At 29.5% G+C, this 72089-nt stretch overlaps 9 protein-coding genes across 9 annotated transcripts in view; 6 read left to right on the top strand and 3 right to left on the bottom strand.

The window, feature by feature from the left end:
* HELRODRAFT_109569 (hypothetical protein) overlaps nucleotides 1–2615 on the top strand; it is a gene marked incomplete at its 5' end in the record, with an annotated part of 7467 nt that extends 4852 nt beyond the window's left edge. The window contains 6 exons of the mRNA XM_009014118.1: nucleotides 47–123; nucleotides 201–289; nucleotides 578–701; nucleotides 1129–1207; nucleotides 1469–1624; nucleotides 2275–2615. Of these exons, the coding sequence (XP_009012366.1) occupies nucleotides 47–123; nucleotides 201–289; nucleotides 578–701; nucleotides 1129–1207; nucleotides 1469–1624; nucleotides 2275–2322 (573 nt within the window). The 3' untranslated portion in view covers nucleotides 2323–2615. The remainder of the gene's footprint in view (nucleotides 1–46; nucleotides 124–200; nucleotides 290–577; nucleotides 702–1128; nucleotides 1208–1468; nucleotides 1625–2274) is intronic.
* A 1395-nt stretch (nucleotides 2616–4010) lies between these two features.
* Nucleotides 4011–5137, bottom strand: HELRODRAFT_156430 (hypothetical protein; the record flags this gene model as incomplete). Its single annotated transcript, XM_009014117.1, has 6 exons — nucleotides 4011–4056; nucleotides 4117–4177; nucleotides 4244–4336; nucleotides 4423–4490; nucleotides 4838–4950; nucleotides 5015–5137. 6 exons carry the CDS (start codon nucleotides 5135–5137, stop codon nucleotides 4011–4013), a joined length of 504 nt encoding a protein of 167 aa, XP_009012365.1.
* Nucleotides 5138–7368: 2231 nt separating this feature from the next.
* HELRODRAFT_73491 (hypothetical protein) lies at nucleotides 7369–14843 on the bottom strand (the record flags this gene model as incomplete). The annotated part of the gene is made up of 7 exons (XM_009014116.1): nucleotides 7369–7419; nucleotides 7724–7951; nucleotides 8335–8406; nucleotides 8746–8839; nucleotides 9154–9200; nucleotides 9300–9404; nucleotides 14772–14843. The coding sequence occupies 7 exons, from the start codon at nucleotides 14841–14843 to the stop codon at nucleotides 7369–7371; spliced, it is 669 nt and encodes a 222-aa protein (XP_009012364.1).
* Nucleotides 14844–18397: 3554 nt separating this feature from the next.
* On the top strand, nucleotides 18398–20815 carry HELRODRAFT_168231 (hypothetical protein; the record flags this gene model as incomplete). The annotated part of the gene is made up of 6 exons (XM_009014115.1): nucleotides 18398–18451; nucleotides 18515–18663; nucleotides 19224–19282; nucleotides 19348–19475; nucleotides 20112–20276; nucleotides 20513–20815. 6 exons carry the CDS (start codon nucleotides 18398–18400, stop codon nucleotides 20813–20815), a joined length of 858 nt encoding a protein of 285 aa, XP_009012363.1.
* Nucleotides 20816–25322: 4507 nt separating this feature from the next.
* Nucleotides 25323–35090, top strand: HELRODRAFT_190440 (hypothetical protein; the record flags this gene model as incomplete). The annotated part of the gene is made up of 15 exons (XM_009014114.1): nucleotides 25323–25457; nucleotides 25844–26056; nucleotides 26685–26880; nucleotides 27996–28102; nucleotides 29032–29182; nucleotides 29440–29526; nucleotides 29794–29863; nucleotides 30110–30233; nucleotides 30479–30550; nucleotides 30841–30980; nucleotides 31375–31547; nucleotides 32061–32135; nucleotides 32498–32680; nucleotides 32917–33189; nucleotides 33387–35090. 15 exons carry the CDS (start codon nucleotides 25323–25325, stop codon nucleotides 33536–33538), a joined length of 2151 nt encoding a protein of 716 aa, XP_009012362.1. The 3' UTR covers nucleotides 33539–35090.
* A 3791-nt stretch (nucleotides 35091–38881) lies between these two features.
* Nucleotides 38882–42087, top strand: HELRODRAFT_168229 (hypothetical protein; the record flags this gene model as incomplete). The annotated part of the gene is made up of 9 exons (XM_009014113.1): nucleotides 38882–39001; nucleotides 39673–39780; nucleotides 40071–40167; nucleotides 40549–40718; nucleotides 40826–40948; nucleotides 41048–41179; nucleotides 41245–41316; nucleotides 41596–41706; nucleotides 41854–42087. 9 exons carry the CDS (start codon nucleotides 38882–38884, stop codon nucleotides 42085–42087), a joined length of 1167 nt encoding a protein of 388 aa, XP_009012361.1.
* A 346-nt stretch (nucleotides 42088–42433) lies between these two features.
* On the bottom strand, nucleotides 42434–50999 carry HELRODRAFT_156427 (hypothetical protein; the record flags this gene model as incomplete). The annotated part of the gene is made up of 21 exons (XM_009014112.1): nucleotides 42434–42568; nucleotides 42647–42707; nucleotides 43108–43208; nucleotides 43287–43553; nucleotides 43787–44008; nucleotides 44082–44249; nucleotides 46336–46486; nucleotides 47120–47250; nucleotides 47335–47412; nucleotides 47604–47723; nucleotides 47828–47829; nucleotides 48479–48642; nucleotides 48772–48854; nucleotides 48938–48942; nucleotides 49342–49449; nucleotide 49567; nucleotides 49783–49841; nucleotides 50094–50219; nucleotides 50341–50542; nucleotides 50637–50734; nucleotides 50969–50999. 21 exons carry the CDS (start codon nucleotides 50997–50999, stop codon nucleotides 42434–42436), a joined length of 2313 nt encoding a protein of 770 aa, XP_009012360.1.
* A 3220-nt stretch (nucleotides 51000–54219) lies between these two features.
* HELRODRAFT_168227 (hypothetical protein) lies at nucleotides 54220–57877 on the top strand (the record flags this gene model as incomplete). The annotated part of the gene is made up of 4 exons (XM_009014111.1): nucleotides 54220–54855; nucleotides 54977–55603; nucleotides 57479–57579; nucleotides 57763–57877. 4 exons carry the CDS (start codon nucleotides 54220–54222, stop codon nucleotides 57875–57877), a joined length of 1479 nt encoding a protein of 492 aa, XP_009012359.1.
* Nucleotides 57878–62784: 4907 nt separating this feature from the next.
* HELRODRAFT_168226 (hypothetical protein) lies at nucleotides 62785–69643 on the top strand (the record flags this gene model as incomplete). The annotated part of the gene is made up of 14 exons (XM_009014110.1): nucleotides 62785–62787; nucleotides 63186–63338; nucleotides 64106–64264; nucleotides 64385–64472; nucleotides 64573–64744; nucleotides 64890–64938; nucleotides 65343–65430; nucleotides 67157–67281; nucleotides 67524–67628; nucleotides 67872–68021; nucleotides 68104–68269; nucleotides 68748–68914; nucleotides 69151–69426; nucleotides 69518–69643. The coding sequence occupies 14 exons, from the start codon at nucleotides 62785–62787 to the stop codon at nucleotides 69641–69643; spliced, it is 1827 nt and encodes a 608-aa protein (XP_009012358.1).
* Between the last annotated feature and the right edge of the window lie 2446 nt (nucleotides 69644–72089).

Below are 72089 nucleotides of genomic sequence, written 5' to 3'. Positions count from 1 at the left end.
CGTTATTTTCAAGAGCTAAGATTTGTTGGACTTCTTTTTTTCCCAGATATCACTTGATCCCTACTCTATTGAGGAGAAGGCTGATGTAATGGAGAAGGTAAAAAAGATAGCTCTCACTGATAGGTTGGATAGTTAAGCGAATTTAAAATTTTTCTGAGATATAAGTTTGTTTGAACTTGAATTTGTTTTTCAATATACAGGGCCATCTATGAGAAAGGTCTGCAGGCGTATGTATCATTCGTTCAATCATATGCCAAACATGAATGCAATCTTATTTTTCGAATAAAAGGTGTTGTAACGTTTGTATTTGATTATTCTGTTATTTTTGTTGCATCTAATTCTAGTGACCGTTAAACTTTAAAATAAAAGCTTAAGCATGTTGAGATGCATATTATCATACCGTTGTTTAGAAAATGAGATGCTTACGTAAAAGTATAAGCTGTTGACACTGATCCGATCAATCCTTTGATTAATTCCATCCTTGTTTGAAACTGTAAATTTATTCATTTATAAACGTGACACGAGAACATCTGGCTGGTGAGCATGGTGAGTTAACTCAGATGGCAAATATTTTCAGAGTTGAATCTCGGTAAACTAGCCACTGGGTTTGGTTTGTTGCACCTTCCGAAAATGCCAGAATTGAAAAACGTTCAATGTGATTTTGTTCCTACTCAATATGACTACTCGAAAATTTCTTACAGGTTAGTCAACTGTGATTTGTTTAGGCTTTGAAATGATTTGGCTGCCAAAAATTTAATGTAGAACATAGTTTATTTATTATGGATACGCATTCTTTTATTATTTATATCATTCTTTTTCAAGCATCCTGGTATCATTTTCATTAAATTTTTAACCTAGAAAGCAATGGATAAATTCGCGTTACCAAAACAAAATATTAAATTATATTCTTAAATTTTGTATATGTATATGGCAACTTATTCATGCAGTTTGTATTTTTTCAAATTTCCACGTTAGGATCGTTTTATATTTTGTCTAATTTCACAATTTTTGATTATAACTTTAAAATGTTATTAACAAATAAACGTCAGGGAATAATATTTTTGTTTTGTTTATGGATATAATCTTTTCTAAACTTGATAAGCTGTTTACAAATCTTACAAATCGCAGAGACAAAGAAAGAGAAAAATGTAGAAAGAGAAAATTATGCGATGAAGCAGCCAACGCACAAACGAAAACAAAGTTTAAGGTGTCTTTTTTACCGTCTGTTGTCTGTTGTTCTGTTCTTGTTGTTTATAAAAGATTTTTAACTTCAGCTATTTAGTGATTATTCATGTTAGTTATTTTTTTGTATCATATTTTTATTGAGACTGATAGATTACTTTGCTTATCATCCTTTGAATATTAAATTTTCTTTGGTATAATTTAATTAATTTTTGTGAGGTTCATAAAAAGTCTATAAACAAATCTCTGAACGTAAAAAAATATAATTTCTCACGTTTTGTAACAGAAAAACAACGAATCGTGGTCTAAGCAGAAAGAAAAGCAAATAAAAAAGAACCAAAGGAAAATTAAGAAAGTTAACAGCAAAAGGAAATTAGATGAAAATGATTTAAACGATCTTCGTAATGACGCAAAGCTCATTAAAAAACTTAAATCTAAAAAAGTTTGTAAAAATTCAATTAATTATCTTCTAGCCAACATAATAACTTTTCACAGATTGTTTAGCAAACTCCAGAAGTAATTAACAGCTTTCCTTTCATCCCTTTGCACTATTTTTTTGATTCCTCTAAAAAATTTCATAAATCTTTCTACAGATGTAGATCGCCTTTCATGTCTTCTTCGGCTTTTTTCAAAAATTTTTTACAATTGGTTGATATCTTCCACAAATCTCAAAACCCCTACCAAAAAATATTTCCCAACTCCTTTCACTATTTTTAACTTATTTCAAAATTTTAATTTTCCACAAATCTTTCTGTCCATTTTTAATTCGTCCTAACCACATTGAATTGGTTTTAATATCTTGACAAAGAGATGGTTAAAAAATTTTGTTTGATTGTACCATGTGCTGTTAACTCACGGCGGATTTGTTAATCCATGTAACGCATGTCTGCCTTTCAAGATATTCGCACATTTTTTTATTGAATAATTCTATAATTCAAAAATTAAATGAGGACCTTAGTTGAACATTCTGTGCTTATTGTACACCTTAAGACAATAATATTTAAACTGTCAGCAGTCTTAGTGTTATACCAAAAAATAATACTTTCTAACAAAACGCTGTTATACATTTTTAAAATATTTATCTTTTTTCAGATTACAAAAGAACAGTTTGACGCCGCCTTCAGAACGTCGTTAACTTGATTCTTTTTGTAAGTAGGAAAAATTTTTTTTCATTATCAAATGTGAAAACAGCGTCAAATTTTTAATGATCATTCATTATTTTATGCGAATAAAATATTAAACCGGTTGAAAACCGATATTTATTTCAGACATTTCTAGTTAGAATGCAAGTAATTTTAGATTAAACCTTGTACATAAGCTGAGAAATTAATATAACTTGCGTGCACTTTTGATGTATCAACATTTCCAAGATTGATAGTTGAGTGTCGTTAGTTTTTAACGTGCTGTGAAATTTGTAAAATAAGTTTTTTTATGTTTTCGTGAAGCTTTTCCTTTATTAGCATTTAGCATGATTCATCTCGACCTCTCATTAAACATGTTAATCGATCGTAATGATGATGACGGGCTAACAAGCTATTGTTCGGCCATATTGTGAAAATATTTAAAAATGCCTCGAACGAAAAAAGGCGTAAACTGATTTAGACTCAATATTTACGAGTTAGCGATTAAATCACTGAATTAAACTTCTGTTGGTTTTCAAAACGATTTTGTCAAATTCTAATGTTTGAAAAGATAAAAATATGAAGCATGTTGAATTACAACTAATAACGTAAATTCTAGAAGAGACAGTTCTGAATGTTAAACGTAAAATGGTTTTGATAATAATTTTAATAAATAGAATGATTATAAAAAAACTTGGTGGTTCAGCATTAACAGTTGAACTCGCATTTTAATCAAAAGTTACCGTGTGTTTGTGTAGACAGACGTATCTACATAACGCTAGAAAGCAGACTCAACAGTAATTAAAAATTAGGTCTATAACACTTATACACCTTTCTTCCCAGTTATTTAAGTTTGGCTGATGCCAAACAAATTTAATTCATAATATGCCTATTTGAAAGGTAAAGTATTGTATGAAAGTGTTAGGACTTACACTTTAAATTGTGAATATTTTGAATGTAATACCAATTCTTTTAGACATGTAATTATGCAGCAACAATTATTATAGACATAATTAAATTAATAAATATTATACATGGGAACCCACAAACTAAAACTCATACGTCACACACATATGTACAGGGGACTGAATTCTATACATATATACTAAGACCAAATTACTTTTTAAAAAATGATTTGAACAAATAAATTTTAAAAAATGCGTTTCGTTGAGAACGAAAATGCTAATTTGATACAAACTGTCATATTTTTTAGAATACAGTTCCAATAAGTAAAACTGGTTAGCAAAAGATAAAGTTTGAAATAATTTCTCCAATCAACAAGTTCAAATATGTCGTTTATTATAACCTAGCACGGCAATGCCACAGAAATAAATATACAGAAGATGCACAGTAAGCTCAAGTTAAAAAAAAAATAGAGATTGCATTATAAATCTGAATAATCGTGAACCAAATGGCTTACCGACTTTTACACATACGAAAATGATATTTCAAATTAAACTAATGAGAAAAAATTTAATTTTTTTGACAGTTTATAAATCAAATTAAAAAATGAATAAACCAATAATTAAAACAATCTCTCAGATGCATACAATTGAATATTTAATACAGAGTTTTTTTTAGATTTGTGGTAGAAATGTAATGAAATGAAACAAGTTTGCAAGATATAAAACGAGAACAATAGATGAAAACACAGACTAAAAAATAAACATTACAAATGTCGATATCTGCTGGTGGTTATTTATTTTGCTAACCCCAGTTATCTTCAGTCCTACCAAACTTGAACACCATACTCCTTTTAAAAAATTTTGACATTATAATGAAAATAAAAATTAAGTAAAAGCAAATTTATTACCCCATGAAAATGAAAAAATTCTGAAGAAATATTGCGACTCCAGGCCATACAATCGCTTTACCTTGACAAAAATATGAGTGGTTATGCATTGTACAATCAATAAAATAAAATAAAATAATATAGATACCAGGCACAACATAGACGCCAAATAGAATCCAAGAAGCAGCAATCAAAGCAGCAAATCCTAGCACAAATCCTGTAAACAACCAGATCCTGGCACCTATAAAATTTCATTTGAACATTGTAACAATGTTAATAAGCAGAATTGAACATTTGTGCATTCGTTAATGTATGTATCAAGCTAACCAGTTGATCCAATACATCCATCCGTGTAGTTCTCTCCCCGAATCAAACTGTTTGATACTGAGTTAATCCTTTCGATAGAAAATTGTTTTAAGTGTATGGAAATAGAAATAAAATTCATTTAAAAAAAGCAGTACTAAATATATTGAACTATATTAAGCAAAAAGTATCAACATCTTTCAAACAAATTATTACAGACAAAGTTTAAATAATCTCAATAACAAACGACTTTAGTAACTACTAATTTAATTAGATATAAGTAATAAATAAATACATAAAGTTTACAAACATAACAATGATTACCACATTGTTATACTAGTTGCAATAATTTGATACTTTTTGCTTAATATAGTTCAATATTTTTAGTACTGCTTTTAAAAAAAAGATCCAGTAGTAAAACATAAGTAAGCATACATACATGAACAAAGCTATAGTTGATATAACTCCACATGTGTGACAGGCATGATGAAAATTTTCTTGATCAGGATACTGGCATGCAGCATCTATGACAATCCACCAACCGATTGAAAACTGAATTTAAATCAAACATTGAAAAAAATCAAAAACTTCAAATTAATTTTGTTATTATATTTACCAGTGCTCCAGCAACAATAGATGATATCAAATTCCTTTTCTCTTTGACCACATTGAAAACCTCCCAATCAGGACAGCATCCATAACAGTCATGACACCTGCATGCATCGAGACAACTTGACATTTCTTTCAGTGCTTCAGATTTCAGAATCACATTTTCAATTATCAAAATTTGATTAATTTTATTTATAATTTCAAATAAGTTGTCCACACTGGTTGAAACATAAATAATAATAAATAATCAAACAATTTGTTTTTTTCATTTAAAATTGATGATACAAATAGTTTTTTAACAACCATAATTAGATTGAAATTGAACGTATAAAGCATTTTGGGAATTTTATGCATTAAAATTAATAACATCAAAATCCATCTAAAATTCTAGGAACCTCTATTTACAAAGAACATCACTCATTAGTTTCATTACTTTTATTATGTTACTGTTTTATATTATTCTCTTCTTTCTTATACTTCTTTCTTTTTCTTATGTATTTTGAGTATCTTTTATTGTATGCATATAATTTAATTAGCTATGCTGATTTTTTATAATAAGTATTTTGAATTTTCTTTTTTATTTATTTTTTTGAATGGTCTTATAATATTCATGCCTTATATATTGTATCAATCTCTCTACAAATATTAATTGCTAGGACCAGATTATCACATTTTAAAAAATGTAATGAGTGAACTAAAGGCTATGGTTATATACTCTGACTATACTATGGTTAAGCTATGCTATGCTCACGCTTTATAACATTTTCCACTTTTATTTTATTGGCATAAAATTTTTTTGATTGGATGGGTCCAATTTAACAACAAAATACTGCCATATATTACTTTTGCATACTTACCAACAAAATAAATAACGGAATGGCTAATTCTATTGATTTGTAATTTTATAATCGTTTATTACAAATATATACCTCTAAACATATTTTAAAAAAATTAATATTACAATTTAAATAAAATAAATAAGCTTTATATATCTATATCAAAATATCAAACTTACATTTTAAATTTTACAAATTCTATCTTTAAAAAGAATAATCTCTATATATGTCCAAACAGAACTTGACAATGAAATAAATACTTAAACAAAGAAATGTTTGCCTATTTATTAACAACAATGTTAATTAATTAAATTAATTATTTATTTACTTTACACTAGCTTAATATTAATTAATTAATTTAATTAGGATTTACTGTTAAAATTAAAAAAATATATAATTAAGGATCACATTTCACGAAAATAAAACAAATGTTATTAGAAGATGGATAAATCTCGAATACTCCTGTAAAAACAACGGCACTAATTCATCAGCAAACTCACTAATTAGTGATTTTGTTCAAATTATTTAATTCTCGACGAGTGTGAACCAAACCTCAATTACATTGACGATATGGCAGACGAAAAAGATTTAAAAATAGTTTTTTAACCAACATTTTTAAATAATTTTTTAAAATCTCATGATTATATAGAAAAATTATGTCAAACTATTATTTTTGATTGATCAACTATTTATTCCTAATACACATTTTCTATGATACATTTTATTATTGGTTTTTCCCACTATTTTGTTCACGTCGTCCCCTGTCTGGGTGATTTGCGGCTCCATATTGTAGTGTGATAATTAATTATGGAAATTAAATAAATGCCACATTTAGGATATAAGTAATCATATTCAGTTTTTTTTTGGCTTGACCACTCCCTAATTGAATTTTTTTGCATGTTAAAACTGATGATTAAGGATTATGAAAGGCTATCATATGGAGTAAGAATGCAGAACTGCGGTTCGACAAGTGATTCTCACTCACACAACGACACTTTAACCACTCTAATATTCACGTTATGTCACAAATCACAATTTGATTTTTATTGAAACTTTTAAAATATATATATTGCCAACATTTGCCTAAATTAAAAATAGATACACATTATTTGAACCAATGGATCAAGAGTTATTCGAATTAAATCACAGAGTTGGGCGTCGTGCACGCTGTGAATTGCGCGGTCTCCTTGTTCAAGAGCAGAAATCAAACACACCTATATAGTTATTTCTATTACGGTCCAGAACATGCAATTGCAGCGTTTAATTCTATTACATGATAATTTGATAGCATACCAGCTTCAATAGGCTCATAAATCAATTAATAAACTAATTGTATATAGTGCATGTTCATGACAAATTAAACGATGACAATAAATAACTACTTCAAATAACTAAATAACATTTGTTTTCATACATTTGAAAAGTTTTAATCATAGTATAACAAGGAAACAAAAGTGAAAACTTGGAAAGCTTTTAATGATTTCATAATTCAAAATATTAAAAAAGCAAAATGATAAGAGTAAGATTATTGGGCAGGAATTTTCGGTAGACCAAATTCATCGACAGGCACTCCATCCTATTGAAGATAAGTAAATATTAATAAACTAATTAAAATAAATAAATAATCATGTTGTCATTTACATTGAAATATGAAAAAGCTAGCAATGGCACTGGTTGTAGATATATAATCACTTACAAACAGGTCTGCAACACTATGCAGTAGTTAGATATTCATACATATATCAAAAATGAACTTATAATAAATATTAGTCTAAATATAATCTGGTTATAATATAATAAAATCAGATCAAAAAAGATTGTGGAGCTGCTACTTTATTTAACAAGAAAAACTAGTTTTCACAAAAATGTAAAACACACACCTTATTAACAACACTATCAGCTCCAGGAACCGAAGTTGGGGCGTTTGGCGCCTTTGATGCTTCATCTAGATAAGAAGTGTCGTCATCGAGAGCGATTTCGTCTCCGAGGGCGTTCAACTCGGCTTCCAATTCATCATCATCAATCTCAGGCATGCCGTAACTTCTACCCATTATTTCTTGGATTTCTTGAGATTGTTCGGTTAAGTCTTCCATCTGATCTTGCAAATCCTGTTTACAAGATAGAAATGAGAAAATGCTTATTACTGGATAATTTTTTTTAGAGTTTCTTTTCAATGTATCAGAAAGTATAAAGAAATTACAACTAAAAAGAAAAATTACCTTAATGAACAATGTAAACATTTTAAGACCTTAGTTGAAATTGCATACAGCATAGCATGAAAATATTTTAAACAAAAAATATAAAAGATTTGGAAAAATGAATCAGGAAAATCTAAACAAAATTTGATAAATTTTAATCTTTTCAGATATTAAAATTAGTAGTTAAAATTAGAAAAAAATTGATAATATTAGTTTAAGCTATTGTTTAAAACTGGTTTGAATAGAAAATCAAGAGGAAAAACAGCATTAGAATGGTATAAAAACAAAATGACCTCAATGGAATTTATGTTTATTTTTTTAAATTCTTTCTTGAATTCCTTCATACCAGTTTTCATAGCACTGACCTGTAAAATGGAGTTTAATCAAAACATTGTAATTATTTTCAATAAATTTAATTTCCTAATAATCAATAACTAATATTTAAATAATTTAAGACTTATGAAAAAATGAATTATAACAATTTTAAAAATGTATGAGTAACAAAAATTTAGGTCTACAAATAATTTGGGTAAAACACAATACCTCACACCTCACTTACCTACCGACCATGATTAAGAAAATGACAAATTGCATTTATTAAAGTGAATAAATTAAACAATTTAAGACATGCCTATAAACTGTTTGAAAATATTTGACTTTATGAAACATTATTGATATAATATTTTGCTGTGATGTGAACCTACAGTAATTTGGGTGTCTTTTAGGGATTGTATGTTATAATTTGCTTGCTCCAAATTAAAGGATTGTTGAGTCATGTTATCTCGCTGCTGTTCATACCTGTTTATCAGTTTTGGATTATTAATAAAACCAGTGAATAAATTAATAATATCTGTAATTAAATATGAAAATTTGTAAATAAATAAATAAAATAATGAATAAATAAATAATGATATTGTTGATTGGTTAATAATTTTTAAATAATTAATATTAGTGAACATCTAATATTATTTGTAAATGATTTATAATATTAGTAAATAATTATTTAACTTTTTATAAAATTAATAATATTTGTGAATGATTAATAAAATTTGTAAACTAATAACTATTTGTAAATCACAAAACTGAAATGGAAAAACAGTGTAACTACTAACATTTTCTTCTGTTTCAAAACTCTCATTGCTTTTTGCTTCAGTAAATTCTATAAGTAAATATATTAAACTTGTAAATATATCTATAGCAAAATGTCAAACATTGAAAAAAAATAAATTAAATAGAAGATAAACAGAAAACGAGCAACCTTTGACGGGCCCTCTCTCATCTTTTTCATCTGATCTCTATATTTAGCAAGTTCCTGTTCAAGTCTTGCAATTTTTTTATCAACTGACTCACTTCTGCTATCCAACTAGTTTAAATGAAGTGAATGAAATTAATTTTTTGTAGTTTATTGTACATTTCATAACCTAAATTTTATATATCTCAACCAATAAAATGTATCTGTCATCTTCATCATTTCAAATTGTTGATTACAATGAAAGTTTATTCAGGTTATTCAAGCATAAATAATTCTTCTAGGTTATTTAATTTTAAATTAAAATTATTTTGGAAACTTTGAAAAAAAGAAAATAAAAGATATTTATAAAAAGATTGATATTGATCTATAAACAAATTATCTAAATATAATTAATATTTATTAAATCGTTCAAAAAAAACTATAATATAAGAAAATGCTGATACATAAGCCATCAAATACCAAAAATGGTTACTGTTTATTTTACCACAACATTTCTACTAATAATCTACACAAAAGAAAACTCTGTTATAAAAATTCAATTATATGACTGCACATGTGAGTGATTGGTTTATCTGTTTTTACTTTTATACAAAAAAAAAATAAATTAAGGGACTAGCTAATATTTCAATACCTCAAAATTAATTTCTAGAGTAGATTTTAAGACTATAAATGGGCGGCAGTCAATCAACTTATACATAGTATTGTAATAATACTCGCTGTCGTAACCGGTTTACGATGCGACGGGTTCAAATCTTCGATTGAATAAAATACTCCAAACAGTTATTAAACTTTATTTACAGAAGAAATCAACTATTATTAGTTATTAAACTTAATTTACAGAAGAAATCAACTAATCGTTTATTTCCAGTAAATTCGCACTAACGCAACAATTAACTTTTAAATCTTTCAAAATCTATCGCTATGACAACCGTCAACAAACAAATCAAATATCGCTTTAAATAATTCACCGAATCGCTATTCACAAAATCACAAAATCACGAATTTCACTAATCACGAATATCTTGCGACGTGCGCTTTTATACTCTTCGCAAGCGTCGTTTCTAGATTCTTCCAGATGGTCCGATTCCAGCATACTCTAGAACGTTCCAGTCACTAGAACATTCTAGAATACGCTAGAATCAAGTGCGTTCGGTAGCACAGTTATAACATTACCCCCTTCTTAGTTCTGTTCGTCCCGAACAGTTTTCGTTCCGGTGTCCGCATGGTACGGAGCCAGTCTATCCAAATGAACCATCTTCATTCTTGCTCTCGGCTTCCGATATTCCTGAATACGGTAGTCGACGTCATTCAAGCGGGTGATGACTTGATAAGGTCCTTCCCACACTCGCTGGAGCTTTGGAGAACGTCCTTTCTTCCGCTGTGGGTTGTACAGCCAAACTAACTCGTCGACAGCAAAACCGCCACAGCTTCCTTTCAAGTCGTATCTGGTTTGGGCCGCCTCCATGTTTTTCATAATTTTAAGGCGTACGTAACGGTGGATATGGTTTAATCGCTGTCGAAGATTATCCACGTATTCTGTTAATGGTTGGTGTGGTTCAGGTGGTACGCCATATTTCACATCAGCTGGAGTTCTTAAGGTAGTCCCAAACAGAACTCTTGATGGCGTTTCTCCAGTAGTTGTGTGGATTTCTATCTTGCTGGGATCGGTTCGAACTCCATCTGAAGATACCACATGTCCCAAATAGTTAACTTCTTTAGAAAATAACCTGCACTTTTTAACGTTCAGCTTTAAATTTGCCACCCGAAGTCTTGTGAAGATCTCCCGTAAGTTTTCGACGTGTTGATCAAATGTTCTTCCTAGAACAATTATGTCGTCTAAATAGACAAGACAGGTTTTCCAGTTAAGACCTTGCAATACACATTCCATCAGTCGCTCGAATGTAGCTGGAGCATTGCACAATCCAAATGGCATGACGGTGAATTGCCACAACCCCGATCCGATAGAAAACGCTGTCTTTTCGCGATCGTTCTTGTCGATTTCTACTTGCCAGTATCCGCTTTTCAAATCAAGCGTAGAGAACCAACTTGAGCCAGATAGGGTGTCCATGATGTCCTCGGTAACGGATAGCTGTCCTTTTTAGTCACATCATTTAACTTCCTATAATCAACGCAAAAACTGGTAGTGCCGTCCTTCTTCTTTACCAAAACAACTGGCGAAATCCAGGGACTTGATGACGGTTCGATGACGCCTTGATTCTGCATTGTCGTTACTTCTGTTTGTTTTGCTAGAGGAAGACGTCGTGGTACTTTTCGGATCGGTTTCGAATCCTGAGTATCAATTCGGTGAGTTACCAGAGCTGTTTTACCTTGGTCATTGTCACCGGTTGAAAACACGTCTGCAAAATCAGCAATCAACGCCTCGGCTTTTAGACGGTCTTCTTGATACAAATTAAGTTCATCCAGTAGATTTTTGGTAAGTTCTTTGAGTCTATCTTTGTCAGTTGGTAGAACCTTTTCCTGTTGCTCCACATCTAATGATTTCACCAAATTTATTGATTGGCAATTACCTATTTCCTCGCCTTTTTAATTTTAATAGTGTGTTTAGCAGTATTTATTATTCTGACAGGAATAAGACCATTTTTGTTCGCTTCTACCAGGCATTTTCCAATGACCGCGTTCCGTACATTTGTCGTTGAGGTTGGCTCCATCAAATAGAACTGGTGGCCCCCAGGATCGCAATTCAACTTGCCCCATACGATGTTTTCAGATGATTGAGGTAGTTCCATGTCACAATCGACTGTTACTCGAATGCATTTTTCGTCGCTATCCCCCATTATCACTTCTGTATTTCTCTATCTAAGAATGCGTTTTTCTAAGTCAATTTTGAACACATATTTTGTCAGAAAGTCGACACCTATTATGCATTCGTCGATGATATCCGCGACTAAGAATGAACCTTCGAATAACAAGTCGCCTAGCTGAACAGTACGGAGAATCTTTCCATAGATTGGTGCTGTTCCTCCGGTAGCTGTTCGAAGGATGTATTTGTTAGAAGTCTCTTTCTTCAGATTGGGTACCAAATCAAATCTTAAAATCGATTTTGTTGCTCCGGTGTCGACTGTAATTACGCATTCTCGTTGATCAACTTTTCCGTTCCGCCATAAGTCGTTTCGATTTCGGTGTAGTCTGGAAATGTTAATTACGGTACTGGGAGCGTCAATTCTACTAGCCAACCTCTGCCCCACAAAGTTGGCTCTTATTAGTTTTCCGCCCGTTCGTTAGAAGGGGCCGATCGCGATACTGGATCATCTTCTCCTCTTTTGCGCCATCTTGTCGCGCAATTTCGGCAGTAGTTATCTTTTAGGCGGTATTTACAATCACGACGTAGATGGCCTTTTTCACCACAAATCCAGTATTGGGGTACACCATGCTGTTGAGGTTCGCGTTTCACAACCACCTTCTGGCAAGAAGGTTGACGTACGTCACTTTTTGATGCTTGCTTTGCCGATTCAAAAGTGAGACAGTGCGCAACGGCATCCTTGAGTTTTCGTTTATCTGACAAGAGAAGGGATTGCTTGAGTTCCGAATCACGAAGGGCTTTGATAAACGTATCCAGGGCAGTTTCGTCTCTATGCTCGGGGTCTGATGTCGGATACGACAGCAATGTCAACCGTTCGATATCTTGTGCCAGCTGCTGAATGGATTCACCAGATCGTTGCGTTCTGTTTCTAAGCTGAGACCGATAAATCTGTTTCATGTGTTCTTCACCATAACGTAAATCCAACGCGCTAACCAGAACTTCATAGTTGAAGTGGTTCTCCGCCGGAATCGTCTGAAGAACCTCTGCTGCTGAACCTCGCAGGGCCAGTATCAGTGCTGTTGCTCGTTCTTTTCCGTTCCAACAGTTACTAGTTGATGCTGCTTCGAACTGGGTTTTATAAACGTTCCAGGACATCTCTCCGTCAAATGCTGGTACCTTCAAAGTTCTTCCGGATGCGTGATCTAAAGGCATGGCCATTTTTTTGGATTGCTCCAATTCTCGCTTCAATTTGTCTATCTTGTGATCTACCTCAACGGTCTGACGATCAAGTTTCTGCTCGATCATTTCTATTCTTGTTGACTGTTCTTCAATCTGTTCTGCCACTTCCAATTTTACGTGTTTTAACTCCTCTGTCTGTCGTTCGGACTGTTCCTTGATCTGTTGTTTTAACTCTTCTGTCTGTCGTTCGGACTGTCGTTCGGAATGTTCTTTGATCTGTTTTAACTCCTCTGTCTGTCGTTCGGACTGTTCCTTGATCTGTTGTTTTAACTCTTCTGTCTGTCGATCGGACTGTTGTTTTATTTCAGTTGACATACTAAGCAGAAGTTCCATCATTTTAGCGGTTGTAAACGTGCCTGTGCTAATTTCATTGTCTTTGTCAGCACCATCAAACTTGAACTCGTCTGGATTCTTACCTTCGTCAATGAGAGCTTCTCTCAGACGTGCTACTAATACTTCTTTGTTGCCACTTGTGACAAGGCTTCGTTTCTGTAGTTCTTCTCGTAGCTGAACTACGTTCAAACCACATAGTTTTGACATCGTGTTCTTTTTCTATGAGTAGTAATTCGCTGGTCGAAGATCCCACTTCTGACACCAATGTTATAATACTCGCTGTCGTAACCGGTTTACGATGCGACGGGTTCAAATCTTCGATTGAATAAAATACTCCAAACAGTTATTAAACTTTATTTACAGAAGAAATCAACTATTATTAGTTATTAAACTTAATTTACAGAAGAAATCAACAAATCGTTTATTTCCAGTAAATTCGCACTAACGCAACAATTAACTTTTAAATCTTTCAAAATCTATCGCTATGACAACGTCAACAAACAAATCAAATATGCTTTAAATAATTCACCGAATCGCTATTCACAAAATCACGAATTTCACTAATCACGAATATCTTGCGACGTGCGCTTTTATACTCTTCGCAAGCGTCGTTTCTAGATTCTTCCAGATGGTCCGATTCCAGCATACTCTAGAACGTTCCAGTCACTAGAACATTCTAGAATCTAGTGCGTTCGGTAGCACGGTTATAACAGTATATATAATTATATAGTATATAATATATACTATATATATATATTATATATATAATATATAATTATATATTATATAACAAATATCAACAGTGCAAATCCTAAATTGTGCTTATAATTTTAAACATTTGTTAACTTTAACACTAACAATAGAAATTCAATAGATAAGGAATAAAAGTTAAATTTAAAAAAATAATTAAACAAATTATAATTATATTAATTGAATTTTAAGGTTAACCAGAAGTTAAAACTAAATTAAAAATGTAAATTTGAAAAGTTTTGGTTTTAGAAAAAAAAACCGTAAACGTAAAGCTATTAATGATAAATTAAGAAGAAATAAAATGAACAATAGACAAATTTTAGGATGTTTATTAAATTATTATTATTATTTTATATTTAATATTTAAATTCAAATTGATATTCCAAATTGCTAACATTTGAGATGCAGTCAGTCATGTTGGGAGGGGGCTGTTTTTTCGCCCCACTACTACCAAATAATCGATTCATCGTTTAAAAATTTGAAAATTTAAAGGCTGTACAAAAAATTAAATTCGCGTAATCGTGGAGTCTATTCTAATTTGGATTATTATGAACAACACCAGAAAATTACAAACTTCATTGGAAAAACCCAAACAAATAAATTTATTTACGTACGTGCGTTAGGTTATTAATCATTTGTAAATTTTTTAACTGATTCAGAATTTTTCTTTAATTGTGCTTTTATTTGTCTATTTACTTGAAAAACTAAAAATACATAATTTTTTGAATTTTTTTATATGTTTGCAAGCAAATATGAAAACATTGATTTTTTTTCGTAAAGTTAGCGTTGTAGAAACTCAATATTAATACTTTAATAATATTAGTATTTATTATTTTTACTTTTAAAAAGTAAACACAAATTGTTTTATTGAACTGTGGCGGATCACCATCCAGCAAGCACTAAGGCGTCAATTTAATTTTAATTGAAAAAAATACTAATAAATATTTTAAACTTGAAGACATGCAAAATATAATCATTTTATCATCAAAAGACGTCCTATTTTTCAAGATTTATGACGATTTGTCACTTTTTCTTTGCCAGGTATATTTTTATTTTATATAATATATTAATTATCAATAATTAATATAAAATAAATTATAAAATGAAAAGTTTATTATTAAATCTTAAACGTTAAATTAATCTGTAACTTTATTGTTTAAAAAATTATAAAAGTCTATAAACAAACGTTTGTCTATGATTATTTATTCATTAATATTAATTTCAAAACATCATTATTAAATTATTTAAATATTAATTCAAAGTATTAATATAAAATTTATGATTTAATTTTTAATTAATAATTAATTAAATTATTATTCTGTGATTCAGTCAATTAATAATGAAACAACTAAAACTAAACTAATCTCTACTGTCTATTTCCTACTCTAACACTAACTAGCTAGTTACTTAAAAATAAACTTGAAGATTTTAAACTTAAAGCCAGAGCAAGGACTATATATTTCATATTGTTATTCAATGCAGTGCACTCACTGTATAGTATGTAGTTTAATTATTCTAATTAAACTTCATACAATCCTATTTAACTTAATACTGGTAACAAGACATAGTAAGTAAGATAACATGAAGATATGCAATATGAAGGAACAAAATTAAGAAAAGTCATACATAAAGGTCTAATCTAAAGGATAAATTAATAAAACATGAAAGGAGGGAGTGTCTAGTCTAGAGCTTAGTTTTTTCTAACCTTTTCTGTTCTTAAAAAAAATTTACGACCTGTAGTAATCCAATCTGAACATAGGTTCAAATTTTTCAATTTTAGTACCATTAAGAAATTAAAGCTAGCATAGGAATATCTAATTATTAATGCCAAGTAACACAATGGAAATTTTTAGGAAATTTCATGTTTTCAATTGGTTACTTTTATTTTATTGTTAAGAATATACATTCCCAATATATAGGAAAGATTGTATCAAATCAAATAAAAATAAAGTTAATTATTTTTTGTTTGTTAATTATTCTATTAATTAATGGACATGATTAAATTTTCTATACTAGTATGAATATGAAGGTTTATTTAAAATTGGGTTTTAATTTTATTTAGGAAAGAACAATATTCAGCAGATATCTTATAGATATTTTTTGAACTAACTCTAAACTTGAAGACACTGCACTAAGCTATGATTTGTCTTCCTTGTGTTCACTCATTATAGTTCTTGATAATTGGAAATCAAATTCTATTCTTTAAATAAATAATTTGATTGATATGCTGATTGATTAATTGTCTGACTGATTGATTAATTGATTGGTTGACTGACTAACTAGCTGGCTTGCTGGCTGGCTGGCTGGCTTGTTGACTGACTAACTGACTGACCAACTGATGAGACTGACTGACCAACTGACACATCAAGAATGACAATGTATAGAAGAAAGAAATAAAGTTGAAAAGATAATCTTTTAGACATGAATGAGGTACATGGTTTAGAAATTTGTAATTCTTGCTATAGAATACTGTAGAAAAATGATAACTCTTGGATTTTGAGAGAATTAACTTTGATAAATTACAATGTGGTAAAAATAGGCACTTTATTATTAATAATAACACTCATTGAACAATTAAATCTGACAAAAAAAGTGCTTTTTTAATTGTAGAGTTAAAATACTATCTCAAATTTTCACTTCATTTTTATTGTTTCATCAAGTTTATTTTTTTTTTTTTTTGAAAATTCTATTGCTAAACTTTTTATCAGAATGTTGGTCAAAAATTGGATAAAAATTCCGTTCTCCAATGTTTTAGTCCAATTATTGCAATTCAAATGTTTTCTTCCTCTGATACAATAGAACATATCAGGTGTGCAAATGGTCTGCAGATGGCTTTAAAACAGGTTACGGATTTACTTTTAAGCGTCTCATAATTTGCTTACACGCATTCATAGCTACTTTATTTTATTATGCCTTTCTACAAAAAATTGTATAATTCATTTTTAATTTATCATGTAGTTTCACGCACATTTTGATATATACTTCCACGACCCGTGTCACATGCACAGACAGTATTTGAAGTTGAACATTGCAATAACAGACATGCAAAACATGGCACCATACTTGCTGAGCTAACTTGCCAACAATCTTTGATGCATTGTAACCTTTTGGTTAATAGATATTTAATTCAGTCATCGTGTTTTTTTAATTGCTTGTTTGCAAATTTTCTGTTATTTGTACAATTATTCGTATATTGAAACGACGCAGGTTAAAGATCTCACTATAGTCAGCATAACTGAAAATAGATTTAATTCTTCCAGTTTGCAAACGTTGATGTTGAATCATATTTCCCGATTCATTTTTTTCCTATTTGGGTCATTTGTTGATGGGTATGTTTGTTTTTTGTACTTCATTTAAGATTTTAGATTCATACAATTTTCGGAATTTGGTTACAGCTTTTCAAATTTTTTATACATGAACATTTTTTGAAATAATTCAAAATTATGATGCGTTGAATTTAGATTTCAATTCCCCAACATATCTCAATGATTTCATACCCCGCCACAAACATGCCAGTTCCCCTCGACAGGTCTCCTGAACATTCTTTTTGCTACGGAACCCCATCTCTCTAGTCACCGCTTCCGTTATGCTGCTTCTGATGTTTGCAATATGCCACCTCTCTTAAGTTGAGTGAGATAATGTTCCTCGCTGGGTCTTTAAAAAACTAGACCCACTTTTTTAAGACAGGCACATAGGTTCCGGGCGGTTCTGAAGCAGCCGCGCGAATCGGTGCTATATAAATGCTCTTATTATTCATCTCTTACTATTATTGTTTTCAAATATTTGGGAAAAATAAAAGTGATAAAAATACATAAAATAAGAGCAAAATCACTTGATTTATATGTGCGTGTTTTTGCTGTACATGTAATCATATAATTTTATTTGTATTCAATTTTAAAGAAAATTTTATATAATTTGTGGTTTCTCCTAAATGATGTTTAACTGGGATTCATTTTGATATTTTGTTCACTCTAGGCTTGAAAAAGCAAATAATGAGCAGTCGATCCAAATGTTAAATAAAATGGTTTGTTCGTGGAAGGACTTGTATGATAATGACTCAAGTATTCTTATGCAGGTGAACCTTATTATGTGTACCAAATTTTCATTTCATGAAATAAAATTCATTAGTTTTTTTCAGACAAAAGAAAAATTAATTTTGTCTTATGAGTTAAAATCGAAATGTGAAGACTTGCTGAGCAACATTGTTGAATACAACTCTTGGAAAAAAGTATATACCGTGCATGCCATCCTGCTCTTCCATCTGAAGATAGTTGCCAGTTGCTCCAAGTATCATCATTAATATTTGCGTCTTTGTAATTTTTGTGTTCTTACAATAGATAACTAAATGGACTTTTAGCGGCCTCTGGTAACCTGCCACGACATATTTTATTCATTGCTGGCAGTGAACATTATGTGAGCACACGCATTTATGTAGGGATTATCTAATAATCAATTAATGTTTTTATGGTTAAGGTCGGTAAAAACTGTAAATTTTCTTGATACTAATCGACATTGTTTTATTATATGCTCTTGCTGAGTCTGTCCTTATAGTATTATGTTTTTAGGTTCTACTTGGTGTATGGTAATATTTCATTCTAACTTTTTCAAGTTCTCTGCATTGTACCAGCGTATTCACGTTCTTCATACTATAGCGTCATATTCTTTCCCTTGGCTGAATGCAATTTCTACAGACATGAAACTTTGCAGTCACAGAGCGAAACTTCTTCATTCTTTTTCCGTTGTTCAGAATTAAATACCATTCCTGATAGCATTTTGTTCTATGGCCCTAAGACGATTTTTTTCATTTCTATTTTAATATATGAATTTGTTGCGTTTCTTTCCATTAGTGCAACATCTGAAATCATCAATGCCGAAGACTTTATTAGTCTCATTTCCTACATAAAAGGTTTTTTTTGATTTTATTTATAACCTATCAAGAGCCTGGTCAACTTTGTTCTTTTATAATTTCAGCTACGGAATATGGCAGTAAAGAATTGTCGAATGTCGTAATTTATTTGAAACATTACAGCGGACACAAACCATACAGAATAACCATTGTGCCTCTTTTTGATCATTTCCATTTGGTACTTCTCAATAAGGTAAACATTTTTTAATATTTTATCTAATTGAAGTAAAGAATTTTTTCCGATGTTTACATCATACAGTCCTTGGTGTTACAACTGCTTTGAAGGCATAATTGGCTTAGATAATAATGACGGTTAAAATAGTAATAATAATAAAGATTTTAATCCACTATGATTTATTTGGCAAGTGAAATGGCCTTAATGCTATTGATGAGTTTGTTTCAAGAAATGGGAAGAGTAAATCCACCTTTAACGTAAAATTTTATTGACGTAAGATATTTTTCTGCAAAAAATCATACTTTAAAAAATTAAACGTCAAAGTCATTGTTTTATTTTTATTTCTTCTGTTTTTTTTTAATTTATATTTCCAAATGAAAAATATTTACAAGATTACAAATTTTCGCATTACATGAAGTTTTTTTTCACTTATTATCTACAATATCTACGTTTCTATTGTAACTTTTGAAGGACGTCGTACGCTTTATATTCGTTAGATGATTCGTTAGAGTATATAGTGACGCACTACTTAAATTGATTCAAGTATCTGACCTTTTAACCTTTGACCAGTATGGTCATTTTCTTGTCTCAGTTTTGTCTTTTGTAACTTGTTTTTTGTTGTTTCATGAAATGTTATAAAATTATAAACATCAGATGGAATACACCAAAGAATATATGGAGTTCTTAAAATTATCATATTACCTTCACAATCTAACAATTCCTGTGGATTCTCAAAACTCTTTAGAAAATAGATATAAAAATTTAACTGCAGTCAAAATTCATTTGAAAAGAATTGTTGATTTAATGGGAAAAGTTGAAGTTAGTCTTAATTTTTATTACTTTTGATAAACATCGAATATAAAATATCAGTTATTTGCCAAGTTTTTATATTTTATTGCAATTTTTTATTTTAAATTTAAGAATTGAAAAAAAAAATTAGTTCAACATCCTTATTTCTTATTACTTGATGGTTTAAATCGTAATTGCATATGTAATATTGCATCATAATTGTATTTATAACTTCTATTTTATATTAGACTATCAATATTTAACAGGGGTTACCAAACAATGCTTGCACATCTCAAACCTTCCGCACGTTATTCAGTTACGTTAATCAATCGTCTTTCATCAACGAACTAAATAGAAGTGCTTGGTCTGTAAGAACGGAAAACACGATTTCTAACGCGGTTGACAAATGTTCGACAATATGCAAAATATTCATTGATGTCTCTTCAAATAGCTTGCTATCGAAAGAACATCTGAATGTTTTAAAGTTCTTCATATATGAAGCTGTCAGCAATGACTCTACTCTTAAATTGCTCAATCGAAACGTCATGAACAGTTACCATTGGGATTAATATCCTTTTACAATCTGTTTGCCTCGTTAATGGAAATCAGATAGTCAAATTTACGGACCACGAGTGCACAATTTTACAGTCATTACCCTATATATTTATCGAATTATGTTTTGCTAGATTTTTTAAACTGTTTCTAAGCTATAAACTCATTTCTTAAGTAGGCTTCTAATTGTTGTTACAGCTTTATTAAACAATTGCTACAAAATTTTTTTTTTTTTCTTATCCACTGAATAACCAGATCTATACTAAAAAATATACCGGGCGTATTATATTTTGTTCTTGTTAACCGTTCAAAGCAAAGATTCTACGCTCCAAAGTCTAAGCACCTATTGGTTAATCAAGAAAGAATAAAACTTTTGGTAGGTAGATATTTTATTAAACTTTGAAATTGATTTTCATGTGTTCCTATCGTCATCTTCTTGTAATGGTAGGTAATGAAATTTATTCAAGAAATTCACTCTCAGTCAAGGAAGAACTTTCATAGTGCAACCATAAAATCTATGAATCATTTGGTTATTTATGAAACGTTATTTCTAAACCACAAAGTGGGTCATTTTATTTATAATGTTAATTTGTTGTTGTCAAACAAATGCTGAGATGAATTTTTGTTGCAGTTTGAAAAAGTTTCTACCTCTCAATTTCCACCTCGAATATTAAACAAAATTTTGAACAACGAGTTTGTAATATTTAAGTTTTTTTTTATAACGAATAAACGTATTTAATTTTTTTAATATTATGATAGATAATTACTCTAGATGAATTAAAAATTTTAACTGTTGATTCACCTCCACCTTATTAGGATAAAAATATTTGACTTTTCTAAAAGCTTTTTAATCACCTTTTAAATACTTCGAAGAAATACTTTGTTAACATGACAACAATTGTTTCTACAAACCTGTCGCTTCAGAAACACCTGAAATAGATCTTCCTCTTTAACTGTCTATTAACCTTTGATAAAATTTTTAATATTGCTAAGAAATTTATATTACTTGAGCTGACGATTTCGGTTTAAAATAAACCACTTTTTTCTTAATCTTCACTAAATAATTTTTACTTTTGAAAGTTCTTGTAACTTAATAATCTATTCTTTTTCGTCCATAAACAGTTTTTTACACTCAATCTTTTATAATATTATATAAATTTTTCCACTTATTCATTTGTTTTTGAGATTTCTGAAGAATTTATTATTCTTTTTCAGCGTTGTCTAACACTGATTTTCTGTTGAAACTGAAATATGTGACGATTTCACATTTGAAGGACTATTGAAAAAAAACGATTGGCAGTAGTTTAGTTAGACAGGGTTGACAGTTTATTTGTTGGAATTATGGCGAGATGACAGTCACTAAAATTCAGTTTTTTAGTTGAGAATGTGTTTGTTGAAACATTTGGTAATCTTCTTAGACTGATGATGAGGTTAATATAATATTATGAATACTTTAAATGTAGATCTAAGTCAATTTTTTTTATCTTTACCTATAATTTTGATACTTCTGAGAACTTCTTGCTAATTTTGATTCTGCCTATTCAAGTTTTTTTCCAGACCTCATCTCAACTTCTACCGGATTTTTGAAAAAAAAAACAAACAAATGATTTAGTTAATTTATTATTTCATTTGATTTAATTTGTTCGGTGTTTAATTGAATACATTTTTATTTTAGACCATATAACAAAATTTAGGTGACCATTGGATATCGATAAATGATTTTTAGATACTAAGTATGCTAATAATTTATTTTCAGAAAATGTGATGAAGTGTCGGGACTGTTAAAAAATATTTCATGTTACGAATTGATAACTGTTCACGACATAACAACAAACTTGAAGTCCGCCATGCAAAAACGAATGGTTTTACTCAGACACATGTGTACCACTATTGACTAATTTTTTCGTTGTGTCAATTGCAATAATAATTATTAAAATTTATTAGTTTTTACATTTTTGAATTTTACACTTCATTGTTTTTATGATTTTTTTACGTTACCACGAAATGTTAACGCCATTTCAGTAATCCAAAATCCAGCACTTGAAACATAACTGCCATTGCGGTTATAAATTTCAGCGAATTATTTCTATACTAGGACCATACGATCAACGTCATTGATCTTTGCGTTGTAGTCGATAAGCTTTTTTTAACTTTTTTTTTCAACTTGATTATGATTTTATAAAAAACATTATAAACGACAGAAATAGCTCTTAAGGATTTTTAGAATGCTAAAAATTACAATAAAATTCAAAAACTGATTTTTATATAAATATATGTACATATATAATTTTATATATGTCATTTATAAACAGTAGCATATATTATAGTATATATTTTCTCTCTCTCTCTCTCTATATATATATATATATACATATATATATATGTTATATATATATATATATATATATATAATATATCAATACAATATGCATATATTGTATGAATTCTAACGAATTGTTGGCATTTATCAATTTGAAGTTTGTCTTTTTAATTTTCCTCACTATTGTTTTCTGGAAATTGCCTAATTTATTTAGAAAAAGAATTATTATCCAAGTTCATCATAAAAATTCAATAAAACTTGTTTACCAAATTCAGCATGATGATAGGCCTTATTTTGATTTTTCGCAAATCATCTACAGTGTAGCTTTGGCTTATATAGTTTCTTTAGAAAAAGCAAAGTTAGTCCAACTAACTTTATATAAATATATATAAATATACATATAAACACACACACACAAATATATATATACGTATATATTATTCTTACAATTTAGTTTTTTTAAATTAACTTTTTGACAAAGTTTTAAATATTACTTTAAAAAGTTAACAAAATGATAGAACAAGCTGTTTATATATACTATTATACTATAAACTTTATAGAGATTATTTTTTAAAACTTTTGAAAACTTTCAAAGTAACGATCATTTTCGATAACGATGAACGAAAAGGCCTACATTTCACGATCATTTGTGTCGAAGTCGAATACTAAATTATTCAGAAACATCTTGTGAATTTATTCCATATAAATAGTTTTTAACATTTCAAAATATATAACACATATATTTGTATTGCATATAATCAAACATTATATAGCGAATTTTATATGCTGAAATATGGCATGTGCACGTTAATTTATCAACGGATCACGTGTCGCCTGATCATTATTTATATCCACTCGGCCCAACTCTGATTTACTATCGTTGCGTCACGTCGAACCATATTTATATTAATTCAGGTTTATTTTTCAGAATTTTTTCAATGAAAGTTCTCTGATTTCCTCTAAAAATTTGTTTTGCAAAAGTTAGTAAATTAATTTTTGCAAATGAAGTATTTGGGAAATGTTTGTATTGTTCTTCCGTGCTGATGTATCATTGCTTTTTTAATTTAATTTATTTTTTTGATTTGATGCCATGCCAGCCTTGACAGACAATGGAATGGGAGAACTGCCATTGATATTTTTTTCTTTAAAAATTGTTTTGTTTCATCTACTTTCTGAGTGTAAAAATTAGTTCGAGCGTTTTCTTTGTCTAAGCTGATGTTTATATATTAGCCATATAAAAGCAATACATATTTTTAAAACTAAGTCAACCAGCACAACAACATGTTCAACTGCTTCAATATCAAACCTTTGTCAAGGAGATCATAAAAACTTTTTTTTTAAAACAGAACAGATACATACATGATACAAGTATCTGCTTTATATATTAATCATTAATTCATACATTAAATGACGCTTTAGTCAAGAAAATTAATTTTTTCAGATTTATTGTTATAGTTTTTGTTCAATAAAAATTATAAAATAAAGGTTATATTTTTTAAAACAATTGTTTCTATTTTACTTTCAGAATTTTCATGCTTTCTATGTCTTTTTCTATCTACCTATGCTAGTATCTACCTTGTTTGTTCTTTATATACTATATTTTAATAATATATATTTGTACAAAAAAAACTAAAAAGCAAAGGAACAAAAGTTTCAAAATTTTGTTGCATTCATAATTCATCAATGATCAATTCTATAATAAACAATAAATAATGACTTATTAATACATAAAAAATACAAAATTAAATTGAAATGGCTTTAAATTTTAATTTATAATCCAGTTAATAATTCATAATAAAATAACTAATAGAGGTTAAAAATTTTCAGAATAGTTATTTTTTTACTTTTATTGAAATAAACATATTAGAAGTGATTTTATTGTATTAATTAAAAATAGGTTTTCTTCAAGCTCTGGTTATTTATTTGATATAGCTGATATATAACTTATTTAAATAAATTTTTTAAATTAAAGATTACTGATTATTTGCATTTTTTATTTGTTAATTCAAAAAATTATTAAAACTTAGATTCAAATATATGTCAAATAATTTATAATTAAATTTAAATTTGTATGATATATTTTGTACAATATTTCAATTTTCAAACTTTCTGTTGTCTTAAAAGCACATTGATATATATATTTTTATGCTGACCGATTTTAAACGAATGTTTTTTTTTTAAATTTCAGCTTATTGGACCTTACCATGGGGAAACTATTTAGTTACTGTGCTCTGAAGTTAATAGAAGTCATTGTGCTGCTGTATGACATATTAACATTCATCTTTTATTTCTTTTACCAACAACCCTACAAAGTCCTTCATATTTCAAGAAGAGTCAAGGTAAGTACTATAATGATTTGTTGCAAGTTCAATTTTTTTAATTTTTTGAAATACTTAATATCTCTATTACTTTATGCCATTTATGGTATTGTTAATTTAGGTTGTTTCTTCCCTAAAGATTAAGATAATTATAAATGACCATGAATTGAATTGAATATTAATGAGGAATATTCTAAAGCTGAGTTTAATTGTAATAGTTTGAATTGATTAACAAGCAGCCTATATAATTGGGGATTTATAGGTTTTTCTTTTTCATGGTTTACATTTTACACAAATAAAAAAATAATTTGATTATCATTTATCATTATTTTAAGTGATAGGGTATTTTTTTACAAATTATTTTGTTACTGTATATTAACTGTATTGAGACTTTAAATTATATATAGGCAAAACCATTGAAGAATAAAGACACAACGAGTCCGTTTAGAAGCATTGATTGTTTTTATGAGTTGACAAAGACTCCACAGCAAGGAATTGAAACAGTGAACGATTTGTTTGATTATGCCGTCACTAAACACGCTGATCTGCCATCTCTCGGCACTAGGGAACTGATCAGTGAGGAAGAGGAGGAGATAGAAAATGGAAAATTGTTTAAGAAGGTTTGTTTCATTTACTTCAAATGCCCTTGAGCATTTTATCATTTGGTTTTGAAAGTGACATCATTGAATATTTATTTATTCATTCTTTTGTTATAAAATACAGTTTTCAAAATTAGTCCATTAATTTTGAAAATCACTACTTTAAATTTTTTACTTTGGTTCAGCTGTTTTGAAAGTATTTAATTTCATTAGTTAAATTTGAAGGTTTCTTGTTTTTGAGGAAAAAAATTTCAACATGTTTACATGGATACTATGTATATTATACTATAATTAAAAATTTAATGCTGGTAAAATAATAAATAATTAATTAGAAGTAATATAAATTCTCTTCAGTTTTATGAATCCATTCTATAAATTGATTGACATTGGGTATAATATAATTGAATGTGAAGAGAATATAGATTATTGTACTGGATATATGACTAAGTATAAAATATTAATTAAATGAAATTTGGAGGATTAGATGGAGGAGCATTGGCTTTGATGAAACTAATTAATTATATGCCTTGCTCCAGAGTTGAGATGCTTTTTTGATTTTTATATAAAAAGCATCTAGAATGATTAAGCAGTGTTGATATATTTTTTCGAGATTTTGTTATATTCAAATATTTTATGTTTATTTAAATAGGCGATATTTGGTGAATACAAATGGCAAACTTATGGTGAAATAAAAAATCAAGTGACAAACATGACACGAGGTCTACAAGAAATAATGAACGTCAAGACTGCATCGCAGGCTTTATTGAACAAAGTATGCTTGTACGCTGAAACAAGGGCAGAATGGATTGTAACCTTGTTTGCTTGCATCAAGGGCAGATTTCCTAGTAAGTTCTTTTCATCACAATTCAGATAAGATAAATCTATTTTTTTTTGTTTCACATATTTGTTCACATTTGTGGTTTCATGTAAAATGTTAGTACTTTAATAAAATGATATAATAAGAGTTAGGAAAAAATATCATTGTTATCACTCTCTTAACTTTCTATCTTTAATCATAAAAATTGCAACAATTTTTTTCTTGTTATATTGTACTATTCAACAAAAATTATAAATTAAGTGTTAGTTAAGTGGTAGTTGGTTTATGACAATGCATGTTAATTGTGGTGCTTCCCAAATATTTGCAATGATATTAATAAATTAGTCATTTAATTGACTAATTAATTAGTTAATTAATTAATCAATTAGTTAGTAAATAATAATTTCTGGAATGTGGTTATAACCGTTAAATTTTTATAATACAACTTGTGCATAACATGAGAGTGGCAGGAACTATGTATTTATAAAAAAAAATTATAAAATATCGAAAGTAACTTTTTTGCCAACTTAGTAAAAATTAAAAAAGTATAATATGAACTCATATTTTTTCCTTTTTTTTTAATTTAATTATACATAATCACAAGTTTACATGCTTGTTATCAGACATCTCAGCACATGGCTAGATATGATTATCTCAAGATTTTCTGCAGAATTTTTTATTAACTTATTAGCACCATATTTCAAAAAATGCTCACTTGACTTCAGTTCAATTGCTTTGTAGAAATATAAAAATGAGAAAAAAAACTTTGACCAAAATGGAAACTTATTTATTTGCGTTTATAATAATTTTCTTATATATTATTTTTTCTTGGCATTAACAATTTACAATTAAAAATGATATTCATTGATCTGTTACAATTAAATTTGTAATATAACATTGGTTTATTTATTCAATTCTCTCTTTAGTATTTCCCAGAGGCATTAGCAACAAATATGCAATATATGTAAATACACGTGAATTAATGCATCACATACTTTTGCATGTGATAAGCGAGGAATTTTAGGCATTTGAACCAGGTCACAGCAACAGCAATGCCAGGCATCTTAACCATCAAACCAATGTACTACACAACATCATAACATGAACACCTACACGAAATGAATATAACTATTTTTTGCATAGTTGTAACCCTGTATGCTTCTCTTGGAGACGATGGGATTGTCCATGCCATCAATGAAACTGAAATTGAAACCATCGTTTTAACTCCAGACCTCAAGCCCAAACTACTTGTAATATTTTTTCTATTAATTTGTTTTTGCGTCATTATTATATGATTTAATATGCAGGGTATTGTTTCACCTCTTTTATGTATATGTGCACAAAAAAGGAGTCGCCTTGAGAAATTTTTCAAGTAGTGAAATAGTTGTGCATAAAATACTGTGAATGCATATGATTTGGTATAAGTCATGAAACAAACTGAGCTTGTTGTCGCAAGTAATCAGAGGATCAACTGAGATTGTTTGGTGTGTGGAAAGGAAATCCTGCTGTATCTGCTGGAGAATTAAATAATATTAAGAATGGAGGATCCATTGCCACTTAGAAGGAAATCATGATAGATGTTACAAAAACTTTGGAATTGAAATAGCTGCTGTGTATTGAACGGAACCAAAATGTTTCAAGATATATTTTTAAAGTTTCTTAAAACTTGTTTTTCTTATATTATACGTTCTGATGATTCTACTGGACGTGTTGGAAGAAAGAAAATTAAAAAATTTTAATTTAATGAGTACAGAATCTTTCTTGGAATATTGACAGCTGAGATTTAGTTTAAACATGTAGAAAGGATAAGCAAAAGGGCAGGCTGGATTTGAGAAATATTTTCTGAAAAAATTATGATAAAATGATCAGATTTTAGTAGAGGTGGTATATGAAATTGGTGCAAGCAGCGACAGAATCTAATTTCATGTAATATATCTGGAAAGCCGTTTTCCAGCCAAACAATTATCGTAATTATAGTGATAGGATTTAAAAAATTATGTATACTTTTTCAAATTTATTGTTACCTCATGTGATAAAGTTGTAGATAATTATATATATTCATGAATTAAAACCTTTTACTGAAAAGTAAAGAAGTGGCATTTGTTCGTGGAATTTTATATTAAGTTTATTGATACAGATAACTTTACTGAGTATCAATTTTATTTCTATCATACAAAAGAACATGTTGGAGAGTTTGAAAACGATCGTCAACGTGATAAGTGTTGATGACTGCAAAAGAGATGTCATCAAGTTGTCAGACAACAGGAAAGTCAACATAATCTCAATTGCTGATGTTCAGCTAATTGGTCAGAAGGCTCTTGAAAATGAAAGTTAGATTTTTTGCTCTTTTGTTTTCATTTTAAAATTAGTTTTATGTCGAGTTTCAGTTTATGTTTCCTGGATCTCTTGGAACATAAACCTACATAAACCTACTTTGTCAGTAATGGTACTGGAGTTCCCATATTACAATATGTTGACAGAGAAATTTTTTTAAATTAGAAACAACGTCATTTGTATGTGTGGGTGTGTGTGTGTGCACGCGTGTGTGTAAAATGCGTTAATAAGAAATTTACTTATTTCATCAAAGATGGTACAAATTATATGAATGAGAATCCACCTGCAGACAACATAGCTCTGATCATGTACACCAGTGGATCTACGGGGGTACCAAAAGGTTCTTTTTCTCTAAATTTTTATTTTTGCCCATCATATTTATCGTTCATCTGTGAACTTAATACATTTTATTTAAACATTTTTAACATAAAGTGTCAAATTTCTTACTTTTTTTTTTGAGTTAGAGATTTTATATCTGTTTGCTTAGATTTGATTTATTTCTTATCTGTAAATGAAACTATGTAAGTAACTTTGTTGATAGGTATTAATTTCAATCATAAAGTGTGTCATGTTATTGAAATTAACAAATATGCATTTGTCATTGAAGGTGTCATGCTATCCCATTCAAATGTATTGTGTGCTATCTCGGGCCAGGGTCAACGAGTTGGAGTTATAGGGTTAAGATAATTTTTCATTTTCTTATTATCTGTATAATTTTCATTTATTTGACATATTCAATGTCAGCCGAAATTTGATTACTGCAAATGTCTACTTGACTTTGATAGCCAGCCTCTTGAAATACTTGAAATTTCATTATCACAAACATGTGCATATTAGTATTATGCAATCATACACATGCGAATTCACACACACTCGCGCGCGCACATACACACACAGACGCACTCACACATACTCACACACAGACCTCAGGATGTTTATGTCGGATACCTACCGTTGGCTCACGTCCTGGAAATAACAGCTGAAATCTGCTGCTTTCTGAAAGGAGTTCCCATCGGATTTTCTTCACCCAGTACCATTACTGACAACGTAGGTTTTTAAAATAATTTTTCTCTTTCAAGTGATCTTATGAAATTCAATAAATTTTTGCTAATAATAATAAAATATATTTCTGTTAAATTCTTTAGTGTGTGTGTGGATATATGTATTTATTATAGATTCAGAAATATGAAAAACTAGATAAATGTTACTTTTTTATTCTCATATTATGCTTAAAAAATTTTATCTCTAACACTTTTATTTATTTGTGTTTTAACAATGTTACATTTGAACAGTCGACTCGCATCAAGAAAGGTAGCAAGGGAGATCTGTCAGTCCTGCGCCCCACTCTGATGACATCTGTCCCTGTTAGCTTCTCTCATCTTTAATGTTTTATTTGTACATTCAGTACTTTACTCATTATTTATTTTGAACATTTGACTTAGAAGCATCATTGTTTTTCATTTAAACTCATCTTTTTTATTCAAATTCATGATCAACAGGATTTTAATTGTGTTGTTGTTAGAAATTTTTGGGTCAAGAAATGTTATCTAATAAACATTAATCATCATGTCTTATATATTTGGTGTTGCAATAAAATTAGTAAATAATTCATTTAAATGTTTGTGTAAATGTTATTTAAATTATTCCTTTGCAGTTGATAATGGATAGACTGTACAAGATAGTTTGGGAAAAAGTGAAAGAAGGTCCAAGCTTCAAAAAAGATTTGTTCACGTTTGCTTATGAATATAAAAAGAAGAATTATGAGGCAGGCTATGATACTCCACTGTGTGACATGTGAGTAGTAGCATCCTCATTTGTGTGTGCTTGAAGACGTTTATTATTTTCATTCTGCTTGTTGTAATGTCTGCAAATTTTAAATCTTATGCAAGCTTAAGTGAAAATAATTATTTCATTTAATTGATCAATTGGTGGGGATATGCTTGCATGCACGCACGAATATCAGAGGGAACCTCAGGTTGGCAGTGAGGTGTGCAATATTTAGAGATGAGGGTGGCAAACATTCAGTTTAACTCTAAATTTTTTTTGTTCATCATTTTTCATCATTTTTTTATTGTTTCTTGTGTTTAAATTGACAAAATTAAAAAAAAGTTCTTGCAAATTTAACAATATCAATAGAAATAATATGATTTATTATTATTTGAAAAAAAATAAAACATTTCATTAAAAGACTGATCTTCAAAAAGATTCGTATGATCCTGGGAGGTCGTATCAAGTTGATGCTGACTGGTGGGGCTCCTCTATCTTCTGACACTCAACGTTTCATGAATATTTGCTTCTGCTGCCCCATCATTCAGGGCTATGGTCTGACTGAAACCTGTGGAGCTGGGGCTGTTTCGGAAGGTGTTCATCGTTTTATTATTCTTCATCCTATGAATAATTCACTGATATATGTTATGACAGTTAATTAAAACTAGCTCTCAAATCACATTTGTCTCACTTTTGACATATTAAAATTTTTTTGGGTGGTTTTTAGTTTCACATCTGTTTTAAATCTGTTTTTTAAGTTTTGCATCTAACCAGGTTTGATATAACAATCTATTTATCTAAATCTTGTTTAAATCAGCAAAATTTCATTAAATTCTGTGATTTTGATTTGATTGGGTAATTATTGAAACTAACTGTTTTTAACACTTATGCATCTGCATCTTCTATCATTTTGTCTTGCTTGACAGACTATCTTAATATTTTTTGAGATAGAAAAACTTAAAAATTTGGCATGAAAATAAAATTAAGATGCTGTTAATTGGTTTACGTTTACGTGCGCTTTTGAATTTTAGGAATAGAATTCATATTATTATATTAGAAGATTCGAAGGTTATGACGAAAATAAATTTTGATTTGCCAACTTGACAGCTACTGATCGCAACACTGGGAGAGTTGGAGCACCTCTCCAGTGCAATGACATCAAACTTGTTGACTGGGAGGAAGGTTAGGTGATTTGTTTGTTCTTCTCTTCATATTCAAATCTGATTGTTCTGTCAACTCTGCGCAAGTCTCTATCAATATATTAAAAATGTACTGTGTTTAAAATGCCGTTAGTATCTTTGTTTAGGTCCTCTATGAAAATAATATGTATTACTTAATCTAAAAAGTTCCATTTTCTTACTATGAACTATATCATTCAATGGATCAATAGTGATCTGCAAACACTGTAGTAATGTTTGTCATTTAGTTAGTTGGCGGAATGACAAACTGTATATTCAAACTGCTTCATTCAATTGATTAATTATAATAATTCATTTTCAGTTAATAGCCTAAACTTTCATATCCTATCTTCAAATAAATTTTAGGGAAATATTATGCTACTGATCGTCCGTTTCCGAGGGGCGAGGTGTGGATCAGCGGTGATAACGTTGCGGTGGGCTACTACAAGAGGCCGAATGATGAATCATTTCAGTTTGTGGATGGCAGGAGATGGTTTGCCACTGGTGACATTGGCATCATTGAACCAGATGGCAGTCTTCGCATTATTGGTATGTCTACGTTTTTTTTCTTCCATGGGTTCACTAACATGTAATGTAATCGTTTTTTAGTCTTACATTCTTTTTATATTACATGAAATCTACAGTGCTTGCTAATTATTTTTATAGAATAAAAAAACTGTTAAACGTTAAAGCAGTAGATGTTGGATTTGATATTTTTTAGTACTGTTTTTGAGTTTTTCTTTCAAGTTTTGGATCATAAAATTAATCAACATGTTATTAAACAGATCGTAAGAAGGATTTGATCAAATTGCAAACTGGTGAGTACATAGCCTTGGCCAAAGTGGAAACCCAATTGAAGTTGTGCCCACTTGTTGACAACTTGTGTGTTTATGCCGACAGCAACAAGATGTACATCGTTTGTTTGGTTGTGCCAAATAGAAAAAATCTTGAATCTCTTGCCCATGAGATGGGGTTGTCCATTGGCTGGCCGTACATATGCGAAGATGAAAATATAAACAAGGCCGTTCTCACATCGCTTCAAATGCAAGCTGTAAAAAGTTGGTCATTTTTTCATTTTAATTGACTTGTAAATTGCTGGGAATGTTCTTTTTTTTAAATGACCCATTACAATATGGTTTTTTTAAATAAATGTTTCTAAATTTTGAATTATGATCTTTTGCAATTGTAGCAGATATTTGAACAAATGTATTTTATTCTAATTTTAATTTTGTACAAAAAATTGAAAACCAAGCAGGCAAGTTGAATAAATTTGAGATTCCACAACGTTTGACCATGGTTCCTGATGTCTGGACTCCAGATACTGGCCTGGTCACACCGGCTTTCAAGTTGAGACGCAAGAATATTGAATCCTTCTACTTCACGGAGATATTGCGCATGTATTCGTAATTGCATAATGGTGTCCCATTGTCTTATTTCTCGGAAAAAAAAGAATCACTTGTTCATGAACAAAATGTAACTATTCGCTACTGTTGAGTACACGTTGTTTACCTTAATTATTCATTCATTCATTCATTCATTACTTAAATGTTACATGCAGTTTATTGAAGGTTTTGTGGTACAGTAACTATTGAAACTGTTGCATTTACGTAATTCATTATTATATTCTACTGTCATTATTTAAAATCCTTATGTTAAATTTTAAGACTATGAAAAAATTATGGCTTAAATCGGAATTTATAATTGCTTGATACTCACTTAATATCCATTCAGAATTGGTATTTCAAATTATAAAGCCTAGTTCACTTCATTCCGTGATTTTTTTTATTGAATTATCGCAGGATACATCCACATACTTCACCTTCTAATTGAAAACACCTTGATGTTAATTTTATTTCATACAGAACTGTTCAGCTGTCACGATGGCGAAGCGTTTTATGTGCTTTTTGTTCTAGATTTTTTTTTTCGTGCTGTTTATTTAGGATAAATTAAATGTACATACTTTATAAACATCATCATCTCTAGAAAATATCAAAACAGATTACACTTCATTCCTTTTTGATTCGTATTTAAACATGGGGTCTATGCACTTTGAAATTGAATGGAATGCTTCGAAATGAATGTTATTTAAGTTGATGTTATTTGTCAATCGTTATTTATTATTAAATTGAAATAGTTATTATTTATTCACGAAGAGTGCAATCCTGCGGGCTTCTTTACATCTTTCAGCTGGCTATCTTATATCATTTTAACTTATTTATTTTATCCGATTCATTCCAGTTTTCACCGGATAATACTTTTAATTGATAATAATTAATACTGCATCTCTTTGGTAATAGAGTGGAAACTATATTGAACGTGGTTTCATTAATTATTTCGCATACATTTTATCTGCTAGTAATTCACATTAATACATTAATGGATGTAAAGACGTGCACAATTTTCGTCTTTGTGCGTGTGTGTGAGTGTATGTGTGTGGGTAATATAAAGTAATAGTCAAACGAATTGTTGATATTTGATTTAATGATGTCGTTTTTTTCCATAATTATTTTTTCACCTCATTTACTTGTCATATATGAATATATATATATATATATTGTATATATATATATATTGTGTATATATATATAATGTTTAATTGACGTTTATCATTAGCGTATTTACAAATGGTGTAGTGTCATATTATAGAAAAGATGGAAAGATACGGCTGAGATAATTGTTTGATGTCTCTGAGAGCTGATGAAAGAGTGAATAGAACAAAATAATGTGTTGTAATTTTGATTATAATATAATACACGTATATATACATAGGTGCGCGTTTCTGTACGTACATTTAAGACATCAAATTACTTTCTCAGCAAATGTAACTTTTCTATGCGTGAGCACCTATTAAATTTATATAATATGAATAAATTTGTGTGCGCGTACGTAAATACAGATTTATTTTATTTGTTTATGAAAAATATTTAACAACTGCGTATCCTTAACACGTGTTAAATGTACACATATATACTTCTTGTTTTGTTGTCGTGTGTGTTGTTTAATACATTTCTCTATTACCTTTATAGGTTTAGGTAAATATTATCGTTATTTAGTTGAAATTTAATGCTAGCGCGATAGCGATAAGCTTTTTTCCTTCCTATGTATTTTAATCATTAGTTTTTATTGCTCTGGATATTTATTACCCCAAAATTTTCCGATTCCAAATAACACTCAATGAAAAATCATCTCCCTACCCTGTTTTCGAAATAATCTTTTCCTCTCCGCCTTTTTTCTGCACGCTTGGTCCATACAATAATAGCTAGACCAATTTTTAAAAAATAACCATTTTCATACCTCCACCCAAAAATTCTTTTTGTGTAATATTAACGGCTCGTTTTTTATGTGCCATTCTCTTCTCCATCTGTCTGAAATGATATCAATGATATCAGTATCTTTTCCCAAAACGCTTCATCCTTCCCTCCTGTTTTCCTATCTTAGAAATTTTCATCGTTTCAGATTTATTTTAAAATTATATTAGGGCTGATATTGTAACATAAGTGGATTGATATTCATGAAAATTATACAATTGGCAATTTAGTTTGAATGTCATGATATCATGATCGTAAGCTATTTGCACGGTGCGTATCATTTTCCATACTTTTGGAATGAAGGATACAGAAGTTTGCTCGTCACCGCTGTCACGAGATTAATAATATTATTATTGTCTTGACTATTAAATTTGAAAGTTTTTTTAATATCTTGAGGTGTAAATGATATATCGGGGTATATCTTGTATGAATACACATATTTATGTTTATATCTGGATGTGTGCGGTGCACTTGTGAGTTCGTGGGGTATATAATGTATACATATACACATATATGCGTAAAAAAATTTCTTTTGTTATATGTGCTTATTTGTGCAAGTAAACAACTTAAAATTGTTCAACTTAGATTTTTTAAATTCGTTATTTGTATATGTTTTGATATTGCTTCTGAACGCAGCTGGTTGGCTTGGCGGATTCGTTACAAGGTTTGCATGAAAAGGAGCATTGTAGTTGCAAAAGTTTATGTTTTGTCTTGTTCTGGATCTCATTAATTTTCACATTGCCATTTTAAATGATTAGTCGAGCTACAACGCACGCGTAACAACTGAGTCAGAATATTAATACATGAATCATTGTCATAACTGTTATCTGGCTACTTTAACTTTCTTACAATAATATCACACAGCTATTATTTGTTCACCGATCGATGACTGAGTGGCTCTAATGATTTGGTTACGTTGCACATTTCATCTTGGGAGGTGCCCCTAAAATTTTCTAAATTCGGTTCTTACCGTTAATTTTAAAATATTTGTTGTGGTGAGAATACCATAAGAACAGATTTTATTTACGTTATAGTTGTGCCTGTTTGAGTATTGTGTTGAACCATTTGGGCATGCACTCCGTACTGTATATACTGGTGTAACTGAATTAATTTGTTAGTCAGGGTTGATGTATCTATATATTTATTCATTTATATTCATTTGAGTGTGTGTCTGTCTGTCTGTCTGTATGGATTAAAGTGTTTATGTACACATATATGTACTTGTACAATGTACATATTTCGTAATATGTGAATTTTTGTATCAAACGATGTTTTCGATTGCACTTAAAATTAGTTCTCATTTGTAGTTTAAATACTTTAAATGATTTCATTTAAAAAAAGTTAGATTCGGAGTGTTAACTTTTTAATTTTATCCAGCATTTTTTCTTCTGTTTGGTTTTTTGTTTGAATAAAATCATTATTAAAAATCAGTTTCATTGGCGTCACTACATGTTTTATCCGGAATTTGTGGACTACAAATTCTTTAATAGGCGTAGTGGGATTTTTTATCCTCAAAATTGGGATCATTCTATTTAAAGGATGATACGATTCGAATTAAGGTTTAATAAGTGTTAGTTAGAACGTAGATGGTAGCGAGTGGGGATGGTTTCTAGGTCAACTTATTGCTAAACGTCGTCCTGATAATTAAGTTTCAAATGTTCTCAAATTAAAACACCTTTGCCGACTGAACAAAAATTAACTATTAAAACTATTGCTGTTACTATTGCTGTTGTTGTTGCTGGTTTTTTTTATTCTCATTAACAACTTACCATCTTCATGACACTTCTAAAAATTTTTGTCATCAAATTTCAAAAGTACAAATGATAAGCACAATAAAAAAGTTTAAAATCGGTAGGTGTGATTGAACGCTTATGACGTCGAAGCAAATTATGGACAGTGCAATGCAAAAATAAATAGCAAAAAATGAAAATGCATGTCTAAATACGAGTGTGCTCTTTCAATCGATACATAGTAAAATTATTGTTGCGTGTAGGTAAAACAATATGCAATGAATTTTAGAATGTTGTAAGGTAAGTGCCATAAAATTAGTAGTTAAGTTCAATAACGCGACATCGTGATCATGAAATTATAATTTAATGACATGGCTCTTGATATAACAACATATAATTAAACTTAAGATAAGCTGTCCCAAACCTCATGAACCCTTTGGACCAACTTTTTTCACTTAACAACATCGGTCAATACTTAAACGTTATTTTATTAAAACCGCTTTTCAATATTATAAATATATTAAATGCTTGAAATTGTTTTTAATGCTGACCTAAGTGTCATTTAAAAATGTTTAAAACTAGAAAAATAAATGAATACTTTTATCATTGTCACGAATTATTTATTTATTTAAGAGAAACGGCTTGGGCGAACCCAAAGCCAAAAGTTATTATAAAATGATCGTAGTCTCGAATAATTCAGAATCATCATAGCAAAGTTCAAACTTAAATCGATAAAGTCCTAATCTAGTAAATAACGTTCAAATTAAATTAATAACAAATGACATTCAAATAAGCACAAAATTTCAAATCAGTGAAAAATTATTCAAATTTAAAACGAAAAATAGTTCAAATTATAAAATCAAATTAAAATTCAACAAAATCAAACTATGTCAAACACTCTGTCACCATAGTAAGAATCTAACAACACTTTGAAGGCATTTACAGAAGGCGCGTTCACCACATCTTCCGGCAACTCGTTCCATGGTTAATATTTTCTGCAATCTTTTCTAGCCATACATGAACATAATTTATGATTATGCCCTCTGGTGAAAGCGACGTTGTTCCTCAGCAATGACGGGCAGATGTCAGGATCGATCAAATCGTGGAGTATTTGATAAGCTAAAATTAGTTCTCTTCTAACTCTTCGGTAAGACAATGAAGGAAGGTTCAATTTTTTTAATCTTTCATCGTATTCCAGAGAATGGTATGATTTTAATATTTTTGTTGCTCTTTTCTGTATTCTCTCTATTTCTCTTGCTAGACCCAATCTGTATGGATACCAAACTTGGACACTGAACTCCAACGGTGAGCGTACCAGAGATTTTCAAAGGCAGAGGAAAGCACTATCTGATAAGATCTTAAAATTTCTGGCTATTATCCTAAGCATAGAATAAGCTTTTTTCACTTTATTTAGTATATGAATTTTGAACTGGAGTTTGGAATCAACAATGACACCCAAGTCAGACACCGTCTCCTTACCGAAAATCACGTGAACCACACCCCGAGAATCCGATAACAATTAATTCGCTCCAACAGCTTGCCTGCCCACAGACAATAGATGACATATTGTTATAAACCTTTCTATATAAATTGTATATACTATGCTGACGTCGTTTCAGTCAAAACATTTCAAAAGAGGAATTTCAAATGAACGAGATTACACTATCTATGACAACGTTTTAGGCGAAAGGTTAGCGACAGGAATTTTTAAAATGAGTGATGACAGGTACGAGGGAGACGATTGGCGTGCTGAAAGAGTCAAAGACATCCAAAAAACTTGTGACAAATTTCTTGCTCAAACAAACTTTCTTGTATCTGCCACTGACGACGGGGTAGGCCATTAATTTTAAGAGCTGTCACAAAATTTTAATTATTTTTTCAATTTTCAAGCTCAAAATTGGTAATATTATTTGACTTTTCTAATCCATTCATTGCTTATTATTCAGTAAAATTCATTTTGTAATTCATTATTATAATAAACTTTTACGTGCAAATTTTCATTTGAATACAACAAAGCGAGTAATGTGGAGAAGGCGGATCTTCATGGTACTCAGTCAACAGGCAAATGTAATGCAGTCTAAATAATTATATTTTAATTTCACTTTCCATAGATAAATTGTTTCAGTCAATTGACAAATGATCACCTTTACTACCTTAAGGAACCATGATGCCACTGGCGAGAGAGATTATTTATAGTCTTTCAAATAAAGATCTTTTCTTTTTTCCTTTTTTTTACAAATTTACTGACTAGTACATGAAAAATAATTTCTGCTAAACTTCTTATCCTTTTCTTACTGACAGCCTCTCTTGAAGTTTTGAAAACGCTTCCTGAATTTCTTTGTTATTAAGACAATACTTTCCGGGCGAACATTTTACAACACGCATTAAAAATTTAAAATATCTAGAATGCTGAAAATATTAAATTGTGAATATTTGAATAATTGTTATTATTAATAATTATTTCTTTTAAAGTGTAGTCACTTCGATGTTTTTTCAAATCAAGGATTCAAAATCGGCCGTCAAGATTCTAATAACGGGGGCGGCATCAAATCAGAAAAATATATTTCTGCTTCATTCGATTGCTGAAGGTCAAATGTTAGGTCCTACGCAGGTTCCTGCTTTTTCAATTATTTGAAACAATTTATATATATGCATAGTTTTATTTTGTGAAGAGTTATTCATTTTTAAGTTTCTTATTCGTTTATCTCATGAGTTAATTTTAAAATCCGCTCGAGAAAAGGTAGTAGTAAACTGCTAAACATTTTGAATTATTATTTTTAAGCATAAAGAAATTTTTAAATGTTAAAATGCAACTTATATGTTTGACGAAAAGAAATTATTTTATATGAATGATTGAATAAAATTGTTAATGGTACTGGAAATTAACATCATCATACTTAGAATGTCATATTAATTTGCTATGGTGACCAGAAAGCATCAATAATTCTGCAAGAAATGGTTAATGAATTGAAAGATTGTTTTCTTCCATTGCTAGCAGGTACGTACATGTATTTAGTTTTGAGAAATAAATAAAACCGCGATGGGTTGTATTGTCCTAAAGTGAAAAACGAGCAGTAAAACCGGAGTTCAATAAATAAAAATTAAGCAATCACACACCAAAGTTGTTGCACAACTCATTGTCAAAGTCATTAAAAAATAACTGAAGTGCGTCATAAACGCACTTATTTGGTTTTGTTTTTCCACTTATGCAACTAAGAACAACGCAGTTGTCTGTGAATTTGTTTTGTCTCTTTGAGCTTGTGTTGTGTTTATACATCTATACATCCTACAACCTTACATATTGCACATTAACACATCTTTTCAAAAAATGTAACTTTTGGTTTAGAAACCGACAATTTTATATAATTTATTTGCCAAGATGTTCTGGTTACAACTGATGAAAAAGAAGCTTTTACGGGCATTAAAATAGCTTTGTTATTGGATTCCGTTGCTAATGATGAGCGCTCATCTTTAGGAAAATACCAAGACACATTCCGAATGATGAAGGAATATGGTCATTCGTTCAACTACACTGGCTCTAATGTCAAAGTAATTATATTAGAATTATTATAAAAAAAAACTTTGGCCAAAACTTCTGCCCTTATTAATTAATAAAGTGTTTTCAATTTAACTTCAATAGTTAATAAAATTTCAAGATATTGGTAATTTCTGAGCCAGTTTTAATAAATGCGTTGATATTGAGAAGACATTGTCAGGCGGTGCCTCCAAAAAATATTGCATCATTATCCCTTACTCCTTTAAATGTAACGAAGTACCAGGTAAAAAATTTTCCATTCATTTAATTTATTGATACCTTTTTTCATAAGTTTGCAGGTTATTTCAAACTAAACTAAACAGACGCATTAAAATGTATTTAGCTATTTTATGATAGCTCATCTTTTAAGGTGGCCAAAAAAATGGATGCCCAGCCAGATAGAATCAAAAATTTAATTATGTGGGGAGACGATCCTCACACGTTCACGTACGACTTAAGTAGATCTACATTCAAGGTGAAAAAATGTCATGCGGCACATCAACGAAGTTAGTACGATAAATGATTAAACTACATTCATAGGAAGGGTCGGAGTGGAAACATTTGCCGACAGTGTTAGCAAACGAGCATTGGGTTAAAAACTATTTGCCCGAGGTAAGATTTGTTAAGCAAAAAACTTACGTACAATCTATGCCTAGTTTTTTAATATAAGATATACACACCTAATTTTTAAACGCACAATCAATACTTAATTTTTATAAACTTAGTAAATACGTACCTAGTTTTTAGACAAGTAACATACACCAATATACACCTAGTTTTTAGTCACACAATAAACATATAACCTATTTCTACATATCTAGATCTTCCATACAACAAATTCATAACTTTTGTATACAAAGTAAAATACATGTAAGTTTTGTATACACACAGTTGGTAAAGGAAAGAATTCAAAAACTAGCAAGTAGGACTGAATCATCATTAATTGTTTTGTCGCGGGCCGTTTGCGAGCAGGTATATAGCTGGTGGTTCGGTCTGCCAAACGTAAGCATTTATCCATTCAATTAAACATTTCATTAACAAACAAATTATAAATTCAAGTTAAAAAACAACTAATACAATGTTAAAAAATTTTCAATATATTCTGTAACTTAAACAGCTATTTTTTTGATTGCATGCAAATTAAAACAGAACGACATCAAACGAATGGGAGTCGAATCAGACGGATCCTATGGAATTACAAAAGGGCTCTACGCAGATTTCCCAGTAACTATAAATTCCAACGGAGAGTATAACATTGTACGAGACATCGAAATAACACCAACACACCAATTGAAAATACAGGCTATCAATGAGAGGTTGCTTGACTATGTCCATAGTATACAAGATTGGCCAATGTTTCAACAGAACCAATTACTCGCTTGATAAATTTAATTGTGCAGTTTACTGGCACCACAAATATGTATAATACATATTAATTAACTTTTTATAATTAATAATAACTAATGTTAATTAATAATTAACAATTACAAATGGAATGCTAATATTATTTATAATTTTGTACGATAACTTTTATTTACTAACTCCAGGATATTTTTATTGGCCAAAATTGTTTTAAAATTTCTAGTAGGTCATATAAGCAATTAATTAAAATTTCATCGTTAACTGATCAATTTAATAATGATACAAAGTAACATTTCTGTCGTTATTTGAATGTTAGAATGCACCATTATCCAAACAGTCCAAAAGGTGATAGAGAGCTGAATAAAGGTTATTTACGTCTGGATGGTTCGGTGGCGGTAGGTGGAGGAGGAGGTCCTTTGTGATCAAGTTCTGTTAAGTAAGACAGAATGATCTTCTTCCTTTCATCAGCTATGCACTCAAGTACTAGATAGCGCTTATCTTTCTGTAAAAATGAAATCATACCATCGTAACAGACTATTACAATAAAATATATGTGAAAGAATAGAGAAAAAAGTATAACCTTAAGAAGATTTTCTATATCTTTCAAAGATTGTTCTGATTCTTCAACATGTTTCAAGGATCTGAGAGAAAAATTTTAAGGTTAACAATTATTAAATTCAACGCACAGAAATAAAGAAATCTGAAAAAATTTCTTAGCTTGATTTAGCTATACATGAAGCCCACATGAAATGAGTAGATAAATAACCATATATAACAATTTTACTTGACAACTGTATCTATCAGAAGAAAATATCGACAAAAAAACAGTTACGACTACAATTTGGCAAATAATATTTGAAAAAATTCTGTTTGAAATTTTATATGATAGTGAACATTTTGAACTCTAAAAAGTTGTAAATATTGATTATCATTTTAAACAAATTCATGAGATATCAAAATAATGAAAAAATCGACCTTTATAAATAAAATGGTTAACAATATTTTTAAAAAATATGTGTAAAAGTTGAAAACAATTCTTACTTATAAGTAATTGTTTTAGTCTCCTTCAGTAGTTCCCTCAAATCAGATTTTGCCTGGTTCATCTTTTCTAGCATGTAATCGTCAAACTCCCTCTCTCTTTTCTGCATTGAAATAATTCAATTGAATTGATTTATTCACTTAACAATGATAAATGAAAAAAAAACAATAAAAATAAATACCCTGTCACTCGACGAGAACTTTTTATATCTTGGATCATCTTTAACCAACTTTTTTATTTCTTTCCACTTAGATGTCAGTGTAACTTCAGAAGTTTCATCAAGCAGGCGTCTAAACATCTCTCTATTCTTCTTTTTTAATGCCTCCATGTGCTCATCAAACATCTTCTGCCTCACTTCTTTGTCTAGCGATCCAGACAGAGGATCATACCTCGAATCTTTGCGAAGCAGCTTCTTGCTTTCTGAGTAATCCAATTCAACGGATTTAATCTGCATTAGGTAAAAAAACAGAATTATTCCTCAATAATGATATGACAAGTTAAGAAACTTGAGAATAAATAATATTAACAAAATAGAAGTTTATGATGAATTGATAGCCAAAGTATACATTAACTTTTTAAAAGTAGAAAAATAGTTGTGGAAAAAGACATAAACAGAATATATAAAATGAACTGCAACAACACATGAAATATCACCATGGTAATTTCACAAAATCCACTTACTAAATCAACAAGAAGGACTTTAAAATTCTGGATTGCTTCATCTTTTTTATGTTGATCCCGTTCTTTATCCCTTTCTCTCATTGAAGTTGCCAACGACTGCTGCACTTCTTTCTCTCTTTCTTTCAAGCTAGCTTCAATACGTGCTTGCTTTTCTGTTTGTTTGTCTTTAGGCTTCTTCTCTTTGTCATCTTTCTCATTGCTCTCATGTTTGTCGGAGGATTCCTGCAAATTAAGCACACTGTTTAGAAACAATACCAGAATTTATCTCAAAAAAAAAAAAATTTTAATCATCAACCTTTCCAAATGTTTTCAGGTAATCCTTAAACCAATCCTCTCTTCTCGAACTGCTATCGACAGCCTTGTAACGAGAATCAGATTCCAACTTCTTCTTAATATCTGCCCATCTTGAATGTTTGTCAATGCTGCTTGTCTGCTTCAGCAGGTCAAAGAAATTCGACTTCACCTAGAGTTTCAACAAAAAAAATTAAATTAACATTTTGTAAAGTAGGAAAACATAAACATTATTTAACATTAATCACAATCATTAATTTCACTCACAATGTAAATTCAATAGCCACAAATTTTAAAAGTTCATCTGTATTTTAAATTTATCTAAAATAATTTAAACACTTTTATTTAATATAATTTATAATTAAATATAGTTTCTATGTAAATATATAAGCATATGATAAATGATTTCAGTTCACAACATTCAATTTTTGAAAAACAAATAAAAAACTGTTGCTGCGATTTTGCAAAAAATATAAATTTGTATTAGGGTAAAAAAAAGCAAGCTGACAGTTTTCAAATTTGTTTAACAAATGTCATAATATATAACAAATTTTCAAAAGTGTACAAAAAAAATCAATCACAACCACGAACACAAACTACATACATAACAGAGATTTAATAAAAAAATAATAATATATTAATATATATATATATATATAAGAAGAAACATATGAACAGAAAAGTGGGTAATGCTTGAGAGTGAGTATCATCCAACAAGAATAAAACAATAAAACAGAGACGAAACAACACACAATGAAACGTCACACAAAGTCAGAAAATGAAACGAGCTAGGTAAATTAGAAAGAAGGTACATCATTTCTTACACTAATATCTGATATGATAGAAAATAAACGTCAACAACAACACATGAAGACATCTCGCTGACGGCAGAGGGGCAGGTCGAAGCCTAGATGGATACATACATCAATTACCTTCATCAGCAGCTCATCAGTCACTATGAACTATAACAGTTCATCGGTGGTGTATTGTGTGTTGGTTGCAAATCAATTAAGTTGAAAATTCGTTAAAAAATTATTAACTTTATTTTAAGAAAAATAAAAACTTTTGTATGTGTTTAAAAAAATTAAATATACATATACATGTGTATATAAATATATATATATATAACATACATACGTGAACAAATATGAATCATTGCATCATCATCCTTATCATCAGCCTGGTCATCACACGATAAACTATATAAAAACACTCAATCTATCCAACAATCAGAGAAACATCCCAACCCATAACATTCCTTTAATGAAGAAAATGTAGGTTAGTGGATGTTAATTTAATTATAAACACATATTTCAATGAATGAACTTCTGGAACGGTGCCACACTGCACTCTGCACCTTAGTGATGCATCATTCATTGATCCCATAACCTGTTTTGTCCTTTAATTGGATATCATGTGCAACAGTACAATGAAGCACTGAGGATGTATCTCTATATTAAAATACAGCACAACAGTCATGTTTATGTATGTTAAAATATATATAAACCCATGCATAGGCACAAACGTATATAAAATAAATAAATGTATATACAAACACTTGTGTAAAACTACAAAACCATTAAATGCTTAATAGTTATGCAATGAGTGTTTTAACAAGTTAGTTTATGACAGAAGAATTTTGAGTGTAAACATACATTTTTTACACACCATATTTATATTTATTTATATATTTACATATTTATTTGCATAAATTTCTATATAATAAAAGCTATAAAAAAAATGTGTTGAAATAAAAATGATCACAAAATAGAGGAGTGTTTATTTAAGAAGCTTATAGAAAATATCTTGTAGAAGTTTCAGAAATTATCAGTGCTACAAAACTTCCTCTCATTGAATAATTGCTACTAAATTTCTATTAAAAAAGGAAATTTTAATTGTTTTGTGGGTGGTCAAGTAGGTGAATATAAGATTTTTTATCAGTTACAACATTTCATCCATTTGAAAGATTTGATAGGTAGACATTTAATAATTGGTAGCCAGCCTATCAGTGAAGGGTGCATTTCCTTCTGAGTCAGTCACCAAGAATTTCAATTGAGTAATCACAAATGACTACATAGTAATATGTTTGATGAAAACCTCGATCAAATGACCCATTTTATTGTAAGGATCATGGCAGATCATAAATATTCCGACGGATACAAAATTTAACAAAAATCAAACTTTTGCCACACTTTGTGTACTACATAAAGATATATAATTAAAAAAAATTAAGAGATTATAAAGACAAGAGGACGTACCTTTTCCTTTTGTAGTTTTGACTCTTCCTTCTCTCTATGGCGTAGTTCAACCAAGAAGTCAGCAAACAATGATTCTCGTTCCCTTGTCTTATCAACATTTTTGAAACGTTCGTCTCTACCGTACTTGGTTGAAAAGTCACTGAATGATGATCTGAAAAAAAATACTTTTTTCTATTAATAACTTCACATAAACATTAAGTGACGTTCTTAAGCTGTGTTTAACATAGGTATTCTTTTGCTTCATGGACCAATAAACAGTAGACAATAAACAAAAATGTAGTCAATTCTTGCTACTTTGTTACAGTAGACCACTGTTTAACAAAACCAGCCTCTTGTTAAGAACAAGAATCAAATCTTACTAAACAAGCCTAAATAAATTTGTTCAATGAGATGAAAAAAAATAACAAAATCTGTTTATTCAGATATTTGGATAACAAACTAAAATAGTCAGCAAGATGTGCTCTATTTCCTTGTGTGACTTTTTAAACGTTCTAAAGAAAGCTTGTTTATAATTACATTACCTGAAGTGTGCATTACAATGTCTAGTGCACAATGTTTCAACGTTGAGTATTCTGAATGCATGTGTGGAGCAGAATTAATGTTTATTTAGCTTTTACTGTACTAGAAAATTCATGTACAGATGAATAAATAGCAAAAAGCTTTATGTCTTATTTTATCTCAAGCCACTGACTATAAATTAAAAATTGTTTTTGACTTTTTGAACAACAATTAATCTGATATCAATGAATTTTGAGAATACATTAAAGACAAAATATAATCTGACTTGCTGGTTAGCTTTGCCTCCTCCATTAGCTGTTTGAACAATTCCTTCTTCTCCTTCAACTTGTTTCTCTTTTCCTTCCTCTCTTCTTCAGCTCTCTCTTTTACATATTGTTCAAAGACTTGCTTTCTTTCCTGTTGAATTACGTTATTTTTATATTGCTATCATAACCCTGATTTTTATAAAATAAAAAAATTTAAAAAATTAATGATAGCAACCTTTGAGGCCAGCAGTAAATAACGAGGATCAAATACAATTTTGTGAAGTTCTTTTTCCCAGGTTGAGAAAGCTGACACCTATGAAAAAACACACACAACTATTATAAGATTTCAAAAACTCAACAATAAAAACTAACTAGTAGTTTAGTGGATATAAAACAAACACAAAAAGAAACAAGCAATTACATCAATGTCAACAAATGTATGTCACAATCTTTGTAATTACAGACAAAATTTAATGAACTTGAAAATTTCAATATTGATCTAACAGCTTTTTCAGTTAGTAGTTCTCTAAATTGTGTCATTCTTATTTCTATTGGAATTATGGCTCTCTCTTTTGCAGCTTTAACCTCAGCTTCAATTGCTGATTCCTTGCTTGCTCCAATCTTCTTTGTATCAACACTCACTATTATAACATCATCAGAATCCATCCTGTTGAATTTTCCATGCAAATATCATTAAAAATATAATTGAATTAAAAAAAAATAGCAACGCCTAATTAATCTGACAAATTATATTACTTTGCTTTTTTACTCTCTGGTTCATCTTCTGTTAGATCCAAAACTTTTTTCTTACCTGAATTTTAAAAGTTAATTAACGTTAACAATATTTAAATTAAATGAATAGGGCTGTTGCAAAAAAATTAAAGTGATATAAAAGTGCATTGTCCGTTAAGAAAGCTGAAGAATACTGAATCAATTCCTCCCGTTGATACCAAATTTTTATCAAACGCTTGGAAAACATGGATGAGGCGCTCCAGTCATGGCAATTTCAGAAAGCAATGAGAACATGGTAAAACCAAATAACACTAAATCCAAATAAAAGTACAACCGTAAGCAAATACATGAAAGATTGAGCAGACGATATAGAGGCCAAATAGTGAATGAATGATGAATGTAAATGAAACAAAATTGAAATTTATAAAAAGGACTAGTGGTGAAGGGAATGGTTTCATGTTATTGTTTTAACGTTGTTTCAGCATAAAGGGAACCATCAACTCAAGATTGTAAGGCTTTTTCCCAATGCATATTTGTGGTTAATTTATGAAATATTAATAAAGTGATAAAATATAGCAATTACTTTTTTTAAATATATGGCAAAATTTGAACAATAAAAAAGTTTACAACTGGAATATGAAACTAACCAGATGTTGCAATATTATTACTATTACCAGAAATATCAGGCGGACTTTGAACCAATTTATCGACATCCGGTCGGTTGTTCAACTCTGCTGGTCTCTCCCACAATGAAACTCTCTGACTCGGATTGTAAAAGAAGACTCGATTGTCGCCAGTCCAGACGACACACCTTTGAATGACAGGTTTACATTTGGATTTACCAAAACAATTCAAATATGAACATCATCAAGGAAATTTAATTAAAAAAAATTAATTTAGACAAACAAAAAAATTCAAGATTTGTATAATAAAATATTACCATGGTGTTCCAGAAATTGGTGTACTTGAAACAGGTTTTGACTTTTCAGCTGCTTTCTGTTCTTCAGTCATGCCATCATCTTTCTGAAGAATTATTTTCACATGAATCAATTGAATAAAATGACTATGTTTAAGAAAGATTCTAGTAAGAATAAAAAAAGGAATACCTTACCTTAGTTTGAGTTTCTTCTTTAGCAACTTTTTCATCAGATTCCGTTGTATCCATTTTAACTGGAGATTCATCCTTCTTTGTTTGTTCAGAATTATCAGCCACAACTGCAGGGGTGGCGGCTGTGGGTGGTTCAGATGTAACAGCAGCAGCGGTTGTACTACTTGCGATGTTAGTCTTGTTTGCTTCTGTGAATGACTGTAATTTGCTCATTATCTCTGCAAAATTGATGGCTATTGAGGTTGGAATGGAAGATGCCGTCACAATTTGGGATGCAGCCACGGGCACATTTTTGTTCACTTGATTGGAAGCTACAAAATTTTTGAATAAAAAATTTATGTTTGGCAAAAAGAAATTAGCTAATTTTGTGTCCAAAAAATATTATAAACAAAAAAAGAATACCTTCATAATCAAGCAAAACTTTCGGCTTCTCCCAGACAGATTCTGCTGTTCGACTGTTATAATAATATTGCTTACCTTCAGGAGTTTTGTGTTCTGACCATTCAGCAACTTCAGGAGGCTTAACCTAATTGTGTAATCAAATTATGTAAAGCATCAGAATCTTCAAATTTACATTGTATTGCAAGTTTCTGGAGCACCTGTATTTCTATTGTTACTTACAAAAACACTAATTGTGCCATGCTTTTTTGAACGAATGATGTTTTAATGCTCCTTGAAAACTGCAAACCATTTGAATGGACGTTAATGCCAAACAGGCTTCAAAAATCAATTTTTGCGCATTACTATTCACTAGAGTTCTTATGTATAGAATATTATTAATACCAAATTAAAACCAAGAACAAATTGAAAACAAAAATAAATGGAAATAATGATGCAAATTACCTGAACAACAGAAGGAGGTATGACACCAGGAGGGAAGAATGGAGGTGCGAATGGAAAACCTGGTAATATAAAATAAATTTAACGAAAAATACAATTAAATTTTTTAAGAATAAATAACCAAAAACTGATGGAATTGAAATTACAATTTTAAACTATGATTATCAAGTTATAAAAAATGTTTCATGAAAATCCATACAATAGCCATGTAAAACAGAATATGTCACATATACAAAAATCAAATTATTTTTATAAAATTTTATAAAAATTGAAATACAAATATTTATATCAAATGTAAAAATACAAAAACATACCGGGCCTCATCATGTTCTGCATAAAACTTAACATGTTTAAAGGATTACTGCTCTGCTGAAAAGAGGTAATATCTTTTTCACTGGATGCAATACTAGCATTCACAGCTGGACTGTTGCTCTGATTTGCTGGTAAAATTAAAAAACTTATAGCCAATATTTTGAAGTATTCAAACACCTTCATCTTTACATTCAAATATAAAAATTTGTCATGATTTTGATGCAACAGAAGTAAAGAAAATGAAAAAACCTTGAGCAATAGCCACTTGAGCAGCACCAAACTGAGCTGATGAAGGCTGAGAAACTGATGAGCCTAAACCAACATTAGCTGACTGTTGTGGAGCTTGTTGTTGGCTCATAGCCATTGATTCAAATTCTGCTTGTGAAACTATCTTAACATTTTCAGGCTTAGACCATGATGTTTCCCTCGTTTTGGCATTGTAGAAGTACGACTAAAACAAATTTGCAATTGATACTTAAGAAACTTGAATTTCAATACAAATTATCGCCATGAACAATGAAAAACAAACTAAACAAAAAACAAACCTTTCCATTAGCGGCTTTTGTTTCAACCCACAATTCTTGGTTAGGATCAACAAGATTGTTAAGTGGAAAATTACCCATATTTGAATTACCCGGATAAACTGGCGGCGGCATGCCAAAGTTGTGAGGAGCCATATTTGGTGCCATGGGGCCTCTCTGAAATTTTAATAATTAATAAAAATAAATGAAAAAAATACTCTTAAAATAAATATCCTATCTAACCATCAACTGATTATGAGCCATTCCCATTGGGGGTCTCATAGAATCCATTAGATTGACATTGTTTGGACCACCCATGTGATTGAATGATCCCGGTCGACCCATATTTTGCATACCCATAAGTGGTCCTCTCGGGGGTCCACCCATAGATCCTCTTCCCATTGAACCAAAACGACTGTTTGGATGACCAAAGTTATTGTCAAAGGATGGTGGATGGTTGAAAGGAGGACCCATATTTCGTGGAGGCATATTCGGAGGGCCTCTCATTAAAGGCATATTCGGAGGACCTCTCATCATAGGCATTCCTCGCATTCCTGAATTGGGTCCATGAAACCCAGGACCCATCATGGGACCACCAGAATTCATGTTATAAGCTGGGCCATTGAAACCTCTAAAAAATATGTTAAATAATAAAATAAGTTGATAAAAAATATAAAACAATCATATAAAAAATTATATATATAAATGTTTATATTTACATGAGTTAACAAAATTTACATATACATTTGTGCAAAGTTGTTACAGTTCATTAGAAAAAATATGTAGATAAAAGAGAGTTCACAATCCAGAATTGGACTGGATCTGTTTTAATTTGTGTTGTGTTTTCGTAAAAGAATTTGGCTAGAGGTTTACTTTTCCATAAACCACATTATTATCTTTTTAAAATAAATTATCTTTATCATTCTACGAAAAAAGTAATAATTCAAAGTAATAAATAACAAATATTGTAATGAAGACAGTCAAAAAGAAAAAATAAGTAATCATTTTGAAAAAGATGAGCCATTTTACACTAAACCAAAATGATCAAGACTGTAATAATTACGACCACTCTTTGATTTAATGAAAAATATGTGTACATATTCTTTTTAATACAAATATACATATATATATATACAAACATCATTGAAGATATATGCCCATTTTGCATTAATGACTTTCTTTAATGAACACTCAACAAGTCTGAATTTATTAAACTCGTATTTATTTATCCATATTAGCTGTGATACATTACAATTACTTGTTTTATTTTGTTTTATTTTTGTTTTATTTTTATTTTATTTTATTTTTTCATTTTATTTCATTTATTTTATCTTAATCCATTATATTTTTTCATAAATAGTCTATATTCCATTTTAATCTAATTTAGTTGTTTCATTTACGGATTCGTTTATTAAAATTTCTTATATATCATTATAAACTTAATAATTAATTTTGACAATTTTCCATATTCTTTCCACACATGTCTTCTTTTCACATTCAACTAACTTATTTACGTTTTATTTACATCATCCGATTTTAACAAATTTCACTGAACTAAATTTCAGTATTAATTTATTTGTTTTAATATTTAATTTAATACTATTTTACTAACTTTTTATATACATTTATATTTTTAACCATAAATTTAATTTGTACATGTTTTGCATTGTTTTCACTAACAAAGGTTTCTCGTTATTTTCTTAATAATTTTATTACACATTTAATATGCATTCTAATTTTATAAAAATATTTCATGCTATTCTTATTTTCATAGGCTCTGAAGATGGACTTCCCGAAACAGCGCTGTTAGCCTTACCATGTCTATTGTTTTAAATAAATACGAGTTTAATAAATTCAGACTTGTTGAGTGTTCATTAAAGAAAGTCATTAATGCAAAATGGGCATATATCTTCAATGATGTTTGTATTAAAGAAAACCTCGTTCCGAAATATATATATATATATATATATATATATATATATATATCTTATTTAAAATTTTTCGATCCAATAATTGAATGTATAGTGGCCTAACAAATAGTTATGACCCAATTATTATTTCAAAAATTAAATTATTAACTAAACTGTTTCTGATTGTTGATTGATTGATAATAATTTGCATTTGTATGATTTAATAGGGTACTTAATAAATCTAATAATACACGTGAGCAGTGCTTTTTTAGTTGAAAAAAATAGGTGCCTGTACTCAGTGGTGAATCTAGACAACTTTAGCAGGCAGAGCGCCTAAATTCTAAACAATTTTTAAACGTTGACCAAGGGAATTTTTGAAAAATATTTTTATGTTTTAATATTTCATCAAAAACACAACTTTTTTCGGTTAAAACAATGAGCTTTACTGACTTTTAATACAAATACTGAGGCATTTTAATAGTGTTAAATTACATAACTTTTAACTACCATTTGAACCTCTATGCAAACTAAATCACAACTGCGAAAGATGTTAATTGTCTGAAACAATTATTAAACACTTAAATTGTTAAAAGTGATAATATTTTCTCCATGTTTAAAAAGGTGTTGATATGCAGTACTGGTGCATATCATCAGAAAAAAAGTAAACGAACATTCAGTTTTGTAAGCTCATGTCAAAAAATAAAATGAATAATAAATTAAATGTTTTTAAGAAACAAAAAATAATTTAAAGTTTATACTGATATTCCCCATTAATTATGGGTTGTTTAGTGTCAGGGTTAGAGAATGTTCATTGACTTTAGAGTTTGGACAAAAAATAAAATTTGAAATTAATTTATAAACAAAATCAATCAATCTTTGTTTAGAGTCTAGAGACCCAGTTCTGGAGTAGGACAAAACATAATAAAATAAAAAGAAACAGCAACAATTTTATTAACCTTGGTCTTTGAGATCTCAAAAGAGGTACTTTTTCAAATGGAAATCTCTGATCTGAAGCATGCATCAAATGGGATTCATCATCCAAATCCAAATTGGATGCATCATGCTCTTCATCACCATCCAAATGCTCTTCATTTGTTTTTTCCAGCTTTTCATCAAGATTAATTTTATCATTTACATTTTCATGACAACCCTCTTCCCCTTCATGATGGAAGTGGGAATTGTTATTAAGCGCGGGTTCCTCGTTCATAGCTTCCTCGTCTTCTGGATTGTAAAGATTAGCATTAGCGTTATTGCCGTTAGTGACATCAACTTTCCGAACTTCGGAACCTATTTCTAAAATTTCAGAATTTTGTTTTACATCAACGGTGTCAGTGAAATTTTCTTGCATTTTTTCACGTATATCATTTGATTCCGTGCAATCAAGATTATGACTGCGATCGTCGCCGTCGCCTTCGATATCCATGTCGGCCATGCTAGATCAAATTCGTATCTTTATAAGCTATGCATAGACAAATAATAACTAAATAAAGATAATAAATCAATAAACAATTTTATTGACAATGATATTTGAGGCAATTGACAACTAAGGATATGCAATATAACGGTATTATATTAATATAATTATATTAAATATATATTAATATAATAATTATTATCTCATTTATATGTGTATAAATTACATAAGTTTTTTTCTGATTTTTGTTGAACTAAATATTAAAAACTTAAATATTATCGTCATGGCTAAATCTCATTCTGCGGAGTCATTTGATAATATGATCTCTAAAGTTTTAGAAAAATCCAATGATAATGTGATGAAACTAATTGACAAGTTAATGGACAGATCAAATGAAAGTCTTGAAAAAATAATTATTCTGTCCAACAACAACCTGGAAAAACTGTTTGACAAATTCGACTCAAATGTTACAAAATTAATTGAAAAGTCAAATGAAAATGTGAGAAAATCATTGGCTCATTCAGAAAATATATTGAGTAAACTTTTCGAATCAACTGTCATTCGTATGGAGGCTCTCGGCAACAGTTTCGAGCAAGCAGTCAAAAGTATGTCGGAGGCCGTAACTGAGTCAATGGGCCAACTTCTTACAACAGTGGCTGCTCTGAGTACCAGTGTTTCAGAGTGCCAAAAACAGGTCTTAAAAATGAATGAAACTCCCTTGATTGAATCAATGACCAGGGCCCTATGGGCGGTTGATCAGGAGCGTAAAGACGAGGAACGACGAGCCAGCAATGTCATTATCTCTGGCATGGATATGCAGCCCGGAATCAACGATGAAGACGCTGTTTCTACCATATGCGAGAATTATCTGACACTTAAACCGCAGATTGTCAAAACACGTCGAATCAACAACAAAAAGGTCTGTGTAACTCTATCAAGTCCTCAAACAGTTGATGACTTGATATCATCATCAAAACTATTGCGTTCATCGCCGAACACCAAACATATCTTCATCAACCATGACCTTTCAAAACGACAAGCCGAGCAGGCCTTTCTTAAACGCCAGGAACGACGTCTTGCAAGACCAAATCAGATATCCAGCGGCGTGCAGCCCTTTCGTTCCACGTAATATGAACCGGACACTTCGTATGTCTCTAGCAAATGTTAGAAGTTTGCAGAATAAAAAGAATGACCTTAATTTATTTTTGTCAGAATACGACCCTGACATTTTTTCTGTTATTGAAACATGGCTTTCACCAGAAGATCGTGATGAGTTAATACTACCTCCTGGTTTTTGTTTTGTTAGAAAAGACCGTGGAACACGTGGTGGTGGAGTGGCTTTTGTCATTAAAAGCTCGGTTCATTACAAGGTCGTGAAAACACCAACAAAATACTCTCACATCGAAATAATCTCAATTGATGTTTTTTCTTCATCGACAACATATCGTTTCATCTCCTACTACCGCAGTGGTGGATTTGACAATTTGGCTGTCGACTATGCCATTGATAGCACACAATGCATCACAATGCTATGCAACGGTAATGTTAACTGCCTACTGGGCGATTTCAACCTACCGCTTATTGATTGGAATAACTATTCATCGCCAGATAACGCAATTTATAATTGTTTCATTGAACTTTTTAACGATCTTGGCCTGCATCAACTGGTGGACCAACCTACACGAGGTCAGAACATTTTGGACCTGGTTCTTTCTGACGATGCCAGCTTACTAGCCGAACTGGAAGTTTCCTGCCCATTTGCTTCAAGTGATCATTGCTGTGTTAATTTTACAATCAACTGTTTTAGCAACAATTCGACCAACAACAATCCCCACAACAGAACATTTTTTTACGATTTCAACAGAGCAAACTACACTGTCCTGAATGATTATTTGTCAACAATAGATTGGGATTGCCATTTTCAATATTGTTTTGATGTTAATGCCTGTCGGAATATATTCGAACAAATAATCAACCATGCCATTTCAACCTTTGTTCCTTTGATTGGTCGGAATAGTTTACCGCCCAAGCGTTCAGTACCCAAGCCACTTCGTCAATCCTACCAAGTCAAACTCCATTTTTGGAAAAAATGGAAACGAAGTTCAAATTCAGAGGACAGAGATCTCTACCTATCTACGTCTAAAAAATGTTCCAATTTAGCAAATATTTATCGCATGACTAGAGAAAACAACCTATTGTCGAAAGGAAATGTTAGAAGTTTTTATCAATATATTAATAACAGATTATTTTCCAAACCTCAAGTTTCCAGCTTAAAAATTGATAATAACAATACATCCAGTGACCCGATAGTTATGGCAAACACCTTCAATAGTTATTTTGCGTCAGTATTCACAATTGATGACGGAATACCTAGTACTCTACCTTCCCGTACTACAAAAACAATTGACGACATCTGTTTTACTCCTCATTCAGTTTATCTAGCTCTACGCAGTTTGAAAAATTCACACTCATCTGGTCCTGATAATATTCCCAATATCCTTCTCAAAAGGTGTGCTTCAAGTTTAGCTGTTACTCTGTGTCATATTTTTGATACATCCTTTAAGAATGGGCTTCTACCCACTATATGGAAGACTGCTATCGTTACTCCTATTCACAAAAAAGGACCAACTAATTACCCTAGCAACTACAGACCTATATCGCTAACATGTTCGTGTTGTAGAGTCATGGAAAAAATTATTAACGGCAGTCTCCGGAATTATTTGTTAGACAATAATTTAATATCTTTCTTTCAACATGGATTTTTGCCTGCCAGATCAACTTCCTCTAACATCATCAAATTTGTTAGTGATTCTTTGTCGATCCGTCAAACAAAAGAAAGTTGCGATTCAGTTTATCTCGATTTTCAAAAAGCATTCGACTCAGTTTCACATGCCAAGTTGATTTGCAAATTACAGGCTTGCGGTGTAACTGGCAAATTATGTAGCTGGTTGACTGATTTTTTACATGAGCGATCTCAATTTGTTCAAATTCTTAACAAATCATCTAGTTCTACAGCTGTAACCAGTGGTGTTCCCCAAGGAAGTGTCCTTGGGCCAACTCTTTTTCTCATATTCGTCAACGATATAGATGACTGCATTTCATCATGCCCTGTTTCTATGCTGCTTTTTGCGGACGACATCAAATTATACGCCCGATCATCTAACTCTATTCAACTTCAACGGTCAATCAACAATATCGTATCATGGAGTAACAAATGGCAACTGCCACTGTCCCCTAACAAATGCTCAACTTGTTCCTTCATTCCATCAAGAAATACTACAGTTACAAATCAATACACGATTGATCACCATGTTTTAACACCTAATGAGTGTTTTAAAGATCTTGGCGTAATAATTGACAAACAACTTAACTTCAATCGGCATATCAATGACATCACGCACAAGGCATCAACACGAGCTCGGCTTTTAATTAAATGTTTTACATCAAGAGACAAAAACCTACTAATTAAAGCTTATTGTACCTATGCTCGTCCCTTGTTGGAATATTGTTCTCCTGTCTGGAATCCTCATTATCGATATCAGCTGATGAAGATCGAAAGTGTTCAGAGAAGATTTACTAAAGCCATCCCCTCAATTCGCCATCTTCCATACCTATCACGTTTAAACTCAGTTGGCTTGCAAACGTTAGAACATCGTAGATTGATTTTCGACCTGTGTTTTTTATTCAAAATATTGAACAACATCATCAACTCCGATCTGATTGATCAATTTACCCCGTCGTCATATCTATCAACTCGAGGTCATCACCGTAGACTGCACGAATCCAATTCTAATAACAACACAACAAAATACTTTTTTTGCAACAGGATAGTTAAAATTTGGAATGCACTGCCTGAGGAAGTAGTTTCCTCACCTTCATATGCCATTTTTAAAACGAAACTACTTACTGTTGACCTTAGAAATTTTTTGCAGATTAAATAACTTAATAACTATCCATGTTTATTGTTTGTATTTTTCTGATTATGGTCTCCATATTATGCAAAACCTGTCATTTCTTTCTTTTTCGAGATACATTTTTCTTTTACTCTTTGATATATTATAAATTATATAATATTTCAAACATTTAACACAATTATGCTTTCCATATATTGTTCAACTTGTCTTTTTACACTGTATTATAGGAATCTCGTGTTGTGTTCTATTGGAATTAAATGCTGTATATATGTGTTTTTGTGTGTGTGTGTGTATGTATATATATTTTTAGCTGTTCATATTTAATTCACTGTTTATGACCTTGACCATACTTGTTATTTTTTAACTTTGCTCATTAATGATTAGCTGAATGATAATGACGATGTGACTGGTAGTTATTTCATTATTTTGGTTGTTTTCATTATATTTCTGCTTCACTGTTACGATTAATTAGTTATTGAATCTTCTTTTTTTTTTCTTTTTTTTTCACTGACTGACGTTTATTATATTTGAAGAATTGTTGATTTTTTCCCTGACTGGGTAAGCGGCATGTCAATGCCCTCTGGTCAGTTGGGTCAAATAAATAAAATAAATAAAAAAATAAAATAAACCACACAGAAAGAATTTGCTTTAGTTATCTACAATTTCTGATTCTTAGCTTCCAAAAAGTTTATTATTGTAAAAATACAATAAAGCAATACCAAAAAAATGTCATAGTCAACTCTCTAGCCCATTAAATTTTTCAAAAAGCATCACATTTTGCAACATGAGAAGAATTTGATCGCTAACGTGTTATACACCTAGAGCCTTACGCGGATAGCTGCAAAACGACTTTTAGCTCTGGTACCGCACACGCAGTTGAGAATAACAAAGTCCTAAATCTTTGCAGATTTTGCAGTTTGCGGCTTTTGCTCATGCGTTTTGCCGCGAATGCGGTTTCAACTATTTATTTTTTAAACCACCTGCACAATTGAGTTTTGTCACATTTGTTTAATGGTTGATCCGGCTCTGCAGTTCAGTGATGAATATTGTAATAAAGTTTACTCTCTATGGTTGTAAGGTACACTAATGTTTGATTATTTATTTATAAGTCACAAGGGTAATTCATTCATACTTGTTCGTGCCTGAAATGTTGTTTACGTACAGTAAGCGCATATAAATATTTAATTCAATGTACATGCAATATAAATGCACGTATAGATTACGCCAAGCGTCATATATGTAGAATATAATTTGTACTACGTGGTTGTGGACATCATGGAATTATATAACTGGAAGCGCCCTACCAGCGTTTTAACATTGAAAATTTTTTTCAACGGGCAAGTTTCTAAAAATTAATTATTCATGAGCATTTTGGTTTATTTTTAGAAAAATCTGAGATATAATTAGAAAAAATCTTGGCCTTCCCGAAGTTATGTTAATGACTCTTTGCCGATCTGCATTCAGTTCGTTAGTTAAAATTTATTTCGTTTTCAACATTCCGTGAAGTTTTAGGTTAATTTATGAGGTTTATATAACCACCGTATTTAATGTTTAATCGTTAAATGGATATTGCCATTTTTTGATGCATCAGAAAAATCGAAGATTTATAATAAGTTCGTTAGCGATCCACATTTTCTGAAATAAAGATTTCTTCATTCATTCTCCCAGCACCCACGAATCACGATGATGATCATTTACTTCATATCATTTCATTAGAGTAAGAATCATTCCTAAATTAAATTAGATTCTAATTTAGAATCTAGAAAACGAAAAGAAGTCGGTAAAAATTTTATTGTAAAAATTAAAAATGAAATGTTATTAATATTTAAAAAATATAACTCATAATCAATTTATAATATTGTTATAATATAAATAAATTAATCAACTAATAATTTTTAAATTAAGATGTAATTCCTGTGCATATGTCCTCAACTAGAATCTTTCAACACTCCAAAGCTTACAATTCAAAGGAATAATTACTTTCAATATCACATACCCAAACCAAATTTAATCACACAGAAGAAGTTTTTAAAATTTATTTTGGTAGTAAAAGCAAACAACTTTTTTTCTGTTTAAATGTTATGATTTATAATTTTATATTATTTATTAATATATTATATTTTATTATATATTATAATTTATTTTATATTATATTTATATATATTAAATAAATTATATATATATATTTATATATATTTATATTATTATATTTATTATAATTATATATATATTATTATATTTATATATATTAAATAAATTATATAATTCAAGTTAAAATCAAATTCTTTAACTATTTCAACTGTAATTGACATTATTAATATATTAAATAAATAATAATAGTTTCTTTAATAACATCAAATTCATTATGCTATTAATTTAAAACGATCAACTGTTAATTTTTAATAGAATAGGTATGTTTAATAATTTTTAGTTTAACATTACTATTTATAAAATAACCCTGAAGATGCTAGATCATGAGAGTGTATATTATTATATTTATGTGTAAATTGTTATATTTCTTGTTTGTTGATTATAAAACATCTATTTTGCTATAATTAGTGATGAGTCAAGTTAGATCAGTCTTACCTTTTTTATTTCTGGATTTTGGTTTTGTTTATTTGTTGTATAACTGCAAAATGTTTGATTTACATAATTATAAATTTATCTATCAAAACTTTTAAAAAGTGAAACATACACACACACACACATATATATTATATACATAAAAGATATACATAAAAGATAAAAACAAAGGTTGTAGAATTTGCTTCTGATGTAGTCTATTAGAAGCACTGTACAAATTCAATAAAACAATTGATTTAATAAATTTAAATTGTATAATTTTTGCCGCAGCTTATTATTTAATTTACTTTTATTAAAACTGCATGTTGATAGAAAACTCTTTAGTTAAGTTAAAAAGTCTTAATGTTGTATATGATGTTATTATTTTTTTTATTAATTCATAATAGTGGTTTGCATTCTGTACATCATTGAAATGATTTTCCATGTTAAATAAATCTTCGTTGACACATTGTAGGTGTATGTTGCTTTCAATTACAAGTTTTTTCTTAAAACAATAATTATTTATTTTTAATAATCTTTCTGATTCTTGGCAGATCTGAAAATCATTAAAATTTATTGCTTTTACCAGAAAATAAATAAATGTATCATTTTTATTTTAATACTCCTTTTCAGGGATATGTCAATTGCCCATTGTCTTTTAGTATGATGAGATGATTTGATGATTCGCTAAATATGTTTCTTCTGGATGAAATCAAGCATTTTCTGCATATTTGTTGGGATTTGTAACAGCATATTAATGCAAAATTTTAAATGAATTTTGGAGAGGTTTACATTAGAAGTAAAAAAAAACCTGCATTCTGCGCATGAGATGGTCGATGTTATTGACTTCACCACCCATCCTATAATCTTGAAAGCTCCAAATTTAAATGAAATGAATACAACTGATCACCTAATTGGCGCAAAAACTTGATGGCAAAGAAAACAACGTCCTACCTCAGGGGAACTGAGTCTCTGGACGCTAAACTAAGATTGATTGATTTTGGCTATCAGTATACATTTCTTTATATATACTAGTTCATAGAAAATCATGATCAACAAAATTTTACTTGTTCAATGTTCTCGGGTGTGGCAGTGTTAATCCACTTTTTCTTAAAAATTGGTATGCACGAGGACCAGTCTTGTAACTATCATCATATACTTTGTTAACTCTTTTAAATGGTATGAGTTTTTTATCTAGAAGCAAAAATAAACAAAAAGTTAGTCAAAATTTCAATTCATTTTGCTATGGTTATATAGCATAAAACCTTTGTATGTAGCTAATTCATTTTTTAATTTATTGCATTCACTCATAAGTTTTCTTATTGTTGCCTGCAGCAGTGTGATTCTGGACTTATAATACTTTGATTGCCTTTGCTGTTGCTTAATGAGATGGGCATCCATTGAGCAAAACGTCTAAAAATGGTTTTAAATTGAAAGTAAATAGCTGCATTTATATATCCCAATAAAGTAATAAAACTCTTTATATTCTGTATTTCTTATGACAAAAAGCCATTTTAACAAAGGCATCCTAATAATAATAATAAACCCATAATACAAAAAAAAACATATTTTCCATTAGAATCAAAATTAGCATTTTATAAAATGTAATAAGAAAATGACCAAATCCTTATCGTTTTATTTGTTAAATATCTGATAGTAAGCCGGCAAATGCCAATGTTATTGTATTGTATATTAATATTTGGTTTGAATTAATCAATATTGCTTCAGCAATCCTTTGTTTATTATATATAAATACTAAATTAATTGCCTCAGTTTGTGTTGTCTTGGTTTTTGCCTTTTCAAATACCACACCAGGAAATACTGTTGGGTAGGCATCTTTCTAACTTTTTTATTTGACTTTGAAAAGGATTTTGAATCAAAATGTTTACTACATATATATGATCTTTTTTTTTCAAAACCTCTACACCTGCCATTCAATGCATTGATCCACTGACTTTTTATAGGTGATTTTTGAGGAATGCTGTAATGCATATTGCATTTTGTCAAAAATGAATTATTGAAATTTATATCTATTAATCCATGGAGAGAGGTCAAGTGAATCATAAAATATGCAAATGATATAAAAATATTATTAAGATCATATTATTACCTGTGCATAGATATATTTTGGTCTTTATATGTCCCATTACAATTTTTTACTATACACTTTAATGGCATTTTTAATTTAATAAAAGATAGAAATTATATTCAAAAACTAACTTACTGCTTATCGTCTGCTCAATTCATTCCAAAGATCAGAAATTTTCAGGTAGCATATCCAAAAAAATGTATACAATTATTTGATTCAATAGCAATATTTATTATAATTGAAAAAATATATTGATTATATTAAAATTTAAAGTAACATCAATATGGTATTCCACATTACTATTTTAATTAATAATAATAAAATAAAAAGATTTATGTGGCTTGTTATCTAGTTCTAATTAATTAACCAATTATTTGTTGTTGATAAAACAAGAAAATTTCGATGCCAGTACAAACGTCAATTTTTTAAAGTACACGAACGAACATACCGACATTGAAATTTTTGAGTTTTTTTTAACATTAATTTATTAGACAGTTTAAAAAATAAAAAGTCAAAAATTCAAAATAAAAATACAAAAAAGCCTCTCTTCTACTAGTATGAGTCTAGTTTTTCCTGGCACAATGTAACATTTGTAAAACTTTTAAGAAAGTGACATTTATAAAATCAAAATGGATCAAAATTCAGTTAAATTATTAAGTTAAAAATCGATTAAAACTGCCATAGAATAATTTCAGCAGTAAAAAATGTTTACAAGAATTTGCCGCCGGTAGCACAAGAACAGGGAAGAAGCTAAATATAGATTGGAAAACTGAAAAACCCATTGACAATTTGGTGCTAAAAAAGTTTGCTTCTAAGCTTCCTGACCTTGAGAAGAAGGTCAACACTATAAAGCCATTCTTATATATAATTTAATGGTGGACATCATTGTCTTATCGCAACGTTTATATATATATATATATATATATATATATATATATATATATATATATATATATATATATATATATATATATATATATATATATATATATATATATATATATATATATATATATATATATATATATATATATATATATATATATATATATATATATATATATATATATATATATATATATATATATATATATATAGAACATTATATATGTTATATAACATGATATATTTTAAATATGTTCATCTAAATAATATGAAATAATGGATATTAGCTGTTGTAGAAATTGTTTAAATATCTATGGGCCAATGTTTCAGACCGATCGTTACTTTTTAAGATCTCATCGCGCATTCCAGATCAGACGCTCACTGCTCACTTGCTTTTCGTTACTTTTTGGTTCGATCTACGCGTCTTGCTCATATGTTAAGAATAGTTAATTCGAACGATTTTTTAAAATATTCATTTTTGTGTATTGATATTTAAATCTAATTATCCAATATTTGTCCATCAAATCATTTATTTTGATACGAATTTATTGAATTAGATTAGATTAGTCGTAAGTTTATTTTTTATTCTTAATGAGTTTCAACAATTGAATTGAATTCAGTTACTTTACTACTTTTTCTTTTACTAAATAAAGTTTACTTACTGGTTAATATACGCTATACGGTCGTCGCATTTGTTATAAATAAAATAAATACATTAGAGCCGCCGGCTGATACGCCCACTTTTGATCATGGGGGATGGGCCAGCTGAATGCAACATTAAAGTTATCTGTCGAGTCAGACCTTTAAATGATTTAGAAGAAAGAGCTGGCAGTAAATTTATAATAAAATTCCTCTCTGAAGATGCCATTGCTATTGCCGTTAGTTTTGTTTGATTTATATGAATTTCATCACTGACATTGTTTTTTATCTGTTCATTGAACCATTCAATTATTAAATTAAGTCTTATGTGAATTAAATATTAAATAATTAAAAAACAGGGTAAAAATTTTACTTATGATAAAGTATTTAAACCTGATGTAACACAAGAAGATGTTTATAATGTTGTGGCTAAACCTATTGTGAAAGGTTGTAGAATACTTTTTACACACCATTAGCATTTGTCCTTAATTAAATATTAAAATTAAACTGAACGTTTGACATCAATAATTGAGTTTTCTTTGTTAAGATGTTTTATCTGGTTACAATGGAACCATATTTGCTTATGGTCAAACTGCAAGTGGCAAGACTCACACTATGGAGGTTGTTTCAAGATATTTCTTAGGATACACAAAATATATTATTAAATCTCAAACAAATTTATTATGTTTCTTTCAGGGTGAAATTGGAAATGCTAAAAAGTTAGGTATAATACCTAGAATTATAGCTGACATTTTTGGATATATTTACCAAATGAATGAAAACATCGAATTTCATATAAAGGTTCTGTTATTCAGATGTTTCTTTATAAATTTATAAAATATAATTCTTTTTTTTTAAATTTAGGTGTCTTATTTTGAAATATACATGGATAAAATTAGAGACCTATTGGATAGTAAGTCTAAATTTATCAAATTTGTAAATCATTCCATGCCATTTTTCTTTTGTTTTCACATTTAATTTTTCATTTGAACAATGTTTTCACATTTCATTAATTTATTTTCAGTTGTTTTCTTATGAGATGATTTCAATTATAGTTTTTTTTATTTTTCATTAGTAAATGTTTAATATATTTTGATTAAAGTCATTATGTTATTGTTGTTTTTAGTTATGTTATTATTAAGTTTTTTTTTTAATTTTCTTAGTTACACAAACGAATCTGTCTGTTCATGAAGACAAAAACCGAGTACCCTATGTTAAAGTAAATCCTTTTTCATAGCATTTGTTACATTATTTTTTCATTCGCATATTTGATTGATATATAATTAAATAATCTTAATGGAAGAAAAAAATTTGTAGGGAGCAACTGAGAGGTTTGTTGCAAGTCCAGAAGAAGTGTTCGAGGTCATTGAAGAGGGAAAATCCAACAGGCATGTCGCTGTTACAAGTTAGATTCCGTTTATATAAGTATATATATATATATATATATATATATATATATATATATATTATATATATCAAAATGTATGCATGCTTGTACCTATGTCTGTGTTCTTTGATATTTGTGGTTTGTTACAAAACAACAAAATTTTTTAAAAATAAAATTTTTAATGAGTGATCATGAGAAAACAGACAAATATTAATTTATGTTTTCTTATAATAATTAAAACATTTTTTATCATATTCTAATTATTTATTTATTTATTCAATGCTCCCATAACAATTCAACTTTGATTTGCATTTGTGTCCATTGATTATTGTTTCAAATGGCACTCAACTAACCTACACTCTTATTAGACCAAGATGTGTAGTTGGATTGAAAATTGATATTTGTACATGTAAGATTTTTACTTGTTTCAAACATCTGTACATGCTATGTACATTATAAACTACAATCTCTTTCTTTGTACGCTTTTAAATTATTTAAATTTTTTTTCAAACTTTAACTAATAGAATATCAGTCAATTAAAAAATTGATCCAATTGTTGTCAACTAATAATAAATATTAAACTGACATAAAAGAAATTAGAAAAAATTGTAATTAAGAAAAATACATGAGCTTTTTTTTAAATGTTGGCATTTATAAATGTAGAAAGATTTGTGTATTCTTAGCAAGTTTATAAAATCATTTTAATTTTTGAAGTTCTGCATTTAAAAAAATTCAACATCAAATCATAAAAAATTCAATTGTTAAAAATTTAAAACCTTATAATGAAAAATATTATAATTAATCATATTGATTTCTGTGTACATGAGGCAAGTATTTGAGATGCTTGTTGCATCGTGCATACACTGCTCAGGTGCAGCACATTGTGTTATTGATTGCCAACATGTGATTCTTTATTAATCACCATGTTTCTATTCGTACAGTGTTTTTTCTTCTACATTATTTTATTGATTTTTTTTTATTCAGTATTGTTATTGACTCTATGTGCATAATGGATGCTTCTACACCACTGTAAAATCTATCTATGTATTCGTTAAATAAAGATTTTTGTTTGTAATGTATTACTATTTATTATCAAAATATTTATTTAAGTATAACATTATATTTAAGTATTGACAATTTATCTTCAGATTTTTTCTCTACCAAGATCATAAATTTATTTTTTTCATTGTCTTCCATAATTTCTGAACATCTTGTATTTCCTATTATTTTTATTTTTAATTCAAAAAACCAATTCATCTACATATTTTTAAGGTCTCATATAAGCTTACATGCTTCTTAATTGTCATTTGTTTTGTGATGTCTTTTCTGGTTAGTCTCCAATAATGCCAAATTTTCATTTGTTTTTTCTGCTTCAAAGTTCTTCTTTTATAGTTATATTCAACCGAGATTTGATTTATGTGTGTGAGGACCTTTTACTCAGTTCTTTGTTTCCATTATAAAATTATAGATGTGGCAACCAAAGTCTGTCTCAATATTCTCTGTAAAAGGTGGTTCATATATTATTGACAGCGATATTAGCAAATTTAAAAAACATGCTGGGAATGTAGCTTTTGAATCTTGAAAGATTAATCAGAGTGTACATAATAAAGATGCTTAGGTAGTGGAAGGGATCATTCATGCGATCTTGATAAGTTTTCAAATTTGAGTGTCATCCAAATGTTTTGATATTATTGATATTATGTTTTAAACTTTTAAAAATGTTTATGTAAATTATGTTGAACAGATATGAATGAACATTCATCTAGAAGTCATAGTGTATTTTTAATAAATGTCAAGCAAGTTAACATAGAAACTGACAAAAAATTGAGTGGAAAGTTGTATCTTGTGGACTTGGCAGGCAGTGAAAAGGTTTTTTATATTTACTCTTTTTTAATTTTTCAATAGTTTTCCCATCTCTCTAATCTTTCCAATCAAATTTAATCATAAACTGATGGTCAGTTAATGTTAAGTTGGTCAGCCTTTAAGTACTATTATGTAAATTATGTTGAATTATGTGAATTAATTCACGAAAAGACTTAAATTGCCTACATTATGGACTGTGTTTTAATTGCATAAAAATGTGAATGATAATTTTATTATTACACTTGCAGGTGAGCAAAACTGGTGCAGAGGGATCAGTTTTAGATGAAGCCAAAAATATCAACAAATCTCTGTCAGCCTTGGGCAATGTCATTGCTGCTTTAGCTGATAATGCCGTTAGTTTTTCATTTTTCTTTTTGGTTTATAAGATGTTATTTTTCAAATTTATTATGTTAATCACTGATCAATTAATTGATTTGATTGATATTATTTACATGATAATATCACTTGTTTTAAACTTTTCACAGCTTTTCTTTATTTTTACCACTTTTAACAAATTGAAATGATCACATTATTTGTGAAAAAGTTTGAAACTGAAGTCTTATGGTTTAAGCATTTTAATTTACACATGAATACAGGGTTTCATACCGTACAGAGATAGTAAGTTGACGAGAATATTGCAAGAAAGTTTAGGAGGCAATGCACGAACGACGATGGTCATATGTTGCTCTCCAGCATCGTTCAATGAATCTGAAACTAAATCAACACTTTTGTTTGGATCAAGGCTAGTGGGTTGCTTATTAAAAAGTGATAAATGATACTAATTGTTAATGAGATTAATGAGACAATTATTTATAAATATTTCACGAGAATATTTCACAACTTAGGGCCAAGACAATTAAGAATAATGTAATGATCAATGAAGAATTAACGGCTGAGGAATGGAAGAGGCGATATGAAAAAGAAAGAGAAAAGAACATGAAACTGAAACTTCTTATTGAAAAGTATGAGTCCGAGTTATCAAGATGGAGAACTGGTTAGTTTAATATCTATCAGTTTAACTATTTACTATTACATACTTATCAAGTTTTTTCATTGAGAAATCCTTTGCCAAGTTTATCTTTTAGTCCTGCTACTTCCATGATTTTCTGTTCATCATATGTGCTTATGTTTGTTTTTACTTTCATGCTGTTACATTTTTAATATTCTTGTACACTTTTTTCAAACCAAAATATTCAGTGTTTTTTGCATTGTCCAATTAATTTTTGCCAACAAACCATTTGCAATTTATAGCTCACTACTATTAACGAGACTTTTTGTATAATCAAATTTTCTAAATCAGATCTCATTTACATTTTGAAACTTTCATTTTATGGATGTTTTGGCATTGTATTCCTTATGCTTCTCATCTTTAATTTTTATTGTTTTGTGTAAAGGTTTTGCTATTAAACTATTTTTTTCAAATATGTTTTTCTATATAGTTTTTTTACTACTATTTTCAACTTTTATTCCAGGTGAGACAGTTCCTGAAGATGAAAGATTAGCATTGAAAGATGTGATGAGTGATTCGTCAGCAAACGTTGCTTCATATGTTGTAGCTAAAAATGCTGGCTTAGGATCTATGGATTCTATGAGATGGGAGGAGGAGAAGATGAAATTATATCAACAGCTTGATGATAAAGTTCGATACATTTTGTTTGCTGTCATGGCTGTTATACAATATTTACAAGAATTTATAAAAAGTTGAGCTTTTAATTGTTGTGAAATATTTCCTAATTGATTTATATTTGCTCTCCAGCAAAATTCTATGACTTTAAACTAATAACTCTTTGAAATGGTTGTCATTGTTAGAAATGTAAAAACAACAGATTGAAATTATGCCAAATGTTTTATTTATTTTAATTTTTTATGCATCAGGATGAAGAGTTGAATGCTCAGTTCGAAATGGTTGAAAAATACAAAGAACAATTAGCCGAAGCTGAAGATCAGATCAAATCGCTGATCAAAGATCGAGATACCTCAATTGGTGAAATATCCAGATTGCAGAGTGAAAAAGAGTCATCTAACATTGAAATTAAAGAAGTTTTCCAAGCACTGAGTGAGTTAGCTCAAAATTATGATCAAAAGTTATCTGAAAGTGCAAGAAAGAAAGAAGAAATTGATAGTTTGGTTGAGGAACTAGAAAAGAAAAAGGTTATAAATAACTAATTCAATAATTATTTACCGCTTTATTAATGAATGATCAATGCACGAATGTGATTTCTAATATACATAATTTTTTAAGAAACCTGCCTTTGCTGGCAACAAAACATTTCTTGAGAATAAAGATGAACGTTTTATCAAGACCATGGTCATGCAAAGTCCTTACTTAAGTGTAAGGTTCAAAGTTGAAATCGTGGATGTTGCTTAATAAATTATCTAAGCAATGTCATTAAGTAATTAAAACTCTAAAAATTGTTAACTTATTTAAACAGTGTAGAAAAAAATATTCTTGAAAACAAAAGATTTAAAAGTAAAGGGATGTGGTAATGTTTAACTTTCCTTGCAATAACATGGGTAATCTATTTTTGAAAAGTTTGGGAATAATTTGAGAAAATCACTGAAGAGGTACTGAATGAAAATATTGGCAAGGCGTTTTAATTTATTTTAAAATGAAAATAGGTCCTGCAATGCTTTGTAGTAATAGGATATGCAATACAATACAATACACAATACAATATTTTATTCGACCTCAACGAAAAATAAAGGTACAGGACTACTGTAGGGAGTCTTTAAGAGACTCATCGTGCACAGTAACCTTAATAGAAAATAATCCAAATTAACATGAAAATGTAATGTCATCAAGAGAAAAAGTAAAAATTTTAACAAATATGATAATGATTGTGGATCAGTTGAAAATTTTTAAGTTAACAAGAATGTTAAATAGAATAGAATCATTTGGAACATAGTCACATTCGAAATTTTGTGTACATAAATACCCAATAAATAAACAAACAAACGTAATGTAATCATATAAATATATACAAAATAAACAAAAGCTTACATATTGTGTTTTAGATATATATTCCCAAAACATGCATGAGTACATGTTCCAGGCATCATCGTACAATGGATATCGAGAATTAAAAATACTAAACTTACGGTATAATACAATTCAGTCATTAAACAAGATAAATACTATGTCATAACTCATTTGTTCATACCCATTCATTCCCATATATGCACATATGCAAAAACCATCAACCCATATTCATACTCACACATGCTCCATCCATATCCACGCATACTCATTCTTATACTGAAACAAAACCCACACATACCCATTTAACGCGAATGGCTAGGGCACTGTATGCTTTCAATATTGACAAACATGTTTTATCAATAAAGGTTATAGATACAATGGGCAGTTTACTGTGCTATCCAATATATTTATCCTTAAACTAAGAAAAACAATGTCAAAATGTCACATTGGGTTATAAACTTTGTTAATATTAATTTTAACAATAATCAATAATTAATTTTCTACAGGAGTATTCAAAATTAATAGAAATGGAATTGCAGCAAATAAAAGATGCAACATCAGCTTACAAGAAAAGAATCAATGAAATAAATAATATGACTGTGAAGGATGTAACTGATATTGGAAGCATGCTTGGGTCAGAGGTTCATCTCTGAGTTTTTAATTATTTTGTGCTTATGCCCTTTCTAATTATTCTCTAACTCAGTTTTTTGATAAAACTAAATTATAAATATTTAACACTGTATGCTGGTCAATACGGCTTGAATCTTATTTTTCATTGCACACAGAAGTAAAACATTTTGAAATTTTCAAGTTTTCATTTTATAGAATAAATATAAAGTGATACTTTTTATATGTATCTATTTACATTAGTTAAAATATTTTTAGATTGACCTTCAAAAAATGTCAGTTTGTGATAATTTGGATGATGAAGGAACCATGCTCCGATTATTTCTTAGCAAATTGAAAACCGAAATCAAACTGGTGGTACAGAAAAATCATCAGTTGGAAAACAATTTAGAATGTGCCAAAAATAAGGTGGACGAATTTGAGAAGGAATTATCTTCTGCAAGACTTTTAATACAACAGGTTTTTGTTTATCTTGATATCTAAACTAATTAGTTGGGTTTCTTGGTTAAATTATATTTTCAGTCATTCAGTATGCATAAAAAGTATGTTTCCATAAAAGTTTTCATTAACAGAGTAACATCACGCTATAGTATTCATTGAATTTTTCTTCTCAGTTAATTTTACTACAGTCTGCTTATAAAATGTTCTTGGTAATAATAACGTTAATCTGTAAGAGCTTTGAATTATTTCTTTAGTAGTCATCAAATTTTTTTATTGAAGGCTTCTTACTTCATTTTTTTCTGACTGAACCATATTCGTATGTGAATCTATTAATCAATCACTCAATTTCTTTAATCAATTGGTCTTAAACATTAAAAAACACAACATTCACATTTACTTACAAAAAATTATATAATTTCGTGTGATTTTTAGTTGGAATCTAAAATCAAGATAATGGCAGAATCAATGAAAGATGTTGAGATTAAAAAAAAATTATTGGAGGGACAGATAGATAGTCTCAACGAAGAATGCTCTCAACTTAAAACTAAAGGTGAAAACTGCTCTCTAAAGTTTTACTTTTTATTAAGATTATTAATTGCTATTTACAAATACAGAACAAATGTACATGGTTCAGCTTGGTGATCTGGAAAAGAAAGAACATGAAGTGGCATCCACAACGCAGATGAAATTGGCTTTGGAAAGACAGATGGAACTGCATCATGAACAGCATCATAAACAGTTAACTGAGCTCAGAGATCAAATCGAT

The sequence above is a fragment of the Helobdella robusta genome (assembly GCF_000326865.2).
Source record: "Helobdella robusta unplaced genomic scaffold HELROscaffold_13, whole genome shotgun sequence".
Taxonomy (NCBI): Eukaryota; Metazoa; Annelida; class Clitellata; order Rhynchobdellida; family Glossiphoniidae; genus Helobdella; species Helobdella robusta.
This window is presented reverse-complemented; position numbering and strand designations above follow the sequence as displayed.